At 37.9% G+C, this 72,089-nt stretch overlaps 1 protein-coding gene across 8 annotated transcripts; it reads left to right on the plus strand.

Annotated features, from left to right (window-relative positions):
- The first annotated feature begins 3,627 nt into the window (after nt 1–3,627).
- Nucleotides 3,628–47,914, plus strand: LOC111592425 (RING finger protein nhl-1). Of its 8 annotated transcripts, XM_023304600.2 has the most exons (14): nt 3,628–3,945; nt 6,615–6,721; nt 23,951–24,091; nt 25,764–25,899; nt 29,484–29,626; nt 29,686–31,011; nt 33,685–33,699; nt 34,943–35,616; nt 42,009–42,305; nt 44,146–44,856; nt 46,733–46,892; nt 47,188–47,328; nt 47,402–47,478; nt 47,544–47,914. In XM_023304600.2, the coding sequence occupies exons 3-14, from the start codon at nt 23,957–23,959 to the stop codon at nt 47,755–47,757; spliced, it is 4,029 nt and encodes a 1,342-aa protein (XP_023160368.2). In that variant the 5' UTR covers nt 3,628–3,945; nt 6,615–6,721; nt 23,951–23,956; the 3' UTR covers nt 47,758–47,914. The 8 variants fall into 8 exon arrangements, with proteins under 8 accessions (XP_023160368.2, XP_023160371.2, XP_023160369.2 ...); XM_023304603.2 differs by lacking the exon at nt 33,685–33,699 and having other exon boundaries at nt 3,631–3,945; nt 29,686–30,978; XM_023304601.2 differs by lacking the exons at nt 3,628–3,945; nt 6,615–6,721 and adding an exon at nt 17,174–17,407.
- The last annotated feature ends 24,175 nt before the right edge of the window (nt 47,915–72,089 follow it).

A 72,089-nucleotide genomic window follows, 5' to 3' on the forward strand; every position in this document is an offset into this window, starting at 1 on the left:
GCACACGCGGCTCATGTCGCTTGTGACGTGACAAAGCAATCAATTATGCCAGTCAAGGAGGAAAGGTCCCTAAAAAACGTTGCCAACGTCATGGCGTGCGCGCCTATTGAGCAGCAACAGCAACAAGCGCAATTAATTATGAACAAGGCGAAGGCTTTGTAACGGCTGCTGTGTGTTTGTATTTATATTTGTGTTTGCGTCTGTGTTTGCCCAGGAGAAGCAGAAGTAGCAGCACCCAACCAGCACACTCGTTGCTCTGACTCGGGCTTTGGTCCTGGCTGAGCCGACGCCTTTAGCGCAGACGACAGCATATGCTTATGCATGCCTAATTACGACAAATCCTTGCCTCCACACCGAAGAGCCACAGACCAGCAGCAGCGCGAGAACAAGCACGCGCAAATGAAGACAAAACACACATACACCCGCACACACACACACACAGACGCACACAGACGCATTCATAATTATGGCCGTATTTAGAGAAATTGGTTATTATGTGCCTAACGCCATTTGTCTGACAGAAATAGTTTGTATTTGCGAGAGACTTAGCCAGAGTTAAGCGCGAGGGCTGTTCAATTAATATTTGAGTGTCGTCTTTATAGAGAATTCCAATTTGTATATTTATTAAATTATATTACTTGAGATTTATAAACAACAAAATATCTAAATAGCTGCTAAAATATATATTAATTATACTAAACTTAATAAGCAACTCTCGCTCATCGTCGAAATGCTTGAAATTGTTTGCTAATTCATTATTATTGGCAATCGAGTCTAACGGTTAAGTGTGCTATTGTCCCTACAAAGGCGTTGCAGCAATTAGCCAAACTTACTATCTATGTGTGTGTGTGTGTGTGTGTGCACCGTTAGATGGCCATTAATAATGCCTGTTTGTGGCGCTCATTATTCCGTCCGCGTCTGCCAATTGGCCATCCATCAATTGTAATTAATCATGCTGCCGAAGACCCCAACGAATCCACTCCAAATATGCAACAAATTGATGCCCCGCAATTAGCCGCAACTATAAAAATACCAGCCCAGCAAACAAATCAATGTGAGAAAAATACGCACATGTTTCTAAAGCACTCCAAAAGCAAAGCAACAAAGCGGCCAATGCGATTGCTCTGAAATGCGCATTTAAGTGAAGGAGAGCGCAAGAAGCAGCTACTGAGAGGGGGTGACATTTGTATAAGTATGACCTAGACCATGAAGATAGAGAGTGTGAGAGAGTAAATGAGGCGGACATTATTTGCGACGCGTTGACATCTTGTTGATGAGTACAAAAAGTCAGCAATGCTGTCATAAATTGCAGATGCAACAAAAACAAACAACAACTGGAAGCGCACTGCACTTGCGGCTTTTGTGTGTTTCGCTAGCGGAAAAATCACAACATAAATTCATCAACACGGATTGACAATAGCCTGTCAGCTGGCCGCACGCTTGGTGGGGAGAGCGAGAGAGAGAGGAAGAGGGCAACGCTGGTGGTAGCGTTAAACAAAAGACAGGCAGTCTAATAGAAACGCAAATGAAGTCCAACCGCACAGAGGCCATTGCCACATACATGTACATAATGTGTGAGAGGGGAGAGAGCGATACGCACACACATAAGCACACTCGAGTGTTATTGGCATTGCATGGTGCGCTTTACACTTGCATAGCTGAATGGGAAGGCGCCTGATGTGTTTTCTGCATTGAGGATTGAGCATGTGAATATATAAGAGTACCTTTATAAAAATGCCTACACAAATGTACCTTTACAAATATACTCATAAAAGTTTATCTACATAAATATACTTAAATAAATGTACATATGTGTGTAAATTTACCTATTTGAAAGGGGTGATATACAATGTCCTAGTTTGTCAACCTACTGAAGCAAACCTAGACAGAGTAGTAAAAGGAATTCATATAGAAATGCATATGCCCTTATTCCAAGTACGCTACATTCTTCAATTTCTCTTTCACTCAATTTTTGTTTATTTGTTTGGTACACATATTGAAGGTTCTCAAGTCGGCAGCCCATTTTTACGCTTAGCTGTCTACACTATCCAATTTCTTCTTTACTTCAATTCGTGAAAGACGAGCTTGACAAGTGCGTAATTGGCTGTCTCGCTCCAACACATATATATACAAATCGACATTTCCTTTAGTCAGCAGACACACAAGAAAGAGGGAGCCAGTCTTGATCACATGTCAGCATGAAGAAGAAGTGATTGAAAGAAATTGTCTTGCCGCTGTACACATGTATATTATTATGATAACTGTAAAGAGGTTCAGTGTAAAAATCGCATTGAGTGCATCGTTTAATAGACTTGTAAGTGCATTTATTTTCGCCTGATTGCACTTAAATGCCTAAAAGCCGTGTCGAGAAGCACATACCCTACAATTTGACTCTTGTCAATTAACAGCCAATAAACCGTTTACCTGTAAGGTAAGTTTAAGTATTCCTTGGTGTGAATTTGCAGGGTATTTAAGATCCAATCATGCAGTTTTCTTTCTCTCTGCACTCACATGTGCCGAAGGCTTCTCGTGTTTGTAAATCAGGAAAAATAACGGAATTTTTTGCGCGCAGACAATTCCGTTAATTTGTGCTTGTTTAAACTTGTCGATGCGGCCATTTTAATAAATATAGCCATACCCATTTATAAATATACAAGAAAAAAGTAGAAGAAGCGAAATGATTCATGATTCAATTTTTGGCCAAAATGCGTGGGCATCTGGAAATGGTAGATGGTGCCCAAAGGCAACTGCGAAATAAGTAATGTTAAAAAAGAGGTGCGAGAGGTTGGTGGTAGCAAAAATATGATAATAATTATTGCAGCCATTGCCATACAGGCAACAATTAAGCGATCTGAGTTTCGCCTTGGCTGGCGACAATGAAAAAGTGTCCATTGTAAAAAGATTATATTGAGAATTCCACAGAGAGGTTCAACGAGCGAGTGGGCAAAAGATGCTTTTGTGTGTGTGTGTACAGTGAGTGTGTGAAAGTGGACAAACAGCGAAATTCTTTCTATTCATTTGTTTTTCTTGTTCGATGCGAACCCATTGGGTATATTGGTTTTATGAGAAGGTATACGATAGCAGCTGACATCTATCTGTTTGTCCCCCTATTTCCGTCTATATAGATGTAGGTAGAGAAAGATCTAGATCTTAATATATCTAATTTATGTAATAATTGACTTTCTTTTAGTCTGCCTGAGGATTACAGAAATCAAAAAGGTCTCCAATAATTTTGTTGTAAAACCGATATATATATATTGTTCTTATGTGCTTTAAGCATATTTCATAAGTTTTCTGATCTAAAATAAAAGTAGTTCTGGAAACCTTGTGTTACCTGGTAATTGTAAGCGAGAAGTTCATTCCTTTGATTTGCTATTTCCTCCTAAAATCTCTTCTATGTGTGCTATATGCACCGCCAATGCTTTCAATGGGTATCTCTTGTTCATGCACTTCCCACCCAGTTACGCTTTCTATTTGTTGTTGTTGCTGTTGTCGTTGTTGCACGTTATTTTTATAAAACTCACCTCAGAACGGCTGATCATCAAAGATCTTGCCGCTGGCATTCGAGAGCCCCGAAAAAAATTCATTTTCATTTGCAACACGCTCGCGAGTGGACGTGTCGCAGTGCCCAACAGATATTCGCTATATAGCACACATATACTATACCTCATATATATAAAGATAGATATAGATATATATGTATATATATATAGTTTAGAGTGCCTGTAGATCTTGCAGCTGCCCGCGCAGCTTGAAGTGCGTGCAACAGGACGCGAGTGTTTCGTGCGTTCGAATCGAAATCGAAATCGAAGTCGAAAAGCGAATCAAAGTTTAACTAGATTAAAGTGCAGATAACTGTAGTACGAGACGTGCCACCAAAGGCATGCGTATAGGTGTGCAAAAGTTTAACAAATTTCAATTAGTCAATTGCAGTGCGGCCCACAAGTGAGTGTAAAAAAAAAACTGAAAAAATAAAAGCTGAAATGTTGCGTTGATTATGTAAAATATACATATATATATATGCAGTATATAGACATATTGAATATAAGGCTGCTCACAAATGTCACCTGGCAGCTACACCTTGCTTTGCCGCCCACCACGCAGACAGAGCGCGAGAGAGGGAGGGCGAGCGAACGCAAGCTGTCAAAATTATTTAAAATTTTTAAACAATTTTGTTGTTATTTTAACATAAACATTTTGGCTATATATAAACATATGCATATATACTATAAAATATATATATATCTTATATTTTTTATACGTTTTTTTTTGGTATTTCTAATTTGAGTTGATCTTTAGTTAGATTGCTCATACGCTGCGTTTGCCGCAATTTTATTTTTAGTTTTTATTCAATCAGCGACATTTTTACTCAATTTTTCGAAAAGCTTTTTTTTGTTGTTGTTTTCCATTTTATGTTTGCCTTGCGTTGAGCGCTTTTTGGGCTCGTTTTTTATTTTATTTTTATTTTTTTCATTCTCTGTATTTACTGTTGGCTATTGCCTTTGTTTTCGCTTTACACCTGAATTGTTTATACTTAATTTCAATTTTGTTGTTTTGCCTTTTGTTCATTGTTTTGAATGAGCTAAATTAAAGCGAATTTAAATGCCAATCGCTGAGCGTGAAAAGCACTTTTCCCCAGTCCACTCAATTCGCATCCGCCCAAAAGTATGCTACAGTGTTGCCTCACACACACACACACACACATCGAAGCTTCGTAGCCTACACTGCGTATGCGTTGATTTTTATTTTTTCTAGTTCAAGGTCGCATTTTAATTAGTAAATGGAGTGGGAACAGTGCAGCTGCAATACAAAATCAATTGAGAAATCAAAACTGTTGCTGTTGTTCTTAATTAAATAACTTTAAAGGTTCGATTACAGTTTTTTATCCATGGCCAATTTGAACTTTGTTAAGTTTAAAAATAATATTTGTTTCAATATTTTTTTAGACTTCTTTAAAGTTTTAATTAACGGCAGAAGTGTTGCCTTACGGCATGAGTAACAGGCATTTTAAATAGAGAAGGCTGAGCAGTTCCTTGAATAACTTTTTGTTATTCTTTGTAGCTCAAAAGTTGCCTTCATAATTTGCAGTCTTTAAATTTCTGCTTAAGTTCTGCCTGAACTAATAAAGTCTACAAATGGGGCTTAAACATAATCAGTTCAAACTGACATTTTCAATTATTATTTTATTTTGTTTATTTAACAAATTTGTTTATTGTCTAATATAAGACAGATTGCATAAAAACAGCAATTACAAAAAAAAAAAAATGTTGTTAATTATAATTATTAAATTTTTTTAAAATTTATTTTTATTTAGCTATTTCACATAAAGAAATTCAGGCTAAAAAAGAAATTGGATTTTAAAAAGTTTGACTAGGCAGATATAAATTCAAGGAGGCAACTATCATTTTAGATACTTATTGTCTTTTCTTTATATTTTCCACTCATATAAATTAATATTATTTAAAGGTCTAATGGTGTATGAAAAGTTATTATAAAATCTCTTTGCTCTGTCCACATGCAAGTTCCTCCCATTTAGCTAAGCTAAAGCCTGAGGCAGCAAGTAATTTCAAGTCTTAAACCTATGCAACTCTGATTTTCTTACAGTTTGTAGCGCTAAGGATCCCCATATATATCAAATATCATATTATACCTGTTATAACGTCAAACTTAACCAGAAATCTCTTAGCTCCTTCTTCATTTCCTTGACTGCTCTACTTTCTCAATTCAAAAGTAGCCAAAGCAGCTGTAATGTTTATTCAACAGTTTTCAGTCTTAAGACTTGTTATATATACTCTACCATATAGCAATTAGTCTACTCCATTATCATATAAAGTCCCAATTGATAACTGAAAACTGTAGGACGACATCCTTCAGGCTGCATTTCGTACTTAAGCTCGATAATGTCTTGAGTTCAGGTGGAGGTTGATGCATTGCAATTAAAAGGAAAGCCGTATTTCCAGGTGACTGCTTGCGAGCGTTGCATTTATTGAAATACAATGCTTGTAGCATATTAAAATGTTGCATGCAACAGCTACGGGCAACGAGGCAACATGAATATTGGCAGCGCACGTTAATTAAGCTTGACAATGGGAGTGTGTGCGTGTGCCAGTTTGTGTGTGTGTGTGTAAATCAAAATACATAAATACGCATATCGCTTATCAGGAGGCATGCAGCATGTGGCGCCGAAATGCTTGGAGCATCGTTAATGTGCAACTGCCAAGGGCAACAAAGTTTTGCTGCGGTTCTTTTGTGGCAATGCAATTAAATGCCAACTGCAGCCCATAACGATAATGAGCAGGTAAACAACAATGCAGCTGCCCCATATTGTGTGGCATGTGGCATAATGAAATGTAATATTCAATGGAAATTGTAGCTGCTATCATTTGATGTGGCATTCGTGGCCAAAAGCGTTGTCCGCGTGTGTGTGTGTGTGTGGTGGAAGCGACCTTGTCTGATTGCCAGCATGCGTAACTAGTTGATTGGCAGCCAAAACTCAAGTGATTAATCATGCAATTTGGCATGCAGCGGTGAATTCACTGCTTATCTCTCACTCACTCAATCAAACACTTATTCTATGGCTCTCTCTCCCTCTTTCTCTGTCTGTCTCTTTGCAGCCATCACAGTTAACAGCAACGCAACAGGGCCCCCCAAGGGGCGCCTCGGATACCCAAACAGGAACAGGAAGACAAAGCGTAACGAAAGCCAAAGCCCAAAAGTAGCTGTAAGTACACGAATATGCCATAAAAAGCTTTAAATTACATTTGAAAGTAACTGAAAAATACAAATTCCGTAAGAGAAAATCTGTGGAATATATTAGAAATTTGCTTTAGGTGACTTTTAGAAACATTTCAGTTCATGAAGCATGGAAATATAATTCTTTCTGTACTAAAAGCTTAATCAATCAATCAATCACTGATCAATTATTCATAAAGCAAAGAGAATGATATATTTATTAAAAAAAACTCTTTTTCGGCTTTCTATATTTTGACAAATAAAATGATCAATCATCATCAATCAATCAATCAAAATTCATAAAATGAAAAGAGTTTGTATATTCTATAAAAACATACAAAGGCGTTTCTTCTTATTGAAGACATCAATCAATAAGGCTTCAATCAGCACCAATAATCATCAATCATCTTCAATCAGTCAATCAATCATTCATATAGCACTTCATATATATATATAACTGCATAAAAACATTTTGAAGACATTAATCATCAAGACATTGATCATCATCAACCATCGTCAATCATTCAATCAATAATCCACAAAGAAGTCGTAGTTTGCATATTACTTAAAAAGGTTTTATGGAGCTTTCGCTGTAAAAGATATCGATCATTAAGTTATCAGTCTTCATCAATCAGTCAATCAATTATAGAGGGTTCTTCTCTTAAAGATATTATCAAGCTAAGATAAGACAATTAAGCTAGATTTCAGGGCTATAATAAAATAAATTTTCACTTCTCTTTACTGTTCAAGCTAAATTAGTAAACTATAATTCAATTATTTATTCAATTAGTTAAAGTGGAAATAGTTTTTCTTTACTGATTGCCTTATTAGAGTGATATACCTCATATATAGAGGCTAAAGAGGCGGAAATAGCTTGTACATTCATTTATTATAAACAAACTGAAAGCTTTTAAGGATTTCTTGTTTTTTAGAAAAACTTGAACAATTAGTTTGTTTGCATTAAATGAAAGCGTGTTTTCAGTTTTCTTGCTAGTTTTCTTTGCCTCGCCAAATTGCAGAAACTTTTTCGCCTTCAGTTTAGTTGGGCAAATGTTCTCGCTTTCACACATACTCGACTGCAGTCTGCGAAGTTTCAGCCTGTGTCTGGCTCTTATTTATAGCTCGAGTATTTGCCGTTCTATTTTGAGGCGTCTGCACTCCGCTGTAGTTAAAAAAATTCTGGGCAAGACGCATTAGCTATTTTTAGCGCCTGTCGCCGCTCCAAGGGAATACGACCTTGAGCTCTCGCTGTGCCTGCTCTGCGCTCAGAACTCTCCCCTCTGCGCTTCCCCCTCTAGCTACCCTTCCCTTCCATCTGCCTCTCTTTTCGCTCCTTTGTTTGGCTCACGCTGACTTGTGCCACATGCCAGCTAATGGACCCCTTTGTTTGTTTGTCTTCATAAATAAAGTCAATTTTATTTTTTGGGCGAAAATTTTGTTGCGAAAAATTGTGCAGCGTCATTGCGCACTAGCGGAAAACCATCTGCAAAAACGAAATTATGGCTAAAGCGTCTATAAGTTGCAGCTAACTAGGGCGTCATTTACAAAAAAGCCCAATGTGCGTTCCAGTTTTTGTTCAATGGAGTTTATTTTTAGAGGCACCAAAAAATAAGTGCCTACAGATGCAGAAACATATATAATTACAGATACGAATGGTGAGATAGATACAAATACATCTATAGATTAAGATGAACAGATACAGATACAGATACAGATACAGATACAGATACAGATACAGATACAGATACAGATACAGATACAGATACAGATACAGATACAGATACAGATACAGATACAGATACAGATACAGATACAGATACAGATACAGATACAGATACAGATACAGATACAGATACAGATACAGATACAGATACAGATACAGATACAGATACAGATACAGATACAGATACAGATACAGATACAGATACAGATACAGATACAGATACAGATACAGATACAGATACAGATACAGATACAGATACAGATACAGATACAGATACAGATACAGATACAGATACAGATACAGATACAGATACAGATACAGATACAGATACAGATACAGATACAGATACAGATACAGATACAGATACAGATACAGATACAGATACAGATACAGATACAGATACAGATACAGATACAGATACAGATACAGATACAGATACAGATACAGATACAGATACAGATACAGATACAGATACAGATACAGATACAGATACAGATACAGATACAGATACAGATACAGATACAGATACAGATACAGATACAGATACAGATACAGATACAGATACAGATACAGATACAGATACAGATACAGATACAGATACAGATACAGATACAGATACAGATACAGATACAGATACAGATACAGATACAGATACAGATACAGATACAGATACAGATACAGATACAGATACAGATACAGATACAGATACAGATACAGATACAGATACAGATACAGATACAGATACAGATACAGATACAGATACAGATACAGATACAGATACAGATACAGATACAGATACAGATACAGATACAGATACAGATACAGATACAGATACAGATACAGATACAGATACAGATACAGATACAGATACAGATACAGATACAGATACAGATACAGATACAGATACAGATACAGATACAGATACAGATACAGATACAGATACAGATACAGATACAGATACAGATACAGATACAGATACAGATACAGATACAGATACAGATACAGATACAGATACAGATACAGATACAGATACAGATACAGATACAGATACAGATACAGATACAGATACAGATACAGATACAGATACAGATACAGATACAGATAACAGATACAGATACAGATAACCGATAACAGATACAGATACAGATACAGATACAGATACAGATACAGATACAGATACAATACAGATACAGATACAGATACAGATACAGATACAGATACAGATACAGATACAGATACAGATACAGATACAGATACAATACAGATACAGATACAGATACAGATACAGATACAGATAACAGATACAGATACAGATACAGATACAAGATACAGATACAGATACAGATACAGATACAGATACAGATACAGATACAGATACAGATACAAGATACAGATACAGATACAGATACAGATCAGATACAGATACAGATACAGATACAGATACAGTATACAGATACAGATACAGATACAGATACAGATACAGATAAGATAAGATAAAGATACAGATACAGATACAGATACAGATACAGATACAGATACAGATACAGATACAGATACAGATACAGATACAGATACAGATACAGATACAGATACAGATACAGATACAGATACAGATACAGATACAGATACAGATACAGATACAGATACAGATACAGATACAGATACAGATACAGATACAGATACAGATACAGATACAGATACAGATACAGATACAGATACAGATACAGATACAGATACAGATACAGATACAGATACAGATACAGATACAGATACAGATACAGATACAGATACAGATACAGATACAGATACAGATACAGATACAGATACAGATACAGATACAGATACAGATACAGATACAGATACAGATACAGATACAGATACAGATACAGATACAGATACAGATACAGATACAGATACAGATACAGATACAGATACAGATACAGATACAGATACAGATACAGATACAGATACAGATACAGATACAGATACAGATACAGATACAGATACAGATACAGATACAGATACAGATACAGATACAGATACAGATACAGATACAGATACAGATACAGATACAGATACAGATACAGATACAGATACAGATACAGATACAGATACAGATACAGATACAGATACAGATACAGATACAGATACAGATACAGATACAGATACAGATACAGATACAGATACAGATACAGATACAGATACAGATACAGATACAGATACAGATACAGATACAGATACAGATACAGATACAGATACAGATACAGATACAGATACAGATACAGATACAGATACAGATACAGATACAGATACAGATACAGATACAGATACAGATACAGATACAGATACAGATACAGATACAGATACAGATACAGATACAGATACAGATACAGATACAGATACAGATACAGATACAGATACAGATACAGATACAGATACAGATACAGATACAGATACAGATACAGATACAGATACAGATACAGATACAGATACAGATACAGATACAGATACAGATACAGATACAGATACAGATACAGATACAGATACAGATACAGATACAGATACAGATACAGATACAGATACAGATACAGATACAGATACAGATACAGATACAGATACAGATACAGATACAGATACAGATACAGATACAGATACAGATACAGATACAGATACAGATACAGATACAGATACAGATACAGATACAGATACAGATACAGATACAGATACAGATACAGATACAGATACAGATACAGATACAGATACAGATACAGATACAGATACAGATACAGATACAGATACAGATACAGATACAGATACAGATACAGATACAGATACAGATACAGATACAGATACAGATACAGATACAGATACAGATACAGATACAGATACAGATACAGATACAGATACAGATACAGATACAGATACAGATACAGATACAGATACAGATACAGATACAGATACAGATACAGATACAGATACAGATACAGATACAGATACAGATACAGATACAGATACAGATACAGATACAGATACAGATACAGATACAGATACAGATACAGATACAGATACAGATACAGATACAGATACAGATACAGATACAGATACAGATACAGATACAGATACAGATACAGATACAGATACAGATACAGATACAGATACAGATACAGATACAGATACAGATACAGATACAGATACAGATACAGATACAGATACAGATACAGATACAGATACAGATACAGATACAGATACAGATACAGATACAGATACAGATACAGATACAGATACAGATACAGATACAGATACAGATACAGATACAGATACAGATACAGATACAGATACAGATACAGATACAGATACAGATACAGATACAGATACAGATACAGATACAGATACAGATACAGATACAGATACAGATACAGATACAGATACAGATACAGATACAGATACAGATACAGATACAGATACAGATACAGATACAGATACAGATACAGATACAGATACAGATACAGATACAGATACAGATACAGATACAGATACAGATACAGATACAGATACAGATACAGATACAGATACAGATACAGATACAGATACAGATACAGATACAGATACAGATACAGATACAGATACAGATACAGATACAGATACAGATACAGATACAGATACAGATACAGATACAGATACAGATACAGATACAGATACAGATACAGATACAGATACAGATACAGATACAGATACAGATACAGATACAGATACAGATACAGATACAGATACAGATACAGATACAGATACAGATACAGATACAGATACAGATACAGATACAGATACAGATACAGATACAGATACAGATACAGATACAGATACAGATACAGATACAGATACAGATACAGATACAGATACAGATACAGATACAGATACAGATACAGATACAGATACAGATACAGATACAGATACAGATACAGATACAGATACAGATACAGATACAGATACAGATACAGATACAGATACAGATACAGATACAGATACAGATACAGATACAGATACAGATACAGATACAGATACAGATACAGATACAGATACAGATACAGATACAGATACAGATACAGATACAGATACAGATACAGATACAGATACAGATACAGATACAGATACAGATACAGATACAGATACAGATACAGATACAGATACAGATACAGATACAGATACAGATACAGATACAGATACAGATACAGATACAGATACAGATACAGATACAGATACAGATACAGATACAGATACAGATACAGATACAGATACAGATACAGATACAGATACAGATACAGATACAGATACAGATACAGATACAGATACAGATACAGATACAGATACAGATACAGATACAGATACAGATACAGATACAGATACAGATACAGATACAGATACAGATACAGATACAGATACAGATACAGATACAGATACAGATACAGATACAGATACAGATACAGATACAGATACAGATACAGATACAGATACAGATACAGATACAGATACAGATACAGATACAGATACAGATACAGATACAGATACAGATACAGATACAGATACAGATACAGATACAGATACAGATACAGATACAGATACAGATACAGATACAGATACAGATACAGATACAGATACAGATACAGATACAGATACAGATACAGATACAGATACAGATACAGATACAGATACAGATACAGATACAGATACAGATACAGATACAGATACAGATACAGATACAGATACAGATACAGATACAGATACAGATACAGATACAGATACAGATACAGATACAGATACAGATACAGATACAGATACAGATACAGATACAGATACAGATACAGATACAGATACAGATACAGATACAGATACAGATACAGATACAGATACAGATACAGATACAGATACAGATACAGATACAGATACAGATACAGATACAGATACAGATACAGATACAGATACAGATACAGATACAGATACAGATACAGATACAGATACAGATACAGATACAGATACAGATACAGATACAGATACAGATACAGATACAGATACAGATACAGATACAGATACAGATACAGATACAGATACAGATACAGATACAGATACAGATACAGATACAGATACAGATACAGATACAGATACAGATACAGATACAGATACAGATACAGATACAGATACAGATACAGATACAGATACAGATACAGATACAGATACAGATACAGATACAGATACAGATACAGATACAGATACAGATACAGATACAGATACAGATACAGATACAGATACAGATACAGATACAGATACAGATACAGATACAGATACAGATACAGATACAGATACAGATACAGATACAGATACAGATACAGATACAGATACAGATACAGATACAGATACAGATACAGATACAGATACAGATACAGATACAGATACAGATACAGATACAGATACAGATACAGATACAGATACAGATACAGATACAGATACAGATACAGATACAGATACAGATACAGATACAGATACAGATACAGATACAGATACAGATACAGATACAGATACAGATACAGATACAGATACAGATACAGATACAGATACAGATACAGATACAGATACAGATACAGATACAGATACAGATACAGATACAGATACAGATACAGATACAGATACAGATACAGATACAGATACAGATACAGATACAGATACAGATACAGATACAGATACAGATACAGATACAGATACAGATACAGATACAGATACAGATACAGATACAGATACAGATACAGATACAGATACAGATACAGATACAGATACAGATACAGATACAGATACAGATACAGATACAGATACAGATACAGATACAGATACAGATACAGATACAGATACAGATACAGATACAGATACAGATACAGATACAGATACAGATACAGATACAGATACAGATACAGATACAGATACAGATACAGATACAGATACAGATACAGATACAGATACAGATACAGATACAGATACAGATACAGATACAGATACAGATACAGATACAGATACAGATACAGATACAGATACAGATACAGATACAGATACAGATACAGATACAGATACAGATACAGATACAGATACAGATACAGATACAGATACAGATACAGATACAGATACAGATACAGATACAGATACAGATACAGATACAGATACAGATACAGATACAGATACAGATACAGATACAGATACAGATACAGATACAGATACAGATACAGATACAGATACAGATACAGATACAGATACAGATACAGATACAGATACAGATACAGATACAGATACAGATACAGATACAGATACAGATACAGATACAGATACAGATACAGATACAGATACAGATACAGATACAGATACAGATACAGATACAGATACAGATACAGATACAGATACAGATACAGATACAGATACAGATACAGATACAGATACAGATACAGATACAGATACAGATACAGATACAGATACAGATACAGATACAGATACAGATACAGATACAGATACAGATACAGATACAGATACAGATACAGATACAGATACAGATACAGATACAGATACAGATACAGATACAGATACAGATACAGATACAGATACAGATACAGATACAGATACAGATACAGATACAGATACAGATACAGATACAGATACAGATACAGATACAGATACAGATACAGATACAGATACAGATACAGATACAGATACAGATACAGATACAGATACAGATACAGATACAGATACAGATACAGATACAGATACAGATACAGATACAGATACAGATACAGATACAGATACAGATACAGATACAGATACAGATACAGATACAGATACAGATACAGATACAGATACAGATACAGATACAGATACAGATACAGATACAGATACAGATACAGATACAGATACAGATACAGATACAGATACAGATACAGATACAGATACAGATACAGATACAGATACAGATACAGATACAGATAACAGATACAGATACAGATACAGATACAGATACAGATACAGATACAGATACAGATACAGATACAGATACAGATACAGATACAGATACAGATACAGATACAGATACAGATACAGATACAGATACAGATACAGATACAGATACAGATACAGATACAGATACAGATACAGATAGATACAGATACAGATACAGATACAGATACAGATACAGATACAGATACAGATACAGATACAATACAGATTACAGATACAGATACAGATACAGATACAGATACAGATACAGATACAGATACAGATACAGATACAGATACAGATACAGATACAGATACAGATACAGATACAGATACAGATACAGATACAGATACAGATACAGATCAGATTACAGATACAGATACAGATACAGATACAGATACAGATACAGATACAGATACAGATACAGATACAGATACAGATACAGATACAGATACAGATACAGATACAGATACAGATACAGATACAGATACAGATACAGATACAGATACAGATACAGATACAGATACAGATACAGATACAGATACAGATACAGATACAGATACAGATACAGATACAGATACAGATACAGATACAGATACAGATACAGATACAGATACAGATACAGATACAGATACAGATACAGATACAGATACAGATACAGATACAGATACAGATACAGATACAGATACAGATACAGGTACAGATACAGGTACAGATACAGGTACAGATACATATACAGATACAGATACAGATACAGATACAGATACAGATACAGATACAGATACAGATACAGATACAGTTACAGATATAGATACAGCTACTTATGTAGCTACGACTACAGCTAGAGATACTTTTACATATACAGCTGCAGATACTTAAGATGCTAACGGAAAATGCCGGCAGCTTTATAAATAGTTCGTCATTTAATGACGTCAACGGATGCTCAGCGAGAATTGCGCTCCCTCTCTCTCTCTCTCTCAATCTCTGTGAGTGTGTACATGTGTGTGCATGTGTGTGTGTGTGTGTGTGTGTGTGTTAGGCAAATTACTTTGTTGCTGTGGGCAGCAATTAGCCGCGCTTTCTTGTGGGCTCACATCAAAACAAAACAATGTGAAAACTTCAAATCGATTCACACACGTGCAGCACACACAAAATGTAACTCATTAATGAGCTGTTGCGCATAGCCGAAGATGTAATGCATAGATACAACAGACTTACACACACACACACAGTCTCACACACACACACGCACACTTGTGTGAGACGTTGCCAAGAATATCTTTTTGCGTTCGTATTTCGATCGCACGTTTGTTTATTTGTATTTCGAACGTCGTTGCGCTCTATATGCATATATATAGCAACACACGCACACACACGCACATACACACACACAGTTTGTATATATTTAAAATATTATACACTGCTCTTGTTTTTCCTCGTATTATTTTTTCGCTTTTCTGCCTTTTGGCTTCATGTGCTTGGCAATTTTCAATTTTCACTTGGCTTCAGTCGGTTCTTACATTTCCAATCGAATTCTACGAGGCGCGTTGCAAAAAGAAAACTCGCAGCGCATTTATTTTTATAATTTAAATCTTAAAATATATAAAAATTTAAAATTTAAAATTTGTAATTTTAAATTTACAATTTCTCCTCATCAAATATATATATATTAAAAATAAATCATTTCAAAGCGACTGTGAACGAGCAAAGTTAATTGTGAAATATCTTTGGCTGATGAAAATATTTGAGAAATTCGACATTAATTATAAATAGTTAAAGTTATACCGTTACGTTGGAAATATCCTTAATCTAGTTTGAGTTTGAAGCCAATTGCATTTTATGATTGCCTCTGAGTGTTGCTTTGACACAGCAGCAACAGCGGCAACTGCAACAGCAACAGCAGCAGCAGCAGCAAACATTTTACTTTATCTATTGGTGAGTTTTGTGCTTTTATTTTGCTGTGATACCCGTTTAGCGAGTATACAGTGGGTATATTAGCTGTTCATCTTGGCATTTGGTATATGAGTTCTTTTATGTGTTCGACAACAAAATTGCTAGATGCTATATTAAGTTAGTTTATAGACTAACGTCTTACCATTTTGCAGGCATGCCTGTTTGTCTTTATTAGTCTATTAATATTATTTATGGCTACGCCCACTGACGAACAAGCGAAGAAAACTATATTTTTCACAATTTTGCAAGCGCTAAACTTGGGCAAATAGATCTTTAAAAATCTACTTCAAAAATCAATGTGTAAGATATATATATATATATATATATATATATATATATATATATTTATTATTCAGTATATCAGATATCGAGCAGGTCTATATATTTTTGGCATGGCTAGCATATATTGACCACCTCTCAATGTCTATAGGTGATATCGAATATATCTCTTATTGGACCTGATATACGTTATATACTAATCCGATATATGCTATATGTAGGCATATATCGCCCACGTCTGAAAGCCTACAGGAGTTAGTGTCAATATCTCTGTTAGGCATTCAGATGAGGCCAATATTTCCTATAGCTGTAAATAAGATTTGATATATGTTATATACCATATCTTATATATATATATATCAAATGGTAGCTCTTCCGTCTAAACTATGTGTTGATAAATATTCTCTAACTATTCTCTACTACAAATATGTTCCATTAACATTTTAGATTTAGAAGTCTTTTCTTCTGATAAATATTCTGGTAGATTTTTCCATTTGGGAAATGTTTGATGGAGTCCATAACATTTATGTATATATATATCTTCCATAAACTTAAAACTGATAATAAATACTGCATCAGTCTATGATCTATATACTTTAGAGTCTTTGAATGAATAGATATAGATATTGCGTAGGCTTTCTACTATATATTTATTTTATTTAAGAATGAAAGTCGAATATATTTGATATATGTTTAGCCCATTGAAACTGCTATAAGTGAGCTTTCAATAATATTTAATCAGAAATATTGCTTGTAAAATATTTTCTCTTATAAAATCAAAAAATGTTGTCAACTCTTAGAGCTTTCAGAGCAATTGTTGAGCGAGCATTGAGCAGTCAATGTTAGCTAAGCTCTAGAATATACGCTCATAAATAACCTGCCAATATTTAGCTCAATCCCCACTACTAGTTGACTTGTTAGTCAATTATGAAAGAGCATTGCGCAGTCAGTTAAACCCGACGCAATGTATATTCTTTAGCTTTTTTTTAGCGGTTTTGTAGCTGCGGTTTAGCATTTCGCTGGGTCTGCCAAATGTTTGACCCAAATATTTCACTGCAATTCCGTTTTTTCTTCTTCAGTTTTTGTTTTTACTTTTATTTTTGTTGTTGTTTTTTACTTTTGTGACAGGCAATCGCTTTAGAGATCTATCAAACCAGCCGTCGAATTTTGTCACTTGCGACAGCTGGCGAAAAGTTTTGACCCATTTACCAATATTGATGAATGGCCAAAAATTGGAAACGCACTGAAGTTGCGATTGCAACGAAAACTGGCAAGCATCCAGGGTCAAATAGACATAGCATAGACATATACACATACATGTACATATATGTATATATATATATATATATAGTCTATATAGTTGCAAGTCTTTGAACCCAATTGCAATGAACTGCATATTTACGCATTTCCGTTTCCTTTAGCTGACAGACGTTTGTCACATAATTGGCTAAATTTAATTGCCAAGGCTAATGTTTTTTTCTATAGCTATACACACACACATATATGTATAATATATATTTGTCTGTGTATACGTTGAAAAACAAAACATTGAACAACTGTCCCCATCAATCTTGGCGCATAAACAAAAAGTTGCGCTAAAGTTTTGCCCGACAAAATGAATAATAAATATTGTTCTTTGGATCAGGAAACAATAGTGTGAATACTAGATAGCTAAACTAGTTGTGTATTCGAATGAAAAAATTCAATTTATTATTTATTATTTCATTTAATAAATGCATAATTCAACTCCAAGGGAAGTGGCTAAAAAATTGATGTGAAATTTATTTGGTGTTCGCCTCTTTTCCAGCTGTTGGCTGTCATTAATTATAGCTTTTTCTACATTTTATATTTATATGCTTGAAAATTTCGAAATGTGAATGGCATAAAAAAGCTGAAATCCCAAGTGCATATAGTATATATATAATGAATATATATATATTAGACACAATATACGTTGAACTGGCACTAAGTCTATGTGCCTCTTCGCTTAGACTGCGGGAAAACTTGGATTGTTTTTACCGCTACGTCAGCACAGCTTCATCGCTTTGTAGCAGTCAGCATATATATATATATATTAAGATTGGGCCAATAAAAATATTTTAATCTAATTCGGCTTAGCTAACAACGTTTATATGAGCACACAAAATCTTATCAAGATCGATATACCATAGCATTTAGCTGTCTTTACTTAGAAATTAAGTTTCACTTTAAGAATAATTGGATTGTTTGAATAAATATTAATAATCCAATAATTTGTTTATATATGCAACAAGCAATGAACATAATAAGTTGAAAAAGCCAACGCAAATGATCGATTTTTATCGAAATTAAGTTAATCGAATGTGTTATCGAAAACGCAATGCAGATTAAGCTCTTCAAATTTAAAGCCTCTTCAGCTGAACTTGGCTAGATCGATCTGAGTAAGAATCTTCAATCTGTTACATATATTTTTATAGAATCTTTATAAACTGAGTTCCTGTATTCAACTATTTGAAGATATCTATAAGACTTTAACTTCGATTTATCCAAATTTATACCGCTGCTGGCTGCCTGTTAAAATAGCTTTAACAAATTGAAATTTTACTCTCTATAGATGTAGTTAAAGATATAAAGCTATACACACTCAGAGCTTTGCCTTCGTGCTCAACTCAATTGCGAAGCTATAAAAAAAGCAATTTCGCTGCGATTTGCAGCACATGTGTTTGTCTTAATGTATTTATTTATGTAATTGTTAAATTCGAGCACTGTCCATTGCACGCAAAGCACGCTCTTAAATAACTATGCTGCCGCTCCCTCTCTCTCTCCCTCTCTCTCTCTCTCTCGCTCTCTTTTTGATGCTTTTGAATGGCCATTCAAATTGTGCTTTGAAGTACCGGCGCCGCCTCTGCGCACCGCCCCCTTTCAGAAGTCTTCAGCTCTTTAGCAAACATTCACAATTTCAGCCAGCACAGCGTGTGTGTGTGTGTAGTGGGCGTGGCCCTGGCTATGGTTTTTAAGGCAGTTTCTATTATGCGAGCGCATGCCTTTCATTTTAATCCTTTTTGGCGCCCAAATTTACAGATTGCAATTGCAAAATTAGTTTCCAGAGAGTGGGCGAGAGAAAGAGACACATATATATGTGCCACGCCCACAACTGCTGCTGCTGCCAGTGGTTTATAGTACGCACAATTTGAGCGGGCGACAAAATTTCTATTCAATTTGATTTTAAGCGCATTTTCCACTTAATTGCACGCTATTCGCATGCGATTTTCTTCTTCTTCTTTGCATTTTTTGCTGATGCTATGGGCGTGGCAATGGGGACGTTTTGGGGGGTGGGCTACTGCCATACAATGTGAACTTTTGGCCGCAATTTAAGCAACGCTTTAAATACATTTCACACACAGATTTAATTGGCAACAGGCGGCACGACAATTTTGCGGTGCACCTCGATGTTTATTTATTGTTGGCCAGGAAGTGTGCAGCCGGCTGCAGCAGCTTTGGGGCGTGGCTGGCAGCCGTGGGCAACGCGTGCACCGTGTGCACCGTGTGCTGACGTGGCGTATACGCAATATGCCTGACGAAATTGCATTTCATATACACACGCATATATATATATATATATATATCAATGTCTGTAGGTGTGTCTGCCTATAGTGCACATCGCATTGAGAAATATTTCGGTGTGCTTCATGGGAAAATCTGTGTCATTTTTATTATTAAAAGCTGCGCATTTGCAGCTTATTTTCGGTCAGAAAATAAGAAAATTTTTGTATGTTCGCAACTAGCAGGCAACTGGCTCGCAATTACTTTGCCAAAAATCAACGCGTGTTGGATTTCCGCGAATTCGCGGCAGTCAAAAACGCAATGCCAATGCGGAATTGACTTTAAAATTCGCATGATCATTATCATTATAATTATTATTGTTATTACTTCTATAAAAACTTTGCTACAATACTAAAAAATATATTAGCAATGCTAATGATAAAAATAATGAGTATGCTAATAAAAATTATAATATCTATTGAAAATGGTGATATGAAAAAATTTTGATAGTTAAATAAACAATAGTAAAGAATAATACTATAATGAATATATTTATCATAATGAAATTAAATATTTAATAATGACAGTGCTAATAAGGATGATAATGAAAAGGATAATCATATTACAAAAAATAAATATTATATTAAATAATAATATTGATAATGCCAATGCTAAAAAAGATATTAAAAGAATTTATGAAAAATTAAAATGATGATGAAATTTATAATAAATTGAATTAAAATGATAATGAAATTGATAATAAATCTTACTAATGCTAATAAAAATTTAATCATAATGAATAAACAATGATGATAAATAATAAGAATTATAATGCCAATGGTAATGTTAATGATAATGATTATGAAAATAATGTCATCAATGAAAAAATAGTTGAGTTAAAATAATGAAAAAAAAAATACCAAAAAATGCAATGAATAATGAAAGTGATAATGATAATGAGAAATTAATGCTAATTAATGAAGCTACTGCTAAGAAAAACAGTTTTTTTAATGCAATGAATTTGGTTATGATAATGAAAATGACATGAATAATGAGCATAAAAATATTTATGCTAGATCCCAAGATATTGATATGAATTCTAATGTAGTTTGGGATAATGACAGTGACAATCCTCACGATAATGCTAATGATGCTGATAATGAATCTATGTGCTCTAATAGTAATGTAATAGAAAAATAAACTAAATAAAATAAAACAAAACTTATAATAATTTTATGCTAATACGAAGGAAATTTAATTGCAATTCACTTGCTCATATCTAATTAATTATTAATTAAATTTGGCAATTCGTTTCAATGTTTACGCTCGACTCAGCTTTGATGGACGCTTTGACTGGCTGCAATTCAGCTCTGATGCTTTTCAGATGAGCTACAAAATGCAATATTTCATTAAATTGCAATTGCCAATATTTGTGGTCAATGGCAATTGCATGCGTCAATCGACATTTGAGCCATTTGTTGAAGCCACAGCAAAATGGCAATCGAAGCGCACTGTCAAGGCTAACGCTCAGCTGTGCTCATAATTAGGCTAAGTTATTGCCAATTAACAGTCCATATAGAAGTACCTATATATAGAGTATATATACTCTATATATATGTATATACATACAGTTGCTTTGGGCCATTTCTATTTACATTAGCTTGGTTCGTTTTTATTTGCCGTATTGAGTTCTTTTAAATAAACCGCTTTTAATGAAGCCAGCCATAAGCAGATTTGCGGCTTAGAATATTTGTCAAGGACAAATGAGCACAAGCGGGGAGGGGGGAGGGTGTAGGGTGGGAGGGTGGTTGGTTGGATGGGAGCTGCTGCTGAACTGAAGCAGGCTTGCGATTTACGACAATGGCTCAGAAATGGTCAATTTACGGTGATGCCTGCTCTTCTTCTTCTTATTTATTTGTTTCTTTTTTTTTCACTTTGTTTTTATGCCCGTTCGCTAGGTGTTGTGAGCAGTATATAGGTTTTTGTGTGGAAGTTTGAGAAACTCTTTAAATTAAAAACAAAAGTGACCATATTTTGGAATAAAAAAACATTTTTTAAGATCAATCCAAATTTATAAGAAATTAAAAAAATTTTAATTCTTTATAAATATAGATAAAAATGTAGTTTTCACGTGATTCTTCGAATTGAAGCGAGTATTATTGGAGGCATGTGGCATAGCTTATAAATAAGAAAAAATAAATATATTTTTTTAAAATCAAAATATAATATAATATAATATAAATATAATAAAATAATGCATATTTATTAAGTCCCAAACTTATCAAACGATGCCCGCACCTATTTTGTAGCTTAAAAATTAGAGTGACCATAATTTGGTATCAACAAAACTAGTCAAGTTGGCTGAAAACTCTCTCTAACTAATGAGACATTGAAAATATTCTTTAATTCCCACTAACTCTATCAGGAAAATCTCCCTTTTTTCTACTTTGCTACTTTAGCGCGTATTAGACAGTCAGCTAAGCTCATTTGCCACACTCGATGGCATTCTGTTGTTTTGTGCTCATTGAAAAGCGAGGGCTCATAATGTCGCAATCCGATTTGGGGGCCATCTTATGATGAGCTTAGCAAGGCGAGGCGGTGCACGCGAATTTATAATGATATGAATATCAAATTGACAGGACTTTGTCTCTAATCAAATCAAGTCTAATGATGTCTGATTGCATTCACTCACACTCTCCCCTTCTCTCACTCTCTCTTTTGCAGTGAACCATGGAACAATTCGAACAGTTGTTGACGTGCTGCGTGTGTTTGGACAGGTATCGCATACCAAAGCTTTTGCCATGCCAGCACTCCTTTTGCATGGAGCCCTGCATGGAGGGCTTGGTCGACTATGTGAGACGCCAGGTAAGATTATTTGTCACATCAACTCCCTATGTACACACGCACACATACGCACAAAAGTCCATAAATCATAATCACAGTCGAATGCATAAGCCATGTGTACACATGGCTGTGTTTGTGTGTATGTGTGTGTGCATGTGTGAGGCAATTTCTTTAAATGCGGCGAATTCGTTGAGCGCTCTACGTCACATGCCAAAAGCTGCTTAATAAATCGTATGGCAAAAGCCCCCAAAAAATCGCATCGAGTCAAATGAAAACAACATTTTCCTTGTCCAAAGGCAAAAATCCAAAGAAAAAAAACGCAGACTTCACATTGTGGAAATGAGTTGAGTTTTCTTTTTGTTTTTCTTTCAACGTAATTTCAGTTTTTGCTGCTTGCGGCGCATTTGCGTAGATTTTCATTTTTTTCTTTGCGTTGGCTGCTGAAAAATTATAAAATTTACATATAAAGCAGCCATACTTATCTATATATATATAAATATATATATATGTATATACATATAATGAATATGTGTCTACCGCGCTACTTATAGACGCCTACTGTATGTGTGTGTGTTAGTGTGTTAGTGAATGCGCGTATTTATAAATTTATTTTGGCTTTACGCCAGCGCCACGCGAATAATTGGTAAGCATGTCCATTGTATGCCATACACTGCTGGCCAAAAGCCTCTACAAGCAACTAAACAAATAACTGTCTTGCACAGCAGCCAGGCCCTATGGATTTGCCAACACTGTAGGGCAGGGCGAAAATAAGAAAAACATAGACAGAGACGAAGGTGACACACGCTCAAGATGCCTGCACTGCAAACATTTCATCAGCTGTGTGGGTTTTTAAAGCGTGTTACAAAATTTAAATATGTTAAAGTATACATATATATTTATTAAACTTATTTTAAGCTTATATATTAACAGAAATGCAGCTAGTAAGATAAATATTCGATCGCACTAAGTCAAGGCCATTTAGTAAACAGCTCCCGTTTTCTACATTTGCTGTACTCTTTCAATTTTTTTTTACTGTAATTCTTCCAAGTCAAGCAGCGGTCGCTTTGTCTCGCTCTCACATGTGCATGTAGTTAGATAAATTACTGGCAAAGGCAACTCCCGTTTTGGAAATTTGCTGCACACTGTAATTTCCTTTCCACTTTAATTTTTTTTAGCTCAGTTTGACAACTATGATTATTACCCTTACACATGTATGTATACATATATATACGAATGTACTTGTATAGCATAAAAGTAATGCATATGTATATAGAGTCAGTCGAGGCGAATGTCAATTTACGTTTTGTGAATTCGCTGTATTTTTCATTACTTCAATACTTTTTAGATTAGTTAAATTGCCGCGAATATAGCCTTTCTCCCTCACACATACTCATGTGCCCATTCTTCTTTACTTGAATTGCTGCTGCTTTCACGCATACAAACATAAATACAAAGTAACGTCTCTGTCAGAGTGCAAGGCAGAGGGAGTCTTGACCGAGCGTCAGCGTGAAAGAGACGTGATTAAATGTTAGTATGTGTACAGTACTGTGTGTATGTGTTTATATAGTACCGTGTATAGCATACATAACTGCATATTTAGCTGTTAAGTTGTTCACTTGTAAAATGCGTATTCACTGCATCGTTTGATGAACCTGTAATTTCCTTTACTTACGTCTGATTGCACTGATTGCAGGTCAAATGCCCCGAATGCCGTGCCGAACATCGTATACCCTACAATGGCGTACAGGCCTTTCCCACGAATGTTACGCTGCAGCGTTTTCTGGAGCTGCACATCGAAATTACCGGCGAATTGCCAGATCCCACCTCAGGTAAGTAATCTACTCCCACACTTCCTCTCTCCCTCCCTTCCGCGACGAAAAGCAAAGCATTTCATTGGAATTTGTTGATTCTGTGACAAAGCGAAAGAGTGAATAAAACGCACAAAGCGTGAAGCGTATCCCTGATGTCTGTCTGCCTACTCTTATTTGTCCGTTTGTCCGTCTATCACAAATTAAAATTGTTGTGCATTGGAAAATGAAAAATTGCAATTCGCAATTTGCCATTTAAAATTGTTTACGCTGCGTTGATTTTTGTGCCCAAAGGCAAAAAGAATTTGAACAAAAATATAGCAAAACCATTTTTGTAATATGTTCTTTTAGTAAAAACACTTTGTGCAAGCAATTTCTTTTTCTATTTTCTGATAATTTGTTAATAAATGTTGCTTTATGTCTAACTTTAATTAAATTCCTAAAATATCACAACGCAAAAAAAAAATATATTACAAAAAGGAGTGACGAATAAAAAGCAAATGCCATCGCCATATTTGGTTTCCAATTAAAAATCAAGCGCTTTGTGTATTTTACAAATCAGTCCACGCGCCTTACGGCCCACCCGCCCGCAATTAAAACTAAGCAAAAGCAAATTGATTTTGGTTCATTTTTTGTGTGTGTTTGAAATTTTTGTTAAGTTAGGGTAGTAGTTAGAGTTTATCAAATTTGTTATGTAGTTTGAGTTGTGTATAAAAGAAAGTGCATAAATATATATATATATATATATAAAATATATATGAGTTGTTATAGCTAAGTGTCTTATGTAACTCTCATTTTGTACACTCATTCAGGAAGCTAACGAGTATATTGGCTTTGCATAATATAATAATTTATACACCTTCGCATCTTTTTCACTGCTAGATTTGAAATTTGATATATAAAGCATGATAAATAGCTTTGTATATCAAATTTCAAATCTCTGTTAGCTATCATTACTCTGAAAAATTTAATTTTGATAAAAACCACTTTTTTGCCTTGCCAAATATATTCGTAACACTTCTTATTTAGGTTTGTTAGATACTGCCAAGACTCTTTCAATATCGTTGTACTATATCAGTCAGCTGTCGTAGGAATTATGGCTTCGAAATTAATTTTTTTATACTCATTTTACGTTTCTAAAAATTTTTGAATTAGAATTGACTATCTATATTTATCTATATTTAAATGTAGATTTGTATCTATGTAGAAGTACTATATGATATAACTTTCATAGCTAAAAGCTATTAAAAAATTTGTTTAAAAATAGAGTTTTCTGTCTTCTACAAGTTGTTTGTTCTTATCCATAAGCCTTTCATCTGTTAGATAGAGTATTCAATCGTCAGCTTTTGTCATTTCGAGAATTCTTTCTTGTTTTAAATCATTTGCATTGTGGCCATATTGCGGTATCAGGTTGGTAGCCATGACTATGCAAATAACTTGAAACTTGATAGTCGGCGACAAATTGCAAAGGACAAACAGAAGCGACACAGAAGCGACAAAGCGACAAACCGACAACTCTCATCAGCAAAATGCAAATAAGTGTCGAAAGAAAGTGTCTTTGACTATTATGAATGCTGCGAAAGGAATGAGTATTATGAATACCATAAGTACTACATATATATATATATATATATATATATATATATAAGTATATATACATATATACACGTATGTAGTTGAAATGTATTCACAGAGCTGCAATCAGTGGCAGGCAGTTAATAAGCAGACAAAGCTTCGAGTATTTGAGTCTCCTTTTTTTTATTATTATTATTATTTGTTTTTTGACAATTGCTATGCAAATGTGTGTGTGTGGTAAGAAAAGTTGCTCCTTGAGCTGATTTTTGGGCAAATCCTTTCAAGCCGCGCTGTTATGGATAACTGAATGCGATGATACAAGGACTCGCAATCGCATGTAGTATTTGCAAATTCACTTTTCCATATGATTACACAAGAAAATACAGCCAACTATTGATGCAGAGCAAGCATAGCGAGTTTTTCTTTTTTCACTCTATGTGTGTGTGTGTGTGTGTGTTGGTGTGTGCTTGGTGAGCTTATTGTAATGGCAAGAGGAGCGAGCAATTGGTAGCTGAGGCAAGTTCATCAGGCAATGCCAATGCCAATGGTTATGCGAGAGATTTGGCCAGATGAGGTGAGCGGGGCATCTTTGCGAACAATTGATGCAGAAAAGTTTACATAGCTCGACTGTGACTGCGACTGTGACTGTGACTGCGACTGCGACTGCGACTGCGACAGCGACTGCGATTTGCTACACTGTGACTGAGACTCTGTGAAATGTTTGCATTGTTGAAGTAGGAACGATAGAAGAAGTGCATAGAGCAGGTTACGAAGTTGGGTACTCGAGGACCAGTCGAAAGGATAACTAGTGGGGCATGTCGATGGCTCGACAGCTCGTTATTTGCATTATGCATATATATAGCCAAGACATCGGCATGCGCTGGCAGGATATGCCCTGGCAAACGGACGCATAAACAACTCGAACAGCAACGAGCTGGGCTGCGTTTAGATCCAGTTGATTTCTGGCATTTTGGCGCGACTCTTGAAATCGCATTAGTCCCCAGCTGCCCCCGCCATTGACTCTCACTGCACTGCAATCGCAGTCAAGTCAAGATACAAGTGAAAAAAAAAACGAAACTGTTGCCAATAGTGCAAATTGATGGCTTGGCGGCCTGTCTGCAGCAAAAGCAACTGCAACTGCAACTGCTGCAACTGCTGCTGCTGCTGCTGCTGCTACTGCAGTAACTTAGCATCTAGCGACAAGTCGAAATATTTTGGCTGCGCAACAAGCATCGACAAGGCTAAACAAGTTGGTAAAAGGAATGCGATTTGATCGAAAACAAGTGGAATTTCAATTGCTAAGCATTGGCAAATGATTGCGCTGACAACAACTGAAACGTTGTGGAATTGGCATTTGATAAGCTGCGTGACGGCTCTCATTGCATTGGGTTAAATTGTATTTGAAATCAAATGAAACGATTTGCTGCTGAAATATGATTAAATGGAAAATGAAATTACTTTTGAGTGTGCCAATTCGAGCTGTTCCAGCTCAGTTCGTCTTAAGCTCAAGCTTGAAATCTTGTCAATGTTTCCGTGATGTTTCATTTCTATTGTACCTATATAAGCACTTGAAATGAAACTAGTAAAGCTCTTCGGCAGCTGTGTTCCAATTATTGCTATATCATTTCTGTTTCATTTCCATTATGCCGTCACGTACGTTTTTAGAGTATTGCTAATGATACGATATGATAAAGAAATGTTGATACGTTGCTTATAATAAAGTTGTGTTCATGTTCCTATTCACTTGTTTCACTTAAGTTTATACCTATATGAAACACTTTGAAATTGAAATTAAATTGACTCTTTGCACTGAAACAATTTCATTTGGAACGTTTTGGTAACGAAATGTTTCATTTCCATTGTTCCCTAACAGTGAAACATAATGAAACAGTATTACTACTACCCCGCTTAAGTTTCGCCATTAACGTTCCATTTCCATTGTTCCCTAGCAGTGAAACATAATGAAACGCATTACTACTACCCCGCTTAAGTTTCGCCATTAACGTTCCATTTCCATTATTTCATTTCAGGTCAAATCATGGAACGCTGCGGAGTTTGCTCCGAGAAAGCGTATCTATCCCACTGTGCGCACTGCGAGAAAAAGATCTGCGAGGACTGCAAGAGCGCACACATGGACATACTGCGACGTGAGATAACCCGCTTCAATTCACAGGTGAGTCCAACATAACCTAGACCCGAACTGAACTCTAGCTGATAGCTGGCTCTTCATAGATTCGTCGCAGCTTGCATCGATTGCAGGACTCGCTGGCCATCATCGAGAAGAACACGACGAGCCTGCAGACGAATGCGATCGGTGTCACGGAGGAGATCGATGAGATCTACAGGCGCATAACGAAGGCCATAAAGGACAGATCAGATGGCCTTAAGGGCGAAATCGATCGCTATTTGGCCGTGGAGCTGCGCAATCTGACTACGCTCAAGGAGAATCTGGATCTGGAGATCACGAACATCACCAGCAATTGTGACATTGTGGACAAGTACATGAACGAAACTGTCGAATGGGATGACTGCGAGCTAATGGACACCAAGGAGATCTTCCTGAAAACCGTCGAATTTCTGCGTCACTTTGAGTATGAGAACAACGATTACAGTCGTCGTGTGCGCTTCATTGTCTCCATCGATCCCAATCAGTTGGTCATGAATTTGGCCACCTTTGGTGATCTGAACATTGCGCCACACTCAACGCCCAGCGGCTCGGTGAGCAGCTCCCATCTGGCACCGCCCAGTGCACTGCAGCCGGGACTGATGCGCTCAAAGAGCGATCATCGTTTGGCTACACAGTTCCGACAGCAGGAGGAACGCGGCGGCTACAATGATGAGCCGGTGCTCGGTGGCCGGAAATTTGGTGAGCGACCACAGCGCAGCGCCAACAACAACAGCGATCGCTATGGTGACAATCGCTATGGACGCTCCGAGTACGATTACGAAAACGACTATGAGAACGAGCCGGCGGGACGTGCTGCGAAATCGTCGCGTTTCCGTTCACGTTTCGTGCGCTCGCACCAAAACGAAGACTCGGACAGCGAGCAGCAGCAACAGCAGCGCCAGCAGGAGATTGACAAGCGCAAGGATCGCGTGCTGGACAGCGAGGATGTGTCGCGTGGCCAGCTGAGCGGCATAATACGCCTCAGCGATTGCTCGCGCGTTGTTCAACGTCTGGCAGAAATTGGCAAGGAGAAGAAGGAAAAGAAATCGGATGTAGCGGCTCATGCAGCTCAAGCGGCCGTTCAGGCGGCCATCCAGGCGCAAAAGGCCGCCATGCAACGACAGCAGCAAAAAAACCAACAATCGGCGGCAGCAGCAGCGGCCACCGACGAGGATGAGCTGGCGCGTCAGAAGCGCAAGAGCGCGGCAGCCAGCTCCGCGGCAGGTGAAACGAGCAGCGAACAGCGACCCAATACGGAGCGTGTGACAGCGCTGAAGCGAGGTGGTCTCGGCGGCAGCGAGGAGAGCGATAGCAGCAGCAGCAATCAGGCAGCGACAGCAGCAGCGGCGGCATCTCCAGTGCGTACAGCAACGGCGACAGCGCGAGCCGAGGTAAGTGTGAATGAGACAAATGAAGAAGAAGAAGATGAAGCAGAGGAAGCCAGTGACAGCAGTGACAGCAGCGAAGCTGAGAACGAGACTGAAAGTGAGAGCGAGGCAGAGCAACAGCAGCAGCAGCAGTTACAGTTGCCAGAGCAAGCGGATAATGCTACCAGCTCTGAATATGAAGAGGTGACAGCCAGTGAGAGTGAGGAGAGCGACGAAGAGCAGCAGCCAGAGCAGAGGCAAGAGGAGGGCATGCCAGTGATAAATATAGTGCCGCCAGAGAATGACCTGATGGACAAGACGTCTGAGAATGACTGCAATATGGAGCTCATAAGCGATAGGCATATAGAGCAAGGGGCTGAGGAAAAGCAAGAGGAAGAAGAAGAAGAGGAGGAGGAGGAAGAGGTGACAGATGAGGAGGAAGAAGAAAGTGAGGGTGAGGTAGAGACAAGGGCAGAGCCAGTTACAGAAGCAGCAGCTGCTGAGCTTGAAGATGACGAAGAGGAATATGAGGAGGAGGAATATGAAGAATATGAAACAGATGAGGATCAAGCGGAAGATTAGAGAGAGTTAAAAACAGCTAACTTCTATAGAAGAAGAAGAAGTAGATGATGATGTTGATGATGAGATGCAGAGAAGAGGAGAGAGTAATAAGCAAAAGAAAAGGCAGAGCCTAAAACAGAAGCAGCTGCTGCTAAGCTGTGAAGCAGCTGAAGAGCAGGCGACAGACTAGAGAGAAAGAGAAAGACAATTCAGCTGCTCGAGTAGCAGAAGATGATAAAGCGTATATAAATGAAGTAAGAACGGATGAAAGGGAATCCAAAGCAAATGCAAAATCAAAGCTAAAAAAAGTAGAACTTAATTAAGTTGAGAAATATGAAACAGGCAAAAGACTAACAGAAGGAGAGCTAGCTTCTATAGAAGATAAATATGAAGAGGAGGAAGGCGAGTGCAAAGCAGACGAAAAAGGACAGAGCCAAAAGCAAATATAGAACATGATATACACTTCAGCATCTACAACATCATTAATGAGTATAAGCAGCATGGAAAGGATTCACATAAATAAGCGGATAAGCTAAGCTCTGGCTCTTCCTCTCCCTTTACCTCTCTCCCTCTCTCTCTCTCTCTCTACGCTCTCTCCCTTCGTTAGCTGCACTCTCTGTCACTAGATAATTACAAATGAAAATCGGGTTGTCTGCACAGTATTCAATATTTAATATATATCTATATTACGTATACGCCATGCTTTGTCAAATGTTTGTTTGTCCAAAAAAAAAAACGAAAGTAAAAAGATAAAAAACTCTTCTTTATTTGTGTTCAGTGTTCACACTTCCCTACGCTCCGTAAGTCTGTTAAATATAAAAAACCTAAACAACAAAAAAAAATGAAAAAAAAATCGAAAAACAAAAGCAACAAAAAAATTTTACTTACTGTTAACCGTTAACTATTTACCTGTTACCCGTTACCTGTTTACCTGTTTACCTTTTGACCTTTTTGACCATTTCGTTTTCTACTGATGAACGCTAACAAAATGCCAAATACGAATTGTTTTTGTTTTTGTGTGTTTTTTTCCATTTTTTTCCTTTTTTCTTCTATGTGTCTTAGGCTAAGTTTCATTTATTTACTTTGATTTCATTTCACATTGCTGTCTTGTGGAGCGCCTTTCATTCGTTTTCATTTGTTTCTTGTTGTTATTAATGCTGTTTTGGGTCCAAACCTTTTCCAACAATCAACGCCTAATCGACTAATGTAAGCTAAAATATAAAAAGAGAACAAAAAAAAATTATATAAACCAAAAGTCAGAGGTCAGGCTGAAGACTAAATACTCTTGTAGGGTGAACGTGCTATGTGTGTGGTTCAACTGACTCTGAGTTGAGTGTAGCTAAAGTACCTGAGCATAAATTCAATTATTGTGTGATTTTAAGTAAGGCAGCTATATGCTATGGCAGTCAGTTATTGATTAGACTTGCTAAAGCTAGAAAATGTCAAATTTGACAAAGATATTGTGATGATTGATTGAGGAAAGTTTTTCTTATAACAATTCAATTTTTCAGCTATGATACTAAGGGGTGATCTTGATATGATTTTTTACAATGGTAAAAAGTTTCATTAATAAAGCCTTAGACTTCAGCGAGAAGCACACATAATATAAGACTTGAATGCAGCTAAGTCAACTCAACGAGCAATGCTGCTCAGGTCTACCGACATATATACAAAACCTTCTGCCATACCTAACATATTTCCTATCAAAAGTGAACCCTACAAGAGTACGGCCTAAGCCTCTGGCTAAAAGTATATAAATAATTGTGATACAAAAAAATTAAAAAAAAAATATATTCAAACAAAAGAAATGAAATTTTTGTAGCGTTTCGACCCAAAAAGCAGGGACATCAGAAATAATGAATTGTACAAAAAAAAAAAAAAAAAAAAGCAACACAAAATTGAGTTCACAGTAATTTAACATCTATTACCTTGTCGTTTAATGCTTAGTTAGAGACTGCAAGCAAAAGAGTTACGAATAAAAAATAAAACACAAATTTTTATGTGTAACAAAAAAAAAGAAACAAACAACAAAACTCTCGAGTAATTTCTGTTACATTTTATTGTTTTATATGCATTGATTCTCGCTCTATCTCACTCTCTCTCTCTCTTTCTCTCTCTTTTTCGCTGTTTTGCAAGTGGACAAACGATGTGGTAGTGATGTTAATTTGCTTAAACCTAACTAAATACATCTGTGCGATTTTGGCTGGCAACAGAAAAAGCTAAAAAAAAACAAGAAAGAAAAACCGCCAAAACCGCCAAAAACCATACAAATCACATTTTTATCCGCTATCAATTTTTTATTTCATTTTGATTTTGATTTATTTTCTTAGTTTTTTTTGGTTTTCATTGTCACAAATTTTCTGATGTCCGTTGTACATATATATATATATAGATATATCCTGTGTATGTGTGCCACCTTTGTATCTGTATTGTTAGCCTTCCTGTGCCAGGCATTGCGCGTGGCATAGCTTTCAATGGTAGCATTTCAATCATGTCTGTCAGCCGTTGCTGCTTCCGTCAGTTTAACAACGTATTCATTTACCGTTACATACACATCTTTGTGCGTGTGCGTGTGTGCGACATATGCGCACTCGGCTGCATATTTGTCTTGTTTTGTTAACAAGCAATTTTTGACAGAAAAAGTTGAGAAAAAAAACAGAGGGAGAGGCGGCTTCATGCATTTGCGGAAATATCCTTAGAACATGAGGTGGAAATTTTTTCAAAAATTATATAAAGCTCTAAAAAGACTTGGATATGTATAAACAATTGAAGTGATATATATAGAAACAATTTTTTTATTATTATTTTTTTTTGGATACTTTGGCAAGTGATAACATCAAATAACTCTCTAAGACCAAAAGCTGCAAATTTTTAAAAAAATATATAAATCTTCAAAAAGACATCTATAAAAAAAATTAATTGTAAAATTAATTAAATTAAAAAAATCTATATATAAATGCATTTTTTGAGCTTTAAATATTTGTCTTATAATGTCAAAAAATTACTATTAATTTTTTTTGTTTATAGAATTTATTTGAATATTTATTTTGAATTTTTTTGACTTGCTTATTTTAATTTTTTTTTAAATTTGCCCTTTATTTTGGTTAAAATTATTCAAACGTTTCAAGCTGCCCTCGTCCTGTCAAAAATCGCTCTGCCTTTGACGTTTGTCCCAGTGCCCAGAAATGCCTTACCCCTTGCCCCGCCCCTTGCCAGCCGCCCACATCGTTGTCACTTGCACATTGTCCATACGCCATCCATATGCATATTCGATATCTTTCTTTCTCTACTTGCATTTCGTTTCGCTTGCAACCCAAACAACAACAAACAAACAAACAACTAACAGGCTGACAGCGCCACAGACTCTGATGCAACTCCTACTCCTACCCAACAGTCCAAACCGGCCGTGTCCGCCCAGGTGGCAGCTGTTAAGAAGACACAACGTTCTGGCAGCAGCGATAGCAGCGCCTCCACCGAAAGCTCCGCCAGCTCGGCAGCAGCAGCAGCAGCTGCGGCAACAACAACAACAACAACATCAACTAGTGGCAGCAGCAGCGCCCAGCCGGCCAAGGCGGCCAGCTCCTCACGCTACTCGAGCGCACGAGAGGCTACGGTGACAGCGACGCCGGAGAAGAAGCCGTTCGTCAGTCGCTTCCTGCCGCAGCATAGCAATCCAAGCACTTCCAACGGCTCCGCGGATAAGAAGAAGGCCGAATCCGATTCGAGCAGCGAAGAGGAGACCAGTTCCGAGTCGGAATCTGAATCGGAAGCAGAGTCCAAGCCGAAGACAAGCGCCGCAGCTAGCAGCAGCAGCAGCGCAGCAACCAAATCGACGCCCAGCAGCGCAGCCAGCTCGACGACAGCAGCGGGCAGCAGCTCCTATAGAGATCGCCTGGAGGCAAGACGCGCCTCGCGCGACGACACCAACTCGACGACAACGCGCAGCAGCTATGCCACGCCCAACTCCAGCAGCAGCGGCTACGGCAGCAGCAGCTCACCGCGCACCCGACCAGTGCCGGCAGCTCATCATATAGCGGAGAGCGACGATCGTTATGGCAGCGGCAGCAGGTATTTTCATCCGAATTTCCAAGATATCTATATATATATATATTTATCGATTTTTATACAATTTAATATCTAACTCTATAGATTTATAACTGTACTTTTTACTACTAAACTTAAGCATGGCTCACGTTCAGTTTGCAATTAATTTGTGCTATTGATTGTGGCTTACAATAATATAACACAATTCATTATATTAATAATAAACACAATTCACACACATGTTGATACATACATACATATATATATATATATATATATATATATATGTATATATATATATATACACGCACAGCCATACTCCAATATATAATGAATAATGAGCAATGAGACTCGTGCATGATAAATATAAATTAACTGTCGACTGCCTTTTATAGAAGCGAGTTTAATGTGGGGCGCAAAGGAACTATATATAATATATGAATATATTAGCATTATATATATCTGATTAACCTTTAGGTATAATTATAGAAATATATATACCTTTGAATACGCTATATATGACTAACAAATGAGCTCTCTAGCTGTTAGCAACAAGTCACTCAATCAGTCAGTCAATCAGTCAAACGGCAATCAGTCTATGAGCTAGGGAATTATTCAGGCTTTAAGCAACATATTCCATCAATCAATTACTGCATCAATCTAGTAGTGAGTGAGTCAATCAGTGTACAGCTAAGTCAGTAAGACAATCAATCACTTTGTCAATCTATTTATTTAGTTTATCAGTTGTTAGTCAATCAATCAGTCAGTCGTAGACAACTGAGTGCCAGTCGTGCTGTTAGTTATATATTCCATCAATCAGTTAGTTCATCAATCAATGAGTCTCTGAGTCAATCAGCCAGTAGGTTAGCCAATTAGAGCATTAGATAATCAATCAACTGGTCTGCTTTTTTATCATTTTGCCAGTTTTTAGTTACTCAATCAATCAGTCCAGCAATCAATCGTTATTTTAGATAAATAAATAAAGATTTAGCTATAGATATTATCTATTGTATGTCTCTCTCTAAATCAATCAGGCTGTCAATAAGGCAGCTAGACTACCTATAAACTGGCTGTGTAATCGATCAATCAAGAGTCAATCAGTAAATATATTTGTTAGTTTGTTTATCAATCAAACAGTTTTTTTATCCATTTGTCAGTATGTTAAATCATAGTCGATCAATCAGTCAGACTTTTAGTCGGTCAATCAGTCAATCTATTTTGTTTAATTTGGTCAGTAAGATAGTCAAGCTGTCAATCAAGCAATTAGTCAGTTAGTAAATAAGTTCGACCGGATTGCCTGGCAGAGTAATCAATCAGACAATTAATCAATCAAGCAATTCATCAATCTGCTAGAATTTAGTCAGGCAGTTAAAATTAATACATCTAATTTGATATATAGATATTCCACATGCCAAATCAATCAATAAAACCTCAATTAAATAGGGCATTTATTATATATGATAAGTTTCAGGGCATTTGTTATTCGGCTAATAAAAATCTAATAATCCCAGCATTCAAAAACTTCAATTTATTTAATTTTTTCATTTATTGCATTAATCAAATTATTGCTTGTTTATAATTATAAAGTGCGTGAGATCAATTTACAATTTTAATTTGCTGAACACACACACGCACACACACTCCCACACACACACACACACAGACACGTGCACGCAGCTATACAGAAATGGCAAAACAATTGAGCTTAAATTGAAATTAATTGATTTCATGATTCATGCAAATGCAGAATGAATTTGTTATTTATTGTTTGTTGTTCGTTGTATTTGTTGTATTCGTGTGTATTTGTTTATGTGATCTCTCTCTGCTGCAGCTTTGTACAACTGTGCGACATTGGCATTAGCATCGCATTGGCCATTTTATTGCTCATACGCCTCGTGTGGCGTTTAATAGTCAAGTTCTTAACCTTTGCAGCAGCAGCCAGCCAGCTCTAGGTAAAAAAAAATAGCGTAGCACTCACTGCCCACCTCCTTCCCACCCTCCCCACTCTCTGTCTCTCTCTCTCTCACTCACTTTGTCTATATACGTATCTCACTCTATGTATTTGTATCTTGTTGTTCTCTATGTTCGTCTTTGCAGCGCACTGCCCTTTAGCATACCGTACATAAGTAGGCCCCACCGGGCTCTGTACCGAAAGCGATTTGCGGATGTTAAGCGTGACACTAAATAGTTGACTATCAGAAAGTTATAACTGAAGTTCATTATCTATCTATCTATATATCTATCTATATATATATATGTGCATATATACCACCTCCATCCCTTGCCTGAAATGTGCCTCACAATCAAATTAAATGCGTGCAATTGCATTCAAATGTTTTCTTTTTATTTATTTGTACATGGAAATCATGTTGCAGTCGGGCATAACCAACTGCATGCATACGCGTTCATGGTACAAAAAGAGCTGAACTTGTGAACAAATCAAAGTTTTTTCGATTTGTCTTGTCCAAATGAGTTAACGTTATCCAGGTCTAACTGTATCGTAGCTCATCTCACTTAACTAACTAAAATCTTGGAAGAATTCGTTTTTCTTTGCCATCTGCCACGCCCACATTATTTATATTCAAAGCACCTTTACACCTTTTGAGCTGCGGCTAAATCTAACTACATATTCCATACTTTTAGTTCATGCCAAACCAATATACCCTCTTTTGACCAAGTAAACAAGTATGTACACTGCTCAGACAAATTTGCTTACAAGTTGACTCCTAGCTTAGTTTCTAATTTTCCCTTTTGACCTTTTCATCTGCAGTCAAACAAAGAAAGGTCCTAATAGTCTCAGAGGCTTAAAATCTTAACCCTAGATGTTTTTTTTTTCTCTTGTGACTTGGGTAAATGGAAGTTTTTCAATTCAAGTTTTGCTATATAAAAAAATATAGAAAATAGAAGTTTTCACTTTATTTATTTAAATTTATAAAAAAATAAGGAAACTAGAAGTTTTCAAATTTTATTTTGATATATAAAAAATCATAGAATTTTTCAAGTTCAATTTTAATATATAAAAAAATAGAAGTTTTTACATTCATTTTTAATTTATATAATCTATTTTATACTTAAGGAGTTTTGGGCTTTAAAATTATATGAAAAATATCTAGTTAGTATTTAAAAAAACTTACAAAAAAAAGTTGAAGAGTAATCAATTTATATTAAATATATAATATTTATAATTTATAAATTTAAACATATATATTTTGGCTTAGACATAAATATATTTTTATTATACATTTCTAAAATATTTAAAAAATATATTTTTTCTTAATAATATATTTATGGCTGTAAAGTAATAAAATTTTTTTTTGTAATTTCAAAATAAAGCATATTAAATAATGTTATATATATATATTATAATATATATTATATATATATATTATAGTATATATTATATATATTATATATATTATACAAAAGAATTTAAATAATTAATATATAATTTTTGTGGATTTTTAATGATTTTTTTTGCATTGCAAACTTTGACTAAAATTTGTTTTATTGTAAGAAAATTAAATTTTGTCAAAGACTTTTTTATATATTTAAATATATATCTAAATATATAAAAAGGTCCTTGACAAAATTTAATTTTCTTATATATATTATATATATATTTTTGAATACAGAAATCGAATATAATTCTTATTAATTGGAAAAAATATATATACATATAATTTTTTTGTATGGAAGTTAATTAATAAGAATTATATTCGATTTCTGTATTCAGATAATAGAAAGTTTATTATTATGAATATTATATTCAAAAAAAAAAAATTATATATAGTTCAGTAACTATGCAATTTTCCATAACAAATTTGATTAAGAACTTAGCTGCAGGGATTTCAAGTCGTTTGACATTTTTGAAAAATTGAATTGAAAAATTGTTATACAGCTGAGTCAACTAGCAATTGGGGAATAGCTGTCCACAGCTTACAGATTTATTACAGATGCCACAAAATGTTATTGAAATGTCAGTGAGACTGTGTGTGTGTGTGTGTGTGTGTGTAGTGGCACATTTTAGCTTGAGCTGACATCAAGGGGTTAAGTAGGGACAACTAGAAGTTGAGTCCAAGTCGAGGCTGAGAGCGGGAGCCACTCAGTGGCTGCTTCAGCAGCTTCAATTCAATTCACAGCACTTTACAATGACCTTTCACACACACAGAGTAAGAGAGAGAGTGTGTGAGTGCGAAAAGGGTTCAAATGCCGTTGAGCTGTTGTCGTTGTGTGTGCGCTCGTTCTTTAATTTATTTTATTGACAATCATATTGAATATTGAGTTCTTTTTGCCGAGTCGCACAAGTTGCGTAATGTAATTAAAACTTGTGGCCCAGCAAGTGGAGCACCAATTGCAGTTTCTATACTCGCTGCACGAACTGATCAAGCGAGTATATTAGCTCGACTGTTGGGAAGTCTGATATTTGGTATATATATAGGCAGATATATAAACTGTGTATTTGGCTTAACAAAAATTGTCGCTGCTAAAGTTATGCAAAAAGTTCAAAATTTTCTCTTAAAATGAGAATTGATTAAACATTTTTTTTGCACATTCGATTTGGGGCGTGGCACTTAGGGTAACATATAGCTAGAATCTGCATATTTGTTTATTGAGCTTAGTGCTGAGTTGGGCTTTATATAGTTCAACAATTTAGGGCGTGTCAATTTAGTAGATATAGTTTATGGTTTTTTTAGTTAGATTTTTTTTTTTTTTTTTTTATTAAGTGTAGAACTTGTGCAAACAAATTTAGTACCTTAACAACACATGTATATATATGAAATTAGAGCCAAACCACAGTCACATTATGAGGAATTAAAAGTCGATAGTTTACTGCATGCCCATCGTTTTGGCAAAACCTTGCCGTTTAAGGTGTCTTAGGGTTTTGTCAGGCATTAGTTAGCACCTCAAAATTTGATTTCTAAGCTCTAAGAATCAAACTCAATTGTGGGCATGGCAAATTGTCATTAACTATATATACTGCCAGCTGTTGAGCTAAGCTCAAGCAGTTTTTGCAGTTGAAACAGTCTTGAGCTAAGCTACAATTTAATTCAACTAATATATGTTTCAATTTATAATATGAATTTATAATATTATAATATAAATTAATAATATGAATTAGCCCTTTGGGTCGTGGCAAGTCAAGAGCTCTTTTGCAGATCTGTATTTCTATTTAATATATTTATATCACGCCTATTCAGCCGTGGCATGTTCAAAAACGAGTATGGGGCAGTCGTGGTCGCCCGTTCCAGGTTTTTGTGTGCACACAACAATTGTTTAAATATTGAATAAAACATCGAGCTTCGTTTTTGCTAGCATACGAAGTAATATATATATATATATATATATATAAAAAAAAATATATAAAAAAAAAAAAAAAAAATATATATATATATATATATATATATATATATATATATATTTTTTTTTTTTTTTTTTCATGGCAATAATCAAAGCTTGTTTTTTCGGCTGCTAGCTCATGGCATTTTTTTTTTTGTGTAGTGTAGTCGCAACACATGCCACATGATGTGTGTTGCATGTGGTGTTGCATGGCCTGGCATTCATTTCATTGTTTGACTACATGGCATATATTCAATGTAATCGATGTGGCGTACTAACAAAACAAAAAGCATTGCCTACATTTGTGCGTCATGCGACGTGGGAGAGAGAGAGAGAGAGAGAGAGAGAGAGAGAGAGAGAGCTAGAGAGAGAGATGGCGCGTGCAGTGTTACGCTGTTGCTTCTGCCCTTGGCCTGATTACTTATCAAACCGTATTTAATGAGCTTTTTGTATTTACTTTCAGTATTTTTTTTGTGATAATTGTATTTGGTATTTAAATACCGTGTAGTGTGCTTTGTTGTTGCTTTAAATGTAGCCGTTGGCCTTTGTAGTTTAATCAATGTTGCTTTGTCTTTTATTGCCGCACAGCTTACATACCCTGTAAATGCCGAGCCCCACTCCCACTTATGTATATATATATATACCCTGTAAATTGTTGTTGCTCTGTGTCTAAACTTTTGCGCTAATGTAAAATGTGAAATTTAATTAGAAACTTTTTCGGTTGAGCGCACATAATTTTTGTTGTTTGTTTTTTGTATTTTAATTGAATTTGGTTGCCTAATAAATGAGCTAGAGAGGGAGCGAGCGAGAGAGGTGTGAGGTGTGAGCAGAGGGTGAGCGAGGCAGTCGTAAGCTCGTTACACACAGATTTAAGCTAGTTAAAAGTTAGTTCACGCGAGGCGCTTACAAAGTTTTTTTACAGCCAGGTGCGAGGCACACCCACAGACACAGCCACCCGCCCACCTACACACACACACACACACAAACTTCAACTTCTACAAAAGCAACAACAAAACACAATTTAAACAAAAAAAAAGTGTTAAATATAGCATAAAAAAAAAAACAAAACATTTTTCTAGCTACACAAGCCGCTTTCTAAACAAGAGCAAGAGCAGCGCAATTGTTGCGCAGCCATCGCTATCCACGCCGAACGCCTCCTTCGATGATGATGGCAACGGCACGGGCACCGGAACCGGAACCGGCGACGATTCCGACAGTCGCTACGGCACTGGCCGCTCACGCTATCTGGCCATGAAGGAGCGTCGCAATCGCTTGGCGCGCAGTCGCTCCTCGCATCAGTTTGGCAACGAGGACGATGATCTGGACGAGCCCGTATCGCCGACGACCGTTTCGCCATCCGCTTACCTGGCCTCAAGGTGCGCAAGTCAAACACAAAAAAAAAAAAAAAAAAAAAAAACAGAAAAATACCAAAAAAAAAATACCAGACAAAAATGAGTGCTACGAAATCAATCCGAAACTCCGTTGTATATAGGACGCTAGCGTTTGTACATATGGCATATATGCTATAGATCTATATATACTCTATATACTCTATATATACTCTATATAAATCTGTTATAGACGTTTCTGGGCGCTTTCAATGTGCGTGTGCTGTACCCCGCCGCCCCGCCCCGTTTTCTTTTTTTGGCCTGCCCTTTATTTTATAGCCAAAAACAAAGCAAAAAAAAACAGAAAAAATTTGAATTTCAAATTTTTGTATAATTTCATTTTTTATGAGTTTATTTTTTTTTTATTATTATTTATTTTTTATTTTATTTTAATTATTTTTTTATGAGTTTCTCTGCGTGCTGAACCCACGTTTCTTTACCACGTTTCGTTCTCGTTTATGTTTGCACTCTATACACACACACACACACACACACACCCACACACACTAATTCCAGTTTTTCTTATGTAATTTATTATTTAAATTTTTGATTTGTTTTTATTTTTTACAAAATTTTTTACACCCAAAAACAAAAAAAAAAGTTTTTTCTGCGCGTTCAAATTAACCGAAATTAACAGGATTTTTAAAGCCACTTTGTATAGTTGTTTCTTTTTCACTGTCTTTTCTTCAACTACAGTTGCGACCACTCTGTACAAATCTCATGCAGTCTCATGCATCCTCATGCAGTCTCATGCATTCTCATCATGCATTTTTCCATTTCAGTCTCGTTGCGCGCCTCATTCATCAAAGTTGAAAGAAAAAACCAGCTCAGCAAGCGTTCATTTGAGCCAGCTCATAATTTCAGTGATAAGCGAGGGTTGCTCGTTGAGTTGTGCGTGCGATTTGCTTTATACTGCTGTTGAGAATCGGCTTACGGTTTGACAGTCACTGGGCTGCATATTGTAAACAGTCAAATATTCGTGTAACTTAGCTAACAAGCTGAGAGTCAAGCCACTGAGTCAGTGCAACTATCCTACTCTCAACTTACAGTTTGACAGCCACTAAGCAGTTTGACAGTCACCTCTTAGCTCTAGCTCAACTGCACATGCGTGAGTTTCTAATAGTTAAGTCAAAGAGGTTTGACAATCAGCTGCCAGTTGAATATTACTTGAAGCCAATGACTTTCCAACTGTATTTCAGAAACTAATTATGTGCGAACAGTTACACAGCCATTGTTATGGCTCAATGACTCATCAACTGCTTGAACAAGCCAAGAATTGCACAATTTGCTTCCAGTTGCATTCAAACTGTATTCGAAGGATTTTCAAATGTTTATTCTGCCAGCAGCCTTCAAACTTCAATTAAAGTTGCAGTCAAACTGTATTCAATAACTGTTCTAATAACAAAGTGAAAATCTGATGCCAAACAGTTTGACAGTAAATGACTTTCAAACTGTTCTAGCATGCAAATATACCATTTACAGTTTGACTAGCACTGCACTCAATTACTTTCAAATTGTTTAGTTTGAGAGTTAGCTTGGCAGTGCCACTCAAACCGCAGAAAATGGCTTTACAACTGTTGGCTTCAGCAACAGTTTGACAGTCATATTTCAACAATGCCTTCCCAACTGTTCGGCTTTGGTAATTGATTCAGTTTACAATGACTCTACAACTATTAGCTACACTTAAGACTACACTTTGACACTCAGTAGCGCAGTCGCCGTCAAACTGTATGCAATGGTTCTCAAACAGCTTCGCCCAGCAACTCAACGCCCAGCGCTCGTGCTCAGCCTTCGCCTTCAATCTAATCCTTTCCCAACTGTTTTGCAGATATAGCGGCTATGGCAGCAGCGATCTATCACGCAGTCGCTCCTCGCATGCGCTCAAATCGCGCGACAATTCGCCCATAACGGATCGCAGCGCCGGATCTTCGCGCAGCGCCTTGGGCAGCTCGGCGGACAACAAGGACGGCGAGGCGCTCAGCTCGTGGGCGCGTTATCTGAAGAACAAGTACGGCAACAAGAGCTCAAAGGATGCGCCCAGCAGCAGCAGCGGCGGCAGCGCACGCGATAGCCATGCCTCCGGCTCGACAGCTGCCAGCAGGAGCACGGCCAGCGATGTGTCCAGGCGGTTGAGCCTGGGCTTGCCGTTGCGTCAGGCCAATGAGCTGGCCTCGTCCGACGATGACGGGTCAAAAAACGGGCTAGGCTCCCCTACGTCCCCTACGGTAGCAGCAGCAGCCGGTATAACCGGAGTGGCAGGTACTATCCCTAAACAGGTATACCTGCGCAAGCGCCAGCAGCTGTTCCAGTTGGGGGGCCGGGGGAGCGAGCCCGGATCCTTCACGTGGCCGCGCGGCCTAGCCGTCGGCCCCGATAATAGCATTGTCGTCGCCGATTCAAGCAACCATCGCGTTCAGGTCTTCGACTCGAATGGCATATTCGTCAAGGAGTTTGGCGAATATGGCAACGGCGAAGGTGAATTCGATTGTCTAGCGGGCGTGGCAGTCAATCGCATCGGCCAGTACATCATAGCCGACAGGTGAGTTGACCAACAAACACGACTTTGCCATGACAAATTTGGCTGGAACTAAAACTTCAAGTGACGAACTCTGAGTGCCTTGCATCGAGTTAACATGTGTGCATAACCAAGAGTTTGCGCGACTAGCAGTTACCCTGCATAAATTGGCTAAAGTCAGCTCAAGTTTCGCTGGAGTTTGCCAAGCAAACAAAGCCTCGAATTCGGGTTCTTCTTCTGCTTCTATATTTGCTGTGCTCTAAATCTAATTGAACTCTCTAACTACGCATTCCCAACACTCTTTCGATTCCTTTTCCTATTCTCACAAAGAAAAGAAAAACTTCTTTTCTATTTGCCGCAGCATTCACATTCCTTTTGGACAGCTCAGCTGCTTGAGTTGGCTCAGCTTTTTAGCTGCGCTCGGCTTTAGCTCCATCGACTCTTGGCTGCATTTTAATTAAGTCGAAACAATAGTCCATGATTAATTCTTGGGCTTAGCTTTATGCTGGAGCCGTGTAATTGGCACAGCTAAGCGCATAATAGCCGCGTTAATGAGAAACATGTGCGAAGGACCCAGCCCTGCCCCGTTTAAGCCGCATGTAACCTAACGCCGCCCAGCGTTTTTTTCTCCCTCTCTCTCTCTCGGCCTGTTTACACATGTGCATATGCCCAATCTTTGGCTGTGTGTAGGGGCTGTCATTCATTGTCTGACGAGAAATCTCGTTAAGCGCCAGGGTCGCATGGTCGGTCGGTCGTTCGTTCGTTCGAGCCTCATTGTCTGTCTCAACTTTGATTTTGCACGTTAAGCGGCTTAGTTGTAAGCCCAATGCCCTGGCAAAAATGCGTCACACGATGCGACCGACCACGCCCACTGGCCTAAAGTTACGGCACACGGTAATGAGTTCTCAACGCCCCATTTTGTAATTAATGACAGTCCGAAGCGCGTTTCACAATTTGATGGCAGAGTGACTGCAAATAGCACGACTCGGCAGAGGCCAACGCAGTTCTCTGCGATTTGTTTGCTGTAAGTAGAAAGGCAGAAGGAGAGAGTGAGATATTTATTCTCTAGTTTTAGAGACATTTTAACTGTTAAAAAAAATAATTCAAACAAAGCAAAAATCAAGTAGAATTTTAAGTAAAAAAAAATATTTATTAAAAAGAAAAATAAATAAATTTGAGTTATAAAACATAAGTTAAATAATATTATATAAAAAAATAAATTTTTAATAAGTAATAATGAAAAATGGATATGAAAAATAATAAATAATAGTTCAGAACCAATTGAATTAAATAAAATTCAAACTCATTATTTTATTATTATTATATATTATATTATTTGCTATTATTATAATGTAAAAATAAAAAATATAATAATATAAATAAAATATAGAAAATAGTAAAAAAAATGAATTGAATATTTTAAAAAATAATAAAATAATAATATAATATAATAAAATAGAAATATGAAAATAAAAATATATATTAAAAATAATAATAATAAAATAAAATTTAAAATTATTTCTTAAAAAAATAAAAAACAAATTAAAAAAAAAATTGTTATAAAATAAAAGAAATAAGTTTAAAATTAAATTACATAAATATAAAGTAAAAAGCAAAAATATTTGTCCTAAATAAATATAAATCGAATAAAAATAAATATAAATTTCAATATTTATATATAATAAAGATAAAATAAAAATTAAAAATATATTAAGCACAGGTAAAAATAAAATGAAAATAAAACTAATTAAAAAAAAATAAAATATATATTATAATAAAAAAAAATTAATTTACAATAAATAAGAATAAGTTTTTAAGCTTTAATTGCAGCTATTTAAAATGCTCATTATATTGACTTAACATTTTGACATTGATTTCAACTCTGTTTGCCATGTTGCAGATACAATCATCGCATCCAAGTGCTCGATCCGCAAGGACGTTTCTTGCGCGCCTTCGGTTCGCAGGGCGTTGCAGATGGCAAATTCAATTATCCTTGGGGCGTTACAACCGATGCACTCGGCTTCATTTACGTATGCGATAAGGAGAACCACAGAGTGCAGGTGAAATGCTGCAAATATTTATAAACAAGTGCGGGAGAGGGAGAGGTGAGGGTTGAAGTGAGACAGGCAGCAGCTGCAGCTCAAAGTCTTGCCCAATTTGTCACACTTGAGATGGCTGCCAGGCGGATAGCGAGCTGGGCAGGCAGGCAGACAGTCAGGCATCTGCAGTTGCCTACAGCCACGCCCACTCAATTTTCATGCGCTTAACGCAGTCAGAGCGCGCTGCCCTCTCTGCCTCTCCCTCTCTCTACTTGCTTTTATATTTTTTTATAAAAAAAACTATATCATGGTTCAGGTTTTCCAATCCGATGGTTCCTTCGTTGGTAAATTCGGTTCCTGTGGCCGTGGCGAGGGCCAACTCGAGCATCCGCATTATATAGCCGTATCGAATACGAATCGTGTTATTGTTTCCGATTCGAATAACCACAGAATTCAGGTAAGCTGACCAAACGAATTTAATTGGAATCGCCTACACCTGTTACCTGTTACCCTCTCTCCATCTCCCTTAGATATTCGATGTTAATGGCAAAGTGCTGTCCACAGTGGGCGGCGAGGGCTCTGATGATGGACAATTTAAGTTTCCACGGTGCGTATACTTAATATAGCTCTAGAATATACATATAAATATATAATTGATATGCCTATATATAGCGGCGTGGCTGTGGATGATCAGGGCTATATCTTTGTGGCCGATTCTGGCAATAATCGCATACAGATCTTCAATCCGGATGGCAGCTTCCTGAAGACCTTCGGCTCCTGGGGCTCCGGCGACTCGGAGTTCAAAGGGCTCGAGGGCGTGGCCATTATGTCAAATGGCAATATTTTGGTGTGCGATCGCGAAAATCATCGTGTTCAGGTATTCTGAGCCCTCCCTCACCCACACACACAGCAATTTATGATTTCAATTTAATTTTATTTTGAAAAAAATTAAAAAATTGAAAAATTGAGTTCAAATTTCTAGGCCTAGAAATTAGCGCAACTCACAAAAAAGGGAAATGAAAAATTTGAAGAAAAAAATCGAAAAACTTGTTAGAAAAATCAGATAAATATATCTACTTTATATATATCTATATATGTATTGCATAATGAAATAAAATAAAAAAAAAACCAAAGCGAAAACTCGTCAGAGTTGGAGTGAAAAAAAAACAGCAGTTGGCCCAATCATTTCGACCACAAACAAGCAAAACTCGGGCTTGGGCCATAATTCTCCTGCGGGCCTAATTGAGATTTATCTGAAATTGCATTCGTGGCGAGGCTGTGCGAGGCACTTTATTAAATTAAGAGCTTCTTCGGGTTTGCTGCAAAATGAAAGTTTTTCCTTTATTTTTTACATAAACTATATGGTTTACTGTGCGTGTGTGTTGGAGTGTTAATGTGTGCGTGCGAGTATCAACAAGCACTGAGAGCACAGCTGCAGATTTATGTGTACTCGCATAAATTTGTTTGCCAGCAAATGTTGCGCATACGCCATGTAGCACTGCTACAAACAAAATGTTTATCTATGTACAAATATATTTATATATATATAAACAATACGAATAACAGTTACGCTTACTGTGCATGTGCAAGGCACTTTAGAAGTTCGGTAAGTAGTTTATATTTTTTTATTTAATTAGTTTAAAAAATTATCTATATTTTATTAACTAGGCAAGAGCATCAACTTTGTAGCCTTAGCTGCTTTAGTATATGTATATTTTATACATTGTATTAATTTTACATATTATATATATATGTTGAGTTCTATTGTAAGGAACTAGGAACTAAGAATTTAGAACTAAAATCAGAGACTAAAGCTCTAAGAGATAAGATCAAGTATCCCAAACAAAAATCAAATTTAAATATAATAAAATGATCAAAATTAAATTATTTGATTTTTTTATTTTTAATTTTTTTTTATTTTTTAATTTGTTCAGCTATAATTAAAAAAAATTTGCTCGCTTTTTAAACCTAAATTTAATCGCAAAACGAGCTATTTTTCGTATCTAGCCAATACCAGCACCTATCTGATATGCTTAGATTATGCCTTGGGTTGGTGTCCGCGCTTTTTGTGATCAGTTTGATTTGGCTTAAGGCAAGGACTTATACATGACAGCGTATTTGCGTGAAATTTTGTCTTATAGTAAAAAATGAAAATTAAAAATTTTGAAAGATTTTGTATATATGTGTATATAGCTAAGCTTTAATAAAACTAAAAAAAAGTATTTAAATTTATATATATATAAAATAAATAAAAAGTATATATAAAAAAAAATATATCAAATAAATTAAATAAATATATTTTTATTGATTTTATTTTTTTTTTTTCAATTTTCGTTTTTTTATGTTATTTTTAAGTTAAAATCAGAACTTTTTCTGATTTTTTCTTCTCTTTGGCATTTACAACTTTAGTTTGCCAGCGATAATACTCTCACTTTTTGCGTAATGCAAAAAGTACAGTTTTTTGTGAATTTACACACAGCAACACACACGCACAGATGCTCACCCACACAAACTAACACTCACTCACGCATACAAAGCACGCAAAATGTTGCGAATTTAAGTGAGTTTTATGTGATTAAAATACATGTGAATGTGTGTGTAAGTGTGCGTATGTGTGTGTGTGTGAGAAAGTGATATGTTAAGTGTTGAGTGCGGCAGTTGCCGCAGCTGCTTTATGGCTTGCCTGTGCCTTCATCACTAGTTCCACACACAGCCGTCTCCTGCGCCGCCTCCTGCGCCTGCATCCTCCTGCTGATTACATACTAAAATTCGTTGATTTGCAGCTGTCGCAATTAACCTTTGATTGGTGCAAGCCAACAAATTACAGGACAAATAACTGCCACGCCTACAGCCTAGAACGTCTCCTGCTCCGGCTCCAGCTCCTGCTGCATTGCCTTCATCTAATTGAATCAAACTGCGAATATCTCGCATGTCACGCGGCAAATACGCCTTTCAATTAGCACAGCCAACAGTCTCGATATGTGGATGCAACAACTGTTTTCGGGGAAAACTTGCCACATTATGTGGCAACTGGCAAAAAAAAAACCGTAGATAATTTGTTAAAGTGCCTGCCTGACTCTATTTTTTGTGCGCTCTTTTTATGGCCAGCCCACATGAGCTCGTGTGGGCGTGGCAGCAGCCACAAGTTGCGCCCAGCCACATAAATTACAGCTACTTTGTGTGTGTGTGTGTATGTGCGTGGCACGATTCGATTTTTTTATGACTTGTAATTTTTATTTGCATGTATCACGTGCCACGTCGCCAAATTTCATTTAAATTAACTACTGGCAATGGGCGTTGCGGGGGGGGGAGGGGGGCGTGGCGTGTTCTCATTTAATTGGAACACGTTCCGCAACAACAACAATAGCAACAACAGTTGCTTGTTTTATGAACACCTCTCACTCCAGACGACGCGTCGTCAAATTGCAATGTGCTAAAAAAAAAATTATAAAAAAATGGTGCACACAAAACAAACGGAACTTTCGAACGCAATGGAAGGAGCGAAGGCGAAATGGAAGGAATTGAAGCGCAAGGCTGAGCAGTGGAAGGGAGGGGTAAGGAGTTGAAAGGATCGTTTTGTAAGCGAGCGAAGAGTGTCGGCATTGCTGAATATGGGAAGAGAGGGGAAACGTGGAAGCGGCGAACGATGGCAAAGCAATGAAAGGCAGAGAGAGGAGATCTAAAGACAGCGCAGACAGGAAGGGTGCGTCGCTATCTAAGCACTGGAATGCTTAATCTTTTTACAGCCGCCGTAACTTTTTGATTTTCATCGCTTGCGGCATTTCGATTTTCATTTGTTTACACAAAACGCTTTGCACTTGCCGCCACAGAGGTCACGCACACACACACAGGAACACCAACTCACTTGGCCTTGCTTGTTTGCTCTTACAATAAACGCACGAAATCAATCCATGCCACAGCTGAGTGGCATGCCCCCCAAAACACTGGCCAGTGCTCACAAGCCCCCACCGCTGCTCCAGCCCACTACTCACTCCACTTCCATTCAGCTAGTGCAATTTTGATGTGCGTTCGATTTTTGTGCGCTTGTTTTTGAGCGTTTTATGAGCTGGTAAAAGTTTATGTTGCATGCCCCCAGCCAGTAGCCAGTCAGCTGCTGTTGCCACAAACTGAATTTCCCAAGCGCGTTTTAAAAGCGAATTTCTGAGAGTGCAAATAAATAAAACGAAACTTTGGGCTTTGAGCAAAGGAAGCAGCTGAAAATAACATAAAAAGAGCAGTTCCAACTAAATCCGTTCAGTTCCTTTGCTAATTGTTTATTTTCGGACAAATTATCATTCCTACAATCGTATTATTACCTTTCTCGCTTGTAAAATTGTAGACATACATATATAAATAATATATACATATACATAGGTAAGGTAATAAATTCGCTTCATTTTTCAATTTCTTCTTATTCAAATTCTCTTAAAATTAACCAGTATATTGTCTATCTCGCTTACTCATATACTGGAGTGAGCAAACTGCATAAAAACAAATTCTCTCCGTTCTTCTACTCCCCATTTAGTTCTACATCTCACAAGTATAGTGAGAAGAGTAGCCCAAATGTGTTAGTTACAAATTCGACTTATTCCACAAATTCGCTCTGTTCTTCATCTCTTCCTTTTTGTCACCACAATTTACAGGCAGACTAAGAGCACATATACTAAGTACTCAGTACTAAGTCATCACTTCTAGTCAGCGAACATATGCAAATCGAACTCAGCTGCATATATTATAATATATTTTATTTAAAGTTATATATATGAGTGCAAGTGTATCTATTGTTTTTTGTTCAAGTTTATTTATATGCTAGACTGAAAATTTGGAAAATACGCATTTGCTGAAATTTGCTTTACAGAAGACATAACGGTGAGTAGCATAATTAATGAAGAGCACAAAAATTAGTTAAATACTTTTGTTCGCACGCTGTGTCCCTTTGTCTCTCTCTCTCTATCTCTCTCTCTCTCTCGTGTTAAATTGTTGTTGGCAACTGTTGCGCGGCTCTTGCTCTTGCTTTTGTTTTCGCTTCGCTTTTAATTCCTCTAAGCGTTTCGACGCAGCTGCTTTGCCTTCCAGTCTGAACCCTTTTCGCTTATTACTTTTAGCGGCGAGTTGGATTGTATTTTGTTTTGCTTTATTTTTTATTTTCCATTCGTTGCACAATAAAATTATGCCCGACCCGATTGTTGGCCATGGTTAGAAGCAACAGCTGGCCACCTTTTTGAATTCCCTCTTTTTATTTTTGCCTGGCAGTTAAGTGTAAAAAATGCTTAATGCCTTTGACAGCCGCACACTCCAAATAAACAAGCCTGGGTCAGTATCCCACCTACACACACAGACCCACACACATATCTATAGATATATGTAGAGACCCCCTCTGTGAGTGGCAGCGGAGAGAGGAAAGGTAAAGCCACTCAGTTTCAATCAAAAATTACGCGCCAGCGCAAAAAGAAAAAGTCAATTTCGAGCCGTACCTAAAGACTCCTAAATCTGATCCTGCTGGCAGTAGTTGTTTCCTAATGGGCAAGGGCTGTGGCTGCGCGTGGATTGTGACTATTAGTGGCAGGTGGTCAGAGGATAGGTCCAAGGATTCTTCAATGGTCAATTGCCGGTCACAGATGCCTTTGTAGACAGCGAAGTCGATTGCCGAGGGCCTGTGTCCATTAATTGGGTAACGGGTGGGGGCTCCAGTCGCCAATATGCTGAATTGTAAGTTTTGAATCGCCTCAAATATGACTTCTCCGCGACGATTCGCACTATTGCTTCCCCAAAATGGGTGCCATCCATTCCAGTCGCCGCCGATGAGGGTCTTATTCAACCTTTGGCCTAGAACCTGTTCCATGTGATGATCACACAGACCAGTGTTTGGCGGAAGATAAATTGACGCAACTTCGATCGCTCCAATAGACGTAGGCAGGGTGATGGCTGAGACCTGCATTGTTGCGTTGCAAATTGGCAGTAAAGGTGTATGCGGTATTGTTGCTCGTATGAGGATTGAGGATCCACCAAAGCAGTTTGCTCCTTCACCATGAGCCTGATAGTGTTCGTATCCGAAAATTTGTGTAGTGGGGCACTCATGAGTTTCTGTTATTAACATTATATCTATGTTTTCTTGTGAGAGAAACGCAGCCAGTTCCTGAGTCTTGTTTCTCAGGCCATTGGCGTTCCAGATACCCACACGTAAAGCCATTATTTGTAGGCAAGCTTGGTTATGATGGCCATTAAACTGTTTAGCATGGTTGCTTGTTGGGATTGTACTTCTCGCATCGCTTTGAGCTCGGCATTAATTGCGTCAAACTGACGTTGTTGTTGCTGAAGCATTTCAGTGAACAAAGTGTCACTTGTGGTATTCTTATTTGACGGTCCACCTCTAGCGGCCTGTGCGTAAGAAACACCACTAATAGGCGTTGCAAAGCTCGTGGCTTGGGTAATGCTCCGGGGCCTTGTAATTTCGGAAGCAGTACTCGGACCCGTAGACGGTGTTTGTGTGGGACTCCTTTTTTGTGCTGGGGATTGCAATTTGCGCAACCGCTTGTATACTTGGCAGCCCTTATAGTTGGCTGGGTGCTGTAACTCACAGTGCACACAAGTTGGTGCCTGGTCCTTTTCGCGGGTGCAGTCTTTGGATGCGTGTTTCCCGGCGCAACGCACACATCTGGGAGCTTTGTGGCAGTAGCGTTGTGTGTGTCCAAATTCTTGACAGCGATGGCATTGTGTCAGGTCGTTGTATCTTCTTGGCAGTTCCACTGTGCAGCGTTGCCTGCAGACAACTCGAATGTCCAAAATTTCTTTGTTGTTGGGGGCCTGAGCCACGTCAACAAAAAATATATTTAGCGGTGTTTTGTCCATACGGCTCAGTGGGTTGTGCACATTTGTAATTGTGTGGCCTTTGGTTTCCAATTCCTTTTTAATTAGTGTTGTATCAGTGCTGGAGTGAAGCCCTTTGAACACGACTCTATATGGTTTGTCCTCCTTAAGCTGGTAGCAGTGGAACTCCAATTCCAGCTTAGTAAAGTGGTCTATAACTCTGCGATAGTCCTCACTGCATTGGGTTAATACACCTATGTTATTCTTCTTTGGCTTAATTACGTATGATTTAGCATCAATTACTTTATCTATTATCTGTTGAAGTAGGGCCACAGACTTGATGTTTGGACACCATATGGGGGGCGGACGAGGTTTCGGAGTAGTTTGCTGGTCGGTCAATACTGGGGCTTCTGGAGCTACAGGTGATTCGCTGTAGTCTTCATCTTCTTCTACGAGCAGTGAAAATCGATTTTCTGATATTAATGCTGCATTGCTGGTGCTTGGTTCGTCGAAGATGAGCCTTTTCTTGATGGTTTTTGGTGAATTTGGCTGTTTACGTTTCGTGTTTTTGTTGTTAGTGATGCCTTGCACGGAGGCGATATCTATTTTTGAGTTTATTGGCATGATGGAGGCTTGCCTATTTGCCATCACAACGTTAAGCTGGGCTTGCATTTCTGCATTTACCTTTACAGCTGTAGCGAGGTTATTGACATTAGATGTCATCGCGGATTGTGCTTTTGAGTGCAGGCGCACTCGCGCCAAGCGACGAAATTTCGTAAATTGCAATTAAAGCAATTGAGTTACGCGGAAGCAAGCGATAAGAAAACGCTGCGTGTGCGGTTTTTGTTGCTGTTGCGTTGAAGAATGCACCGCAAAGTTCTATTTTTAGAACTCTGCAGCAGTAGAGCTTAAGCGAAGGCTGTTCGAATTCACGTCTTTACAGGTCGAACGACTGATCGCGATTGTCTATATTACATAGTATAATAGTATATTAGTTCTCGTTCATAAGGGCACTGGCACTAAGATTTAATAGATAATAGATATCGCCTCCGTGCAAGGCATCACTAACAACAAAAACACGAAACGTAAACAGCCAAATTCACCAAAAACCATCAAGAAAAGGCTCATCTTCGACGAACCAAGCACCAGCAATGCAGCATTAATATCAGAAAATCGATTTTCACTGCTCGTAGAAGAAGATGAAGACTACAGCGAATCACCTGTAGCTCCAGAAGCCCCAGTATTGACCGACCAGCAAACTACTCCGAAACCTCGTCCGCCCCCCATATGGTGTCCAAACATCAAGTCTGTGGCCCTACTTCAACAGATAATAGATAAAGTAATTGATGCTAAATCATACGTAATTAAGCCAAAGAAGAATAACATAGGTGTATTAACCCAATGCAGTGAGGACTATCGCAGAGTTATAGACCACTTTACTAAGCTGGAATTGGAGTTCCACTGCTACCAGCTTAAGGAGGACAAACCATATAGAGTCGTGTTCAAAGGGCTTCACTCCAGCACTGATACAACACTAATTAAAAAGGAATTGGAAACCAAAGGCCACACAATTACAAATGTGCACAACCCACTGAGCCGTATGGACAAAACACCGCTAAATATATTTTTTGTTGACGTGGCTCAGGCCCCCAACAACAAAGAAATTTTGGACATTCGAGTTGTCTGCAGGCAACGCTGCACAGTGGAACTGCCAAGAAGATACAACGACCTGACACAATGCCATCGCTGTCAAGAATTTGGACACACACAACGCTACTGCCACAAAGCTCCCAGATGTGTGCGTTGCGCCGGGAAACACGCATCCAAAGACTGCACCCGCGAAAAGGACCAGGCACCAACTTGTGTGCACTGTGAGTTACAGCACCCAGCCAACTATAAGGGCTGCCAAGTATACAAGCGGTTGCGCAAATTGCAATCCCCAGCACAAAAAAGGAGTCCCACACAAACACCGTCTACGGGTCCGAGTACTGCTTCCGAAATTACAAGGCCCCGGAGCATTACCCAAGCCACGAGCTTTGCAACGCCTATTAGTGGTGTTTCTTACGCACAGGCCGCTAGAGGTGGACCGTCAAATAAGAATACCACAAGTGACACTTTGTTCACTGAAATGCTTCAGCAACAACAACGTCAGTTTGACGCAATTAATGCCGAGCTCAAAGCGATGCGAGAAGTACAATCCCAACAAGCAACCATGCTAAACAGTTTAATGGCCATCATAACCAAGCTTGCCTACAAATAATGGCTTTACGTGTGGGTATCTGGAACGCCAATGGCCTGAGAAACAAGACTCAGGAACTGGCTGCGTTTCTCTCACAAGAAAACATAGATATAATGTTAATAACAGAAACTCATGAGTGCCCCACTACACAAATTTTCGGATACGAACACTATCAGGCTCATGGTGAAGGAGCAAACTGCTTTGGTGGATCCTCAATCCTCATACGAGCAACAATACCGCATACACCTTTACTGCCAATTTGCAACGCAACAATGCAGGTCTCAGCCATCACCCTGCCTACGTCTATTGGAGCGATCGAAGTTGCGTCAATTTATCTTCCGCCAAACACTGGTCTGTGTGATCATCACATGGAACAGGTTCTAGGCCAAAGGTTGAATAAGACCCTCATCGGCGGCGACTGGAATGGATGGCACCCATTTTGGGGAAGCAATAGTGCGAATCGTCGCGGAGAAGTCATATTTGAGGCGATTCAAAACTTACAATTCAGCATATTGGCGACTGGAGCCCCCACCCGTTACCCAATTAATGGACACAGGCCCTCGGCAATCGACTTCGCTGTCTACAAAGGCATCTGTGACCGGCAATTGACCATTGAAGAATCCTTGGACCTATCCTCTGACCACCTGCCACTAATAGTCACAATCCACGCGCAGCCACAGCCCTTGCCCATTAGGAAACAACTACTGCCAGCAGGATCAGATTTAGGAGTCTTTAGGCGCGAGCTCCATTACTCTTTGCACATAGAAATGGAACTTAACACTCCTGAAGACGTGGACTACGCAGCAAACAAACTGCAGGAAGAAATAGTCAAAGCTGCGCACCAAGCCGCCCCACCATCTTGCCAAACAAGACAACAGTCTCCGTACAACATCCCCCTCACCTTGGAGGCCCAACACCTACTAATACACAAAAGATGGGCCAGGAGACGCTGGTTAAGATTACGCACGCCTGATGCCAAATCCATGTACAACGAAGCCACGAGGCATCTTAAAGCTGCTCTCGCCCTGCTTCAAAAGAGGTGTATCAGCGATGCGCTGGTACGAGCTGAATCGCCCACTGACGCAGAGTTTCAATTATGGAAATTTACAAGAAAGCTCAAACGGCAGCCAATACGACGTCATCCCATTCGGAGCATTTCTGGTTCCTGGCACATTGGAGACGAAGCTCAAGCTGAGGCTTTTGCAAACCACCTTCAAGACCAATTCACGCCGGTGATTACCGCAGAGGCCTCAGAAATCGAAGCAACAGAAGACATCGTTCTCTCGCCCCTCCCAGCTGAAGACCAGATAACTGGATGTACAAAAGAAGAGGTTCTTGAACACATCAGAAGAGTGAAGGCAAAAAAATCCCCTGGATATGATCTAATAAACGGCAGAGTCCTTAGAGCACTGCCTGACTCCACCATAGACTACATAACTATGGTGTACAACGCCATGCTCCGCATCCGGCACTTTCCAGCCTGCTGGAAGCGCGCCGTGATTGTGATGATTCCTAAGCCTGGCAAACCCGTGGGAGAAATTGAGTCGTACAGACCAATTAGCCTGTTGCCAGTACTCTCCAAAATATTCGAAAGAATATTTCTGGAACGAGTACTGACACATCTGGGACGCCAGGAGGCCATTCCAAACCATCAGTTTGGCTTCAGGAGACAGCATGGAACACCGGAACAGGTTCACAGAGTTGTGCACCATATCCTTGGAGCCTTTGAAGAAAAGATGTACTGCTCTGCCGTCTTTTTAGACATCAAACAGGCGTTTGATCGAGTTTGGCACCTGGGACTGCTGCAGAAAGTGAGGACCACCCTTCCAGCCCCATTTTTCGCGTTGCTATCCTCATACCTTATTGGAAGAACCTTCCAAGTGTCAAGGGGGCAAACAGTATCCTTGACTAGACCAATTATGGCTGGAGTACCACAGGGTAGTGTTCTAGGCCCAACACTTTATACTTTATTCACAGGAGATATGCCAACTCCCGAGCCAAATATAGGAAGTACAGATGCAGTACTCATAGCGACCTATGCAGATGACACCGCCATCTTATCACGTCACGTATCTGCGCAAGAAGCTTCAGACTCACTACAAAAATATCTGGACTCTTTCGGACGCTGGGCAAAACGGTGGTGTATCACCATTAATGCACAAAAGTCTGTACATACTACCTTCGCCACTAGAAGAGGAGATTGCCCAAGCGTTGCATTGGGGCCCACTATTCCCAAAGCCTCAAAAGTAAAGTACCTTGGTATCACTCTTGACAGAAGGCTGACTTTTAAAGCGCACATAAGTCAAGTAACCTCAAAATGCAAAAGCAAGCTAAAAACCCTCGACTGGATGCTGAGAGCTTCAAGCAAGTTGTCTTACAGCAGCAAGGCCGCCATCTACAAGGCAATAGTTGTCCCAACCTTCGTATATGGTATCTCTCTATGGGGCTCCTCGGCGAAGACTACAAGGAACAAAATTCAGACCCTGCAGAATAAAGCACTACGCAGATGGACTGGAGCCAGCTGGTTTGTAAGAAACTCAGTCTTACATAGGGATTTAGCAATTCCCACAGTTGCTGAACTCATTGGGCGACACAGTTCAAGATACGCGGACAGACTTGCAGCGCATCCTAACCATCTCGCAAGCAACCTGGCTATAAACAACAATAGGCGAAGACTGAAGAGATTGCATCCTCTAGACAATATTAGAACTAATTAAGATAGTAGCTACAAGTGCAGAATAATTGGCATATCTGCCCTCCCATTAGTTAAGGTTTAGAGCTAAATGCGCTATAGAGTCTAAGACAATAAGCTGCAACAAAATAAAGAAATAAAAACGAAAAAAAAAAAAAAAAAAAAAAAAAAAAAAAAAAAAAAAAAAATTTCGAGCCGATCAAAATGGCCAGGATTTTTTCCACTTTTTTACACTATCGAACTGAAGTCTCATAATTTTCTGACGTAATATAATTGTTATAATTTTATAAAGAAGTGCCATGTATATACGTACAGAGGTGTAAATATGCAAAAAAAACTTTGTTATTTTCTTCAATGCCAAATAAATAAATGTGAATAGTAACAGAAGTGTATTTGCACATACACACACATATATATTTACTCACAAATTCACTCTACTTCTGAGCAATCTCACTCACACCTATACAAACGGATAGCCACTTCACTTTTCTCTGCATGCGTCTCCTTTGCGTTACAAAAATATGTATGTAAATAGATTGCAGCTGCAGATCCAGACTTCGAGTGACTTCTGTATGTATGTATGAGTGCATGAACATAAGTGTATTTAGAGTTTGGCATAACTTGCAGAAACTCATCTATTTTTAGCCACCCATAAAGTGAAAACTGTTTATTAGTTGAATTGCTTTTTGTCTGGCCGTCGTCTGTGATGTATGTTGCGGGTAGTTACCGTTATTTCTCATTGCTTGGAATGAAAGCTGTAAAAGAGATAAATGAATTAGTAAAAATTGATAGCTTGAAATAAATTTTGCTGTCTCGCTAGATGTTAAGCTGCAACAGAGTATTTAGCAGTCGGTTGCGTTCAACTTATTTGTCTTACTTATTTTATTTTCTCTCCTTTTTTTGTTTCTTTTCGATTCTCGTGTTATTTTCTATTATTGTTGCCGCTGCTCCGTTCAGTCAGTTAGTTAGAATGTTGGAATGCGACCTAATACTCGAATGCCGACTGTGACTGTGTGCGTATGTGAATGCCCAGTCACACAAGTGTAGGCAGTCTTAACCTTTTGTGTGTGCATGCATGTGTAAGCATATGTATGTGTGTGTGTGTGTACGGCCATCTCTAGAGTTTCATTCGGTGTGCGTTTCCGTTCTGTTGCGCCTTGCTGGGCGCTCGACCGGTGCACTTGGCGGTACGTTTAATACCACTTGAGTGACTTTTTATGGTCGGACATATGTGAGTGTGTATAGCAGATCTTTGTGTGTGTGTATGTGAGTGTGTTGTTGCTGCTGTTTTTTGTGTTCATTTAGACTTAGCCTTGCCATTTGTCTGCTGTTTTGTCTTTGTTTTTGTTTTAGTTTTTTTTCAGTTTTTTTTTTCCAACGTGCCTGACATTTTTATATGCAGACCGCGCAACAACAACAACAACAAAAACAAAGAAAAGTGTTTTTCAGTTTTATTATTTCCATTTGCGAGCTTTTGTTTTCATTGCTGGCAGCAGTCATGAAAACATTTGCGACAGCATCTGCATGCATTTAAATAAATATTTTAATAAATAAAATGGTCAGCTCAAGTCGTGGCCACAGCTGTGCAATTTGTGCCAGCAATCCTTAAGAGGGGGCTAACAATCCAACCAACTGCTGACTGAGTGACTGACTGACACTCTGAATGACCTTTTCAATGGCAACGTGTGCAATCTGAAGCACTTTTGGTCATAGAGACGACAGACACATGCAACTTGCAACTGCAATTGAATTTTAAGCTGATTCGCTTTGAGAGGGTCGTCAAATCCACGTTTCGTTCTCTTCATTTTGCCAAAAAACCAAATCTGGAACAGCTGACACAACAGGCAACAGTCCACTGTTACTATCTTTTTCCCTACCCCTTCAAACAATCAACAGTAACAGTAACTAGTGAAAAGCGCGTAGCGAGTCAGGTAGAGAAAGCCCTTACCTTCAAGGTAACTCAATGTGAAACCTGTGTAAATACGAATGCAATAGATAAAAAGTCAAAAGTTAACTGCACTATATATATATATATATATATATATATATATATATATATATATATATATCAATCTAATATATATATATATATACTTCTCTCTGTTTGTATAAGAGTGCATTCTGGCCACGTAACTGTATGCTGTATTCAGGGTTCAGGATTCGGGCCCTGTCGAGAGGCTGGCTGGTTCATTGTGAAGTAGCTTTTAGTTTGCGTAAATCAAAGAGAAGAGAAAATTAAACTTCTAACTAAAAGCTGCTTACAGTTTCGAGCATTAAATGGATTTTGACATATTGTTTGTACGAGTGTGCACTTATCGAACTAGCGATGTGCTACGTGCCACGTAATCGAACTTATACGTGATGCTGACCAAATCAGTTGATTTATGCTGCATGCGATATACAGGTAAATGGCTTAAAGGGCTTTTGTTTTAATTGAGAATTTGATATAATCGAGTGAGGTGTAGCAGTGGGTAACTACTCGAGTTAGTAGTTAGTTTTCTCTTGGGGAAACTTTAACCTTAACTTACTAAAAGGTTGTAACTACTTGCAACTTATTACTCTTCAGTCTTTCTTTACTTTAATCTGCTGGCTTTTTCTCTTTTCTCATGTAAAAATGAGCTGTGAAAGTGTATTTTCCTTACACATTCCATTCGCACTGATTATTTGACCTTTAGCAGCAGCTCACGCACTCATCTCTAACTGATTGCAGCATTGTTCTCTGCAATTGCAATTACGCAAGTGTGGCAAAGTTTGTTTTTGGCCTGCATTAAGCAATTACATTGATTGTTTTTGACGGCTATGCAATGGATGAATGCAATAAGCTTTATATATGCACTAGCTGGCAACATATGTGAACAAACACATTTATATATATATATATATGTATTATATGGGGCTGGTATCATGAATTCGGCGTTAATGCTGGCTAGAAGATGCTTAACTCGGGCAGCAGCTTGGCTTTGATGGCGAATTAACATTTATCATGCGCCACGTGAAACCCATTTATCAGAGGAACAGCCGTTCGCCTTTGCACAAAAACAAAAGAAATCGCATTTGCTATTTATTCGCATTTGGTTTTACGTTTACGAATCCGATACGATATTTGTTTTGCTTTTGCCTTTGCTTTTGCTTTAGCTTTAGCTTTAGCTTTAGCCTGTCCCGTCAATTCATCAAATCCGAGCAGCTTTTACTCTTATGTTAATAAAATCAGACAGACAGACAGAGTTGATAAAGCGGAGTGTGGAGCAACAGGAACAACAAACGAAATTGGCGCACAAATCTCAACGCATTGACCTTGGCCAGAAGTCGCCATTGCCATCGCCGTCGTCGTCGTTTACACAACATATCCTGTCTGTCCATGGGCTTTATTTCGAGCATTTGATTTATATTTAAATGCCTATTGAGGTCAAGCTGTGTTCATAACTCTTTGTATCGACGCCCTGTGCCCACAATTTATCATAGGTTTGGCCTGACGTTAGGGAATTCAGCTTTCAGCTCTCAGCTCACAGCTCCTAGCGCCCAGCTCTCAGCTCTCAGCTCTCAGCTCTTGGTGTTAAATTGAAATTCCCTTTTGTGGCAAAGCGAGCGAACGCGAACTGCCGCTGGCTGGCGCCTTGCTTAATAAAATCAATGTGAAGCCTCGCATAAATGCGGCTCTATAAATATATAGAGCAGAGCTGCGCTCAGCTCGACCTGCCACAGAAGCTCGGCGGCTAAAAGAGCTGAGAATGAAGTTGAAAGAAAATAACAATATAACAATAAAAAATGCTTGTATATTAGGCAATGCTTTTTTTATAACAATTATTAAATATGATAAAAAAAATAGAAAATGTTAAATTATTTAAATATAATAAAAAATAATAAATAATAACAAAAATATAAATATTCTAAAATATAAAAAATAATAACAAAAATATAAATATTCTAAAATATGTTCAATAAATTCAAATTGTAAAGAAATATATAAATAAAATATGAAAGTAAAAATATAAATATGAAAATATAAAAAATATAAAATATTAAATATATAAATTAAAGCAAAATAAATTCAAATTATAAAATAAAACATACATAAATAAAATATAAAAAAAACATAATTTTAATATGTACATAAAATTTTCTAACTACGATCTTTTAGATTGTCCTTTTGAGATATGCTTGATACAAAGGCTTAAAAGCTAGCCAGAAAAAAGCCAAATCTAGCTGATAAAAAGGTTAAGCCGCGAGCACTTTTATTTGTAAGGCAAGTAGGAAGAAGAGCTCGTCCTCGTCCTCGTCCTTTACCAGGCTGTAGCTTAAGTTAAAAGCGCCTTAACTATAGACAATCCTTTCGATGTTAATCATGCTACAGAGGCGTGGGCGCTGCTCGACTGTTATTTATTGCCTTGTGGAACGAATTTACGTTAGGGTGGACCGAATTCAACAACGCCCGCTGCCGCTGCTGCTGCTGCTGCAGCGCCACGTGCGAGTTTATTGAAAGGACATTCATAGTTGTCGCTGGAGTTGGCATCAATAACAAATTTATGGTCAACTTTGACACGAGGCGTGGTTGGAGTTTGCCTACATTTTAGTTTTTCATTTTGCATTTTCCAGTTTTCTGGCCAGCTGCAATTTGTATGCAAAGTGAGCTATTATCGGGTGCATGTGGCATGTGGCATGTGGCATGCTGGGCGTGGCAACATGTATATCGTACTGCTATTTAAATTTATACAAAAAGCCAAAAATGCAAATGCCTCGAGCCGAGCAACAATTGGAGCAGACATTGTTTGCCACAACGCCGATTAGCTACACGAAATGTGAATATTTAGCTCAAGCGGCTGGAACTGTTGGTGCCACATTAACTGTAAAAGTTAAACGTAACTCTATATATATATAAATATATATATATTTGTGGCCATAAAGCCAGCGATTAGTGCAAACACGCCAGCACTTGAGGTTTATCGTACTAAGCCTTCCTGCTTAGCTCACTCCAATCACATTTTGGCTGCAGTTTAACTATGTGTGGCAAGACTCCTCGGTCTCGAAATATGCCACGCAAGCAGGTGGCACGAATGCCGCCACGTTCAGTGCGCAGCGGCCTTTCCGGTTCATGTTATAGCGGCGGCAGTGGCGGCGGCTGTTGCATGTTTCAGCCTGAAAATTGATATTAAATGCTTTGGCATAAAAAAGAAAAGAAATGAAACATCAAATGATTTCCTTACAACTCCCTCGCCTTTTGCCGTGCTTTATAATGAAGGTATTTCGGGCCAGGCGCTGTTATATATGCATTGCCATTTATTTCGTCTGCTGATTGTGCAAGAAATCCAGGCAAAACACTTGGCCAACACTTTTGCCAGCTTGGACCTCGGTCCTCGGACTCGGTTACGGTCTCTGTCTCGGGTCTCAGTGTAGCTGACCTGGCCGATTGGTCAGCCGCTGCAAATTAATTTGGGATTTTGCGTCTATTTGTTTGCCCCACACACATGATACTTTCTCCTCTCATTCTCTCTCTCTCTCTTACACACTTTTACCTCTCCTTCACTCTTTCATTCAGTCTTTGGCTCCGGTTCGCATTCATCACAATCACACGGCGCCCAGGCCGCTTGCAGATAAAATTTATGTGTCCTGGCGGGCCTGAGGCATGCATCCGTGAGCAGAGTTTGTCTGGACACGAACGTTGCCACGTGGACATTTCAAATGCTGCCAAAGCTCAACTGACATTTGATATATTGGGGCCAGGACGAACAGGACGAATTGGACATGCTGGACAGCCGAGTGCCACAGTTTCATTCGACATTTTCGTCCTTTTCGACAGTTTTGCAACATGCGAGACTACGCTTTGTTGCTCTTTGCCCTATTCTATCTCTCTCTCTCTCTCTTTCTCTCTGTCTCGCACTCTCTGTCTCTGTCGCTCTGTGTTGCTTTTGCATGTGTAATTGCTGTGCTGAGAGCCTTGTAAGTGGGCTTGTAAAAATTGTGTTGCCGGCTGCAATTGCCACTGCCACTGGCACTGCTGCTGTTTAATTGATGACAAGCACTCGCCAGTGCGGCTTACTGAGTCGGCATTTGAATTTTTAAAAAAGAAAAACACTTCACACTTAATTTAATGGAAAATATTTACCGCTTTATTTAACTAAAGATCATTTTGAAGCCATTCCAGTGACTGTTTTATCAGTTTTTCAGTTATATATAAAATGCTCTTCTATGTGATTCTCATGAATTAAATCGCTAAATGAAAAGCTTTAATGATTTTTTGTTTTTTTTATTAATTTATTTATTATTTACTTAGTTTAATATTCAATAAATTGAAATTGTATATATTAAATGTGCACTGTGGATCGCTCTTCTCTGCAATTCTCACAATTGTAGGCAATAGTTGCGTTTACAAAATCCAAGCAATTGCTGCTGTTTACATATGTTCTATATACTTCATTTAGTTGAGCATTGCCAAAGGCTTTGGTCCGGCTAACGATGCAGCTCGCAAATACAAGCAAATGCTGACAAATTTCTTTCATTTCCGGCATTTTTATTTTCAAGTGTAGCCCAAAGCCTTTTGCTTAGCTGTGCCAGATTTCAGTCTCCATTGACCGTTAATCACAGCGTATCGTATCGTCTGTCGCACTGTTTGTTTGTCCGTCTGGCTGTCGTTTGGCACATGCTAAAACGTGTTGCCAAAAATGAAGAGATAAATGCAACGTGGCGGCACAAAGCAAAGCGACGCCAAACTGGAACGTGCCAAAAATTAACAAAACGCCCGGCCAAATGGACAAACAGCCTTTGCCGCATAGATGCGAAAACAAAGATAGAAACATGGCCAAGATAACGAGAAAGACAGAAAGAGAGAGAGAGAGAGGGAGAGAGGGAATGGTTCCGGGTAAGTTTATCTGGATGTTAACTAACCCGGACAAGTGTCAAAGCATTTAGCATGCGCTGAATTTTAATTTCACACTTTGCACTGCAATCAAAAGGCATTAAGCGGCACAAAGCGGCACGCCCATCATTTGCGCAAGGCGTCAAGGGGCTATAGCGAGGTGTCAATTGTGTGTGTGCGCCTTGCATGCCAGCTGACACGCCCATAAAGGCGCTGCCGCTGCTGCTGGTGTTGGTGTTGCTGTTGCTGTTGCTGTTGCTGTTGACTGTAATTAGCACACTCTGATTTGTATTTGGCTAACAATAAAATGACAGCTTTTGGCCAAATGGCACGCAACGTTAAGGCTCAGCCATGTCCACGGAATGAGTACGGAAATGCCAGCGCAGCTTGGCGTGCGCTCATTTCGATTGCATGCCACAAGCCGAGCAGGCAACAGCCATGAGTCTGAACTGACCACTACAGCCCAGGGCGTAATAAATTCCAATAAACGAGTGCATAGCCTTGGCCAGTTACGCCCACAGGAGTGGCAGGGGCGGAAGGGACGGTCAACACTTGGCAGCTGCCTCAACAGGTTTTCTGGCCAGCGCTGCACTCGCACAGAAATATGATAGCCGCTAATTAACGCTGCACACAAGCATTGCGACCTATGACAGAATGAGAGCAAGGAGAGCAAAAGAGTTATGAGAGGAACAAGGCGCACATTTGCCATTCATTAGGAGGCCAGAAAAGTCTGTGTGTGTGCGGCATTTTAAGGGGAATTTGTGCTCATTTGCTATACTCTTTAAGAGAGTAGCTTAATATTGCCAAGAGTTCAGTAAACTCATTTAGTTTAGATAGTATAAAGACAGAATTTGTAAGCATCGCCTTACTATAAGCCAACAGCAGTGGCAGCAGTGGGCGGTAAATACTTGGCAGAGACACCAGCCAGCAGGCTTCTGGTTGAGGTCTTAATATAAATTGTTTTTCTTTGGAAAAACTTAATATGAACATTGCCAGTTTGGTATTTCTTTTGGCATCTCTGCATATTTAATCAGATAATTATATTATAGAAAACAATACTCGATATAAAGTTGCCTTATAATATAAATTCCACTCTCTCTCTCTGCCTGTTAGGGCATCTTAACTTCACTATGTCCCATTCTCATAAGCGCTTTTGTTTTATTATTTTTTGGGGAACTCGCATTTTATTTCATTAGTTTTGACTGTAAATTAGAGCAAGAATTTTTAATGCTTCCACAAATGAGGGCGAGCAGCTAAAAAAGAAAATGCAGATAAATGAGCTACGCAAGGTCCAATGCCAAAGGAGTTTATAATAAAGGCTACTTGTTAACAAACTAGCAAAAAAAAAGTAGAATAAATAAAACGAACTCAAAGCCAGATGAGTACAAATGGCATGTGTGTGTGTGTGTGTGTATACATGTGTGTGTCTGTCTCATATGTATGCGTGTGCGTATGCGAACCGGCAAAAAAGTCATAGTAATTGTGAACTCTACAGCGAACGCTGCGTATACGTCATGTGCTGTATAAGAGTGAGCTGAGAGCGCGTATAAGAGCGAGAGAAAGAGCGAGAATGCGGCTCTATGACGTAGTCAGCAGCAAGGATGTTGGTTAAGAGCAAAGGAAAGCAAAAGGAGGCTGTGTTTTCACTTTCAAAGGTAAACACGACACACACACACACACACACACACTCACACAACGAGTCGACGGGCAGCGCGTGTAGATTTTTGAGGGCAAACCGAAACAAAATGCGAACAAAGGGGGAAAAAGTGTAACAAACACGCAAACACAGAGCACTGAGGTAAGCGAAGCAAAAGGCCAAAGTGAAAAGGCAAAAAGCGTTTGCGTTCTTGCCGCTTTTTGTGGGCATGGTGTGAAAAGGGCGTGGAGCGTGGAGCTTGGCTGAAATGTTGCCCAAACATGCAACACGGTATCCGCAAATCTGAAAAGTCAGCGACAGATAAAACACGCTCGAATAATGAAAGAAAACTGAACATAATTAGGAAAAGGAAAACCCTATAAAGCGCAAAAGCACAAACAACAACAGTTAACAAAAATGTACAAAAAAAAAAATTAGGCACAAACCAAAACAAAGTTAAGTGCACAATTTTTCTTTTTTTTTGGGTTCGGCTGTGATTTTATTTAATTAAGTAGCTCAGGCATTTATTTGTATTAAAAAAATATATATTAAATAATAATGTAAATTTGCTAAATTACAGCTGCTGGCAGCTGGAAAGTTGCTAACTATTTTCTGACAAACGATTAACATTGAATTTGTGCTGTTAAAAACTAAAACTGAACTTATATATATATATATAATTTATATATAATATATATATATATATATATATATAATATAATATTATATATATAATTTGGCTTGGATGTTCAAATATCCGTTACAGCTTAATATACTTTGAGCTTGAACTTTTTAACTGAGTAATGTGCGCTTCAATGCTTACTCTTTGTTAGCCAAATATTAGATCAGAGCTCGCTGTTGTACCTAATGCTTTTAGCACTGACCCTAACAACTAAGGTACTTTTAGGCTTGGATTTCACATTTAGCTTTAGGTCAGCAATTGATAATAAATTTTCTTGTCTTCTGCTAGCGTATGATTAGTTGTTACTTTCTACTTATTTATATAAATGGCGCCGTCTATCTTTTAATTTAAAGCAGCTTTTGTTTGAGTTCTGCTTTAAGTTTTTACCTTAGCGAAAAAATCTTACTTGCTGAAATTTCCTTGAGTGACCTAAAATACTTTTCTTGTCTGTTATTAAAATTTCCCTTGCCTTTCTTTAGCTCTTTAGTGTTTTAGGCCTTTTAGCATTATCTTAAAGCAAGCAAAATTCATGTAAAATGTCTCGCAGTGATTCGCTTAAGGCTTTAAGTTTTAAGTGATTTCCTTACAGAATATTTCTTTGATTCAACTCTTGGTATTAAATTCTTACTTAAATTCAAAACAAATATTATGCCATCAAAACTGCTTTCCCTTGGCTTAAGTCGCGTCTGGAACTTAACACGCATTGAGCTTGAATTATTTTTTTGTATAAAATGAGAAACTCTCTGAAAGCAGCAAAAATTTTAAATTAATTAATTTTATGCATTAAATTACAATTTTTGGGAAAATTCAGCCACCTGTAAGGTGAATTGCATTGCAAAAAGTGTGTGTGCGTGGGTGTAGGTGTGTGTGTGTGTTTAACACTGCCCACCGGGTTGGCCGCGCAATTTGCTGCTGTTGTGGCGGCTGCAGCTGCAGCTGCTATTGCTGTTGCTGTTGCTGCTGCTCGGCAGGTCCTTGCAATCTGTGGCCTTTTGTCGGATGCCGCGTGCCCGCGGCACCAAAGTGCATTGTAGCAAAATTTGTATTGCTTGCCAGGCAACCCAGGCCAGGCGCCCAACTAGACGTTATTGCATGTGCAAATCATAGCGCAGAATGCGGCTGCGCTACATTAAATTTCAATTTCATGTTCATTTATCGTGGGGTGGGACGGATGAAGCAGCAGGAGGTGCGGGGGAGGAAGCTCTTCGCTGCATTTCGGGCTGGGCACGGAAGTCACAATGTCAGTGGCTGAACTTAGCCAAGGCCTCAGCTAGGCAAAAACTTTTGGGCCAAGTGAGCCAAAAGTTGCGAGTTGAGCAAAGAGGGTGAGGGTTGAGTAGAGGCGCGCTGTACTTAGATAGGGGTGGGAGCGGACTGCCAGCCAGCGATAGCAAATGCCGCGTTTACGCAAGTGTTTGCCAAGTAAATATGTAAAACCAACAAGCGCACATCCATACACAGACACACACACACACACACGCATGCATGTTGCATAAAAATTAAGCAAACTGCATTTGTAGCACGAACAACAACAACAACAACAACAACAACACTATCAAGTCACAAAAACTTACTGCCCAAAGCCCCAAAAATGCAACAGTCGACAGCAACTTCCGCTATGCGTTGTGAGCGCCTGAAACGTCACGCCGAGCTGCACATCCTTCTTGGCCAACACCAATGCGGCCCAACGCCCTTTCGAAAAGCAGCAGCAGCAGCGTCGGCAACAAAAGACGTGGTGCAAGCAGATGAAAATGAAGCAACAGCAGCAGTAGCTATAGCAACACAGGCAGTAACTGGCTGACGAGCAACAACTACAGTGGTCATTCGTTAAGCAGTACATTTCATTTAGTACATTTTTGAAAGTTAAATAACTTAAAAACTCATTAACTCTTTGAATATTGCTTCAATGATTGACAGCAATTCAGACTGATTGACTTAATAATTGTTGGATTGATTGATTGATTGGCAACCTGATTGATTCTCTAGTTCATTAAATGACCTATGCTGTTAATTAATTTATTTGATTATAGTTGATTGACCAGCAGATTGACTGGTGACTAAGCTGGCAACTTGATTGACTGATTGACTTGTTGATTACCTCATGTTGACTGCGAGATTCATAACTGACTGTTTGACTAACAGTTGGATTGCTTGATTGATTAGTCCATTTATTGACTGTATGATTGGTTACTGATTGATCAATCAGGTAATGAGCAGATTGGCTTTTCAATCAGTCAATTATGTATTCAATCGGGGATTTACTAACTGAGACACTCACTGATTGACTGATTGACTGAGCTGCCTTATCCAACGATTCACAGTCTAATCCTAATCTGTTTGACTACTCAACTGATAGTAACTACAAAAGTTGGTCAGCTGTACTTTGCAGATTTGTTTCCTGTTTTAAGCGAATTTCATCCTCAATCAGAATAATAATACAGCAAAGTTTCTTCTTAACAGCCAAACGTTCTTGAACTATCTCACATTTAAGCCAAAAGCCTTATCAAGAAACGCACAAAAAATTACTTCTCAAGTGTCCGCTGCAATTGTATAAAATGAGATATTGAAAAGTTTTGTACTTTATTATTATATATAATATATATATATATAGTTCGCCAAATGGAATACTTAGAATTAATATTTTGACATTTTCACTTTGCAGAAATTTTCAATTTCCGAGCGACCATTGTACTAGGCGACCGAGCGAACTGAAGAAGCAGACCAAAGGATGATGGGCATGGAATATTGTGCTGCAAAGTTTTGCAGCAAGTTTTTAGTTTTTGCTGCTTTTGTTGCTGCTTAGCCAAAGGGCTTGAAGCATGTGCAACTTGGCCAGCTGTAACTTTAAGCCCCAAACGTTGTCGCTGCTGCGTACGTGTTGGTGTTCATTACGTACGTGTCCTTTTTGCCATTTTACTCAAGTTGTCAGCAAGGACCAGCAGGCGGGGCATGTGGCGAGCAGCTCTACCAGAGCAGAAGATGCGCTGCAACATAAGTTGAAAACACACGCACGTGCCAACTGGAAACGCTGATGATAAGATTTGACGCATTCTGATACTTGATTAGACCCTAAGCAGGTAAGCACATCTTTACAATACATTCTCTACTCACTGCATATTCTGAAAACTATCAAAAAATAAAATTACCTGCAAGAGTTCAGCTGGATTGAGCTATGCATTAAGATGCGTGATAAGCACAGTATTCAAGGCATAAATACCTAAATACATAATACATAAATGGCATATAAAAAGAGTGAACTCGCTCCACTTGAATACCCTGTAATCAAGCAGTTTTCATAGTTTGCTTATCTTTGAAGCTTTAGCAGCTTAAGATATTGCAGTATAGTTTATTTGAATACCCTGTAATTGAGCACAAGCTGGAAAGATAATGAATTTTAATATATTTTTTGAACAGCTGCCAAAGCAAATTTTATATACCCTGTAATTGAGCACAAGCTGGAATGATAATGAATTTTGATAGATTTTTTGAACAGCTGTCAAAGCAAATTTTATAAATTATGATTTTCTAGCTAGTGGAATATCTCTAAATTGTAAATGATCATTTTTGGATACCCTGTAATTGTAAATATATCAAGAAAATTTATTAAAATAAGAAACTTACTAGTAGTAGGACTCAAAATAAAAAATATTTATGAGTCAAGATATTTGAATACACTGCATTTGTTACTCAGTCCGTTTGAATACCCTGTAATTATGTGTTTGTTAAGCCAATGTTAATTATTATCATTGTATAAGCAAAGCTGTGAGTCAAACTTAATTTAGCTTTATTCCAGTTGAAAACCCTTAAATCTTAAATACTCGTCAAACAACTTCAAAAAAGCTTGATTATCTCTTAAAAAATATATATATATATCTGTTGGTCATAATTAACGCAGATTTTGTGTTGTTGCAATTAGTGCAGCTGCTCTATTTTATGGGCATCTTTTGGCTGTCACTTGAGTGGGAGCCAACCGCGTTGTGCGTCCTGCCAGACAACAGTCAGTTGGTTCAGGTGGTTGCCATTCAGTAGCAGCTCCATCACCTCCCAGCTTCATCTCAATGTGGCGCAAGTTTCAAAGGCATTGAGAAGTGCACTTGACCGCAATTTGCAAAGACTTTGCAGCAGTTGCAACTTGTTCGGATGGTGCTTTGTGTGGTGCTGCTACTCCAGCTGCTGTTGGTGACAAGTGCTTTGGCTACCTATGCGGTGTCAACAACTTCAAAATGAGTTTTTTGCCAACACACACACACACATACAAAGGCACTCGCGGCACACACACAGTTGGCTCATAAAGTTATTTTTTATATTTTTG

Source organism: Drosophila hydei, unplaced genomic scaffold (genome assembly GCF_003285905.1).
Source record: "Drosophila hydei strain 15085-1641.00,03,60 unplaced genomic scaffold, DhydRS2 tig00008122-arrow-pilon, whole genome shotgun sequence".
Taxonomy (NCBI): Eukaryota; Metazoa; Arthropoda; class Insecta; order Diptera; family Drosophilidae; genus Drosophila; species Drosophila hydei.

What these genes read in the sequence shown, in the direction of transcription:
- LOC111592425 (XM_023304600.2), top strand. Translation starts at nt 23,957, where the DNA reads ATGGAACAATTCGAACAGTTGTTGACGTGCTGCGTGTGTTTGGACAGG. An exon ending in TCGACTATGTGAGACGCCAG is followed by an intron (nt 24,092 to 25,763) that starts GTAAGATTATTT and finishes CACTGATTGCAG; the next exon opens with GTCAAATGCCCCGAATGCCG. An exon ending in GGACAATTTAAGTTTCCACG is followed by an intron (nt 47,479 to 47,543) that starts GTGCGTATACTT and finishes GCCTATATATAG; the next exon opens with CGGCGTGGCTGTGGATGATC.